Source organism: Adiantum capillus-veneris, chromosome 19 (assembly GCF_014529385.1).
Source record: "Adiantum capillus-veneris isolate H3 chromosome 19, ASM1452938v2, whole genome shotgun sequence".
NCBI classification, from domain to species: Eukaryota; Viridiplantae; Streptophyta; class Polypodiopsida; order Polypodiales; family Pteridaceae; genus Adiantum; species Adiantum capillus-veneris.
The window spans coordinates 35,664,705-35,736,793 of record NC_140949.1 but is presented as its reverse complement, the minus strand read 5'-3'; the positions used below and the strand labels follow the sequence as shown (position 1 = coordinate 35,736,793).

Sequence of the window (72,089 nt, the reverse complement as noted above, 5' to 3'; positions counted from 1 at the left end):
TGTAAATACACATTTTATTTGATAATGCAATAGGATTATCAGATGAGTTTACAGCCAAAAAATTTAGCCAATTATCCACTCACCAAGAAGAGAAATGCCACTACGTGAAATTATCCCAAAGTATATATGCAAGCTTAGTGATGGGAATAAGCAATTGAGAGAGAGAGAGAGAGAGAGAGAGAGAGAGAGAGAGAGAGAGAGAGAGAGGGAGGGAGGGAGGTTAGACCCAAGGGTTATGAGTTAGGATCCAAAAATGATTAAGAGATATTAAACACCACTAATTGTGGCTTCGATATCAATTGATATAAATTATGGCAAATAAATTAATGATCCATTCATAGCTTAATTATAATTAGGATAGAGTAAAATTAGGACTTTATTAATGACCCATGCAGCAAGTCAACATGGTTGCAAATGTTTAGATTATGATGCATAAAGATGTACAATAAGCCTCTACATAGGCATAGAGATAGCGATAGATTCTTGACACATATGCTTACAAGAAGGCACACGTGTGGCTTCTCATGCACTATTCAAAGGCCATGCTTTACACATGTCTGTGTAAATGTAAGAGGAAATTAACACAAGGGCTATGTCCACAAAAGCTTCCACATAAATAGAGTGTATTCACACACACACACACACACACACAAAAAAAAAACATGAGGTCTTTCAATTGACTCTTCTATTAAAATTGACAAAACGAAGCCGGGCTGATAAGTATTTTGGGAACCCCTCATCTACATCTCTATTAAACCACCCATTACATGATCGCACAAACAGCTGTCGCAGTAAAAGCAGGTGTTTGGACGCTCTGCTAAAGGCAAGATACGAGTCGCCAAGACTAACCCATACTCTCGGGTGCGTGGAGTACTGTTAAAATATCCTCTTAATAGATGACCATAACTACGAAACAAAAAAATCTTATGAGGTGGAAGGAATTGGGCTAGCAGGTATAACCGCTCAGAAAAACCTGGTTTCAATGAATGTTCTATGTTATAATACTGTGGCCCTAGGCCCAGAGCATCAGTTACCATCACCAATCTGATATTGTTCCTAAAATGCTCGCGACCCCAAAGGGTTACACGCGTCACTCGGTACTGATATGTCCACCATTTAGTTTTAGATACAGAGGTTCCTAATTGTGGAAATAAATGAAGTTCATAACGGAGTAAAGTCGCTCTCCGAGTAGATTCTCTTGACTGATAAAGATGAGCTGTTGCTATGGCAAAAACCAGTTCTTGACGGTCAGCCATATTAGGATAGATACACCTGAGGAGCAAATAAGCTGGGTATAATAACGCACGAAAAGTTACTCCATACCAATACTATGGACTCTGTTGTGTAAAAATGTCATCTATCTTATAGAACCACCTTTTGACTTCAAGACAAAATTGGAAATAATAAATGATTACTTAAAATCACCGTCTTTGTGTAAAGTAACTCACACCGGTAAGATCGGGGCATGGATACCTTACCCTAGTGGAGTAATGTATGACATAAAACTCAGTATAGGTTCTGTAGTATGGATAACGGGTTGTGTATCATCAGCCTGGGGTTTGGTACAATAATCACATAATGGATTTCGGATCGTATATCGACCATGTGAGCGGTGTTTTATCGGTTGCCAAGGTGTAACTGAGGAGAAGGGGTCTGGACCTTGCATTTAACTTAATAAAAATCTCAGCTTTCTACACAATAGAGCTTTATACACAATAGTGTACTATGTAGCGTTTAAACTCTTCTCTCCATTTAGTAGTCGTGCTTCCTGCAGCACGTTACCGCAGGTGGGCTAGGGTTTGGTTGGCATGAGATAGTAGCAACGAATGTGGTGTGACACTGTCTGGAGCATCCAGATCTCTAGCTGATGACAATCCCTGAGTATATGGCCCATATGGGCAACCTCGAGTGGCAGAAGCATGTCTGAGTCTGGCGTATAGTCTTCTGATGGACATCAATATATATAAAAGCCTCTTAAAGGTGAGTATTCATACTCACTTAGCATTGTGCTTTGTATTCACTTGTGTGAGCATTCTATACTGTGTGTGTTAGAAGCTATTTTACTACTGTATGCTCAACATGCCAAAAAAGAATGGGAAGGACATCGTGGAGGCGTCTGCGTCTCCTAATCTACATGTCAAACAGAAAATATTTCTTGCTCTAGAGACTGTCAATTGATATTATGAAGCTATGCTGAAAAAAGTTTTAAAAGGCTTTGAAAAACTAGTAATATAGATTTTTCTAAAGGAAAAATGTTCCAGAAACTATTCTTACTAGTTTATGGGAGAAATATGAGTGGGAGTATATGTCTGCTCTGGGACTGATGGGAAATTGTAATTCTCTTTGACTAATGGTGTTTGTTTTCGTAAAATAAACAAAAAAATATATATATAACCTGGTTATGGAAACTGACTCTTACTGGTTAGGGGAAGAAGTGTGAATTGCTCAGTTAAACTAAGAACTACCTAGTTTTTTTGAATGATGGAAGTAATATGTCTGGTTTCCGTAAAATGTGCTGTAAAACTGGTTTTTTGAGAAAAAATCTGTAATTTTAAAAAAGAAAAATGGGGAGACTGCCAGGTATGAGGGACTATGGCTGCTGAGAAAAGAGGATGTTATGGTACTTAAAGGAAAGGAATTGTATATATGGGTGATGATGTTATGTTCTGTAAAAAAGCTACTCAATAGATGTAATGTACTCTTGAAAGGGATACTGCAGATCCGGAAAAAAAACCAGAATTTCACAAAAAATGAGCTGTAATGATCTTATAAGATTTAAAAGATATTTTGGTTTATTGTAACACTACATTGCTGAGGTCCTTTGAGTAAGAGGACAATCCCTAGACTGATTCACTTTCTAGTTTTGGTGCCTATTCTATTGAATCGGCTGAAGATTATTCTGAAGGCACTAAATACAGGTTTCGGAAATGGTGTCCTGTCTTCTGATATTAGGTAGGTAGTAAGTAGTATCACATACCCACTTGTAGGAGTAATCATTGTTTTTGCAAATTGACTTAACCTTTTTTACCATATTACATCACCTACTAGTAAGATTGAATTGTTTTTTAGAGCAGATGCCTATCTCATTGAATCGGCTAAAAGTTATTTTGTATTTTCTAAGAAGTAGCTTCTGATATGTTGCCCTTTCTCTGATTTTTTATAGAGCTAAGAGTGGCAACACATACCGGATTGATTAAAAAAAGCCTGGTTTCAAATTTACTTGATCTTTTTTACATCACATACTATGAAGTTTAGTGATAGTGTTCGGTGACTTATCATTAATTCAACATAGTGACTGAGTTCTGAAGGTCTTGGTTGGTTTGACCCTCGGCTATTCAATAAAATTTGCTTGTCATCATCTGCTCGCTTCCTAATTTCACTCAAGTATATATGAACTGATCTTTACCTACCATCTTGCAGTATATACAAAAAAGCTTCTAGGAGTTGGTTTTAAAGGTTCTTGGTATTATAAGGAAAGTCATATATTTCCCTTTAGCTGATCTTTGCTGGTTAATCTTTTGTCGTATCTTTCTCGGACGAGGTCTGAGTTGGATCTAGGGATTGACTCGTCTAGGGTTTTATGATATGAAAAACAATTTATAACTGGCTTGGGCTACAGTATGTCAGACATGACATAATAAACATAGATATTTCTTGAGAAATAAAGTTTTTTTTTTTAATTAAGAAAAAGGGGGGAGCTCAGGTTTATAAATTTGTAAATTCTTAGAAGTTTCTTTGAAGATATCTCAACGTGCTTATAAAAGGGATCTTGAAGTAGGATATGTTCCAAAAGATTGTTTTTTTCTATACTTCAGACCACAAGGAAGAGGTGGTCCTTAATAGAACTGTGATCTGGCTTGAGATAAACTATGCCTACCGCTATAGAGTGAAATTCTCTCCAGTCAGATTAAAAAAGAAGTTTTCTTTTTCCTAAAAACTTAAGTGTAGCAAAAAAGTTTTTTAATATATATATATATATATATATATATATATATATATATATATATATATATATATATATATATATATAATCGAGGAATAACCAGATACATAGCTGCTTTATGGGTTTTCACTTTCCTTTATCAGATTGGCAAAAATGCCAAGGAACTTTTTTTCAAAAAAGAACACTATACTAGTTAAGAACTATGTGTTTTTTTAAGGTGACATGGATAACAACTGGGATGCCCAGCATCTCTTGCGTACAGTCACGTGCTAATGAATAGTTTTCTTGTGGCTATGGGTGAAGGTGAGGGCTACCTTCCTTGGTTAAAATGTCCAGTTCTTAAGAAATGGTGGATCTCTTAGTGTGACGCAAAATTTCCCAGAATTTGGGTTTATGGATTCTTGAGCTGTATTTTGTTATCTTCATTACCTTTGTACAAAATTTATTTTCAACTGCAAATAAATTATTGTGCAATGCCACTGTACTTTTCTAGAATTGTTAGTTTGTGAACAGTTAGTGTTGGTTTGCGTATATATATATATAGATTTAGAACTGCTACACACACAATAAACGCAAAAGAGAGATTAACTTGTCAGTTTTTCTCTCTCAGACAATGACTCTAGAAACTTTCGCCTATGATACTAAAATGTTTATACTCTAATAGGCTGGGGTGCTATCACACAGTCTCTGTGGCTTTTTTAACCTGACTGGTGATAAGGTTGCTAGCACTACCATTCCACTTTATATTCATTTTTCTCACTTTACTTTAAATACTATCATTTACATAATCTATTACTTCTGTTAACCAGGTCGTGGGAAAGCTCACTACAAGAATGAAAGTCTGATCTGACCCAAAAAAAAGAGCTCTGATTTCAGAGAAATTACGTCTAGCTAAAGAAATAGAAAAGACCTTCCCTTGTATATCACATAGGACTAGGCCTTATCTTCATAGGGCGGAAAAAAATTTCAAAAAGATGTAACTCTTTGTATTAGATCTTCAGGTCTATACTCCTCTTCTTAGACTATGGAATTCGAACTAATGATAATTTTGCAGATTGTCTCCCTTTCCCAAGGACTAGCTCTTCCTGTGGAACCCCTTTCCCTTGCCTCTCTTCTTGTACTAAAATGTATACAAGATAGAGATGCTTCTGCCCTAATTTATGATGCTTCGAAGGAGTCTAGTCTATCTCTTGTCCAGCTGATTTCATTTTACCTATGGGTTAAAAAACTAGCTCTCCTTGTAAAAAATAAATCTGATGGTATCAACCTTTTGATAGAATTTACTTCGAATTTGGCCGGACTTTCCAAAGCACATAATCAAGACTTAGCGTCTTTTTCTTCCAAAGGTTCTGAACTGTCCAATCTTCTTAGAAATTTTTGTGGGCTTAGTCCGATCTTTGTTATTGCTCCCTCTACGCCTATTGTCCCTCCACCGAATAGCCTCTTCTGTAGAGATGCATCCGCTTTAGAAGCAGTAAAGGAATTTCAGAAAGACCTTTGTTCACTCAGTGAAGCTTCGCTTTTGGACATGGTACCGAAAGTCTCTAGGGCCTTTCCTTTTTTACTGTCACGACAAGTTGAGGTAGAATCCTTGGGAGTAGAGCACAAGCTGTGGATGTTTCCGAATAAAGGATTTCTTGCACCCGTATCCATGGAAACCTGGGTCTTCCTTGCCAACTTGGCCCCTGCTACTATTGAGGAATGCAAACTTAAAGTTCTGAAAGGGATCCAGCTCTTGGACAAAGGGGATCTGATCAAAGCTCCTTTCAATATGAGTTTCCTTGATGATAAAAAATGTAGTTAGAATACAAGGTTATATGCAAGAACTAAAGGAGTGATGACCTTTAGTAAAAGCAATGCTGATTACTACACCGAGATAGTGTGGAATGTGTTCACGCCTTACCTTAAGTGTGTTTGCAGATTCTTAGACCCCAAAGCTTCTTGCGAGTCAAGCAAAATTTGGTTTGACCATGCTATTTGGTATGCCCTCAACAATCTGCCTAGTATCTTTCCTAATAAAGCAGAAGAATTTCACCTTTCCCTCTTTTGCTCTTGGCTTTGTTGGAATTAGGGTTGCAGAGAACCACACACAGCTTGGAGAAGACGAAGGAAGCTCAAGGCACACAATAGAGAGTGTGTTACTTAGTGTGCAATGGAAAGATAGATAGCCCTAGAGTGATGGGCGTATATACAATGCACGGGGGAAAAAATGCCCCGGCGGTCCTAGTGTGTTCACACACATCACTACCACATGTATATGGTAACAAATCCCCCCTGGAGTGATGCAGTGAACGAGAGCTGGCACATGAGTAAAGGGAAGTGCCATGCCCTGAGGACAGGATCAGTCCACAAAGGGGAGTAAGCCCAAAGCTTTGCGGAAAGCTTCAAGCTTCTCACGAGACAATGCCTTTGTGAAAAGATCTGCAAGGTTGTCCTGTGTTGGCACATAAGCCAAGCTGATCTCTCCTGCTGAGAGCCTCTCCCTGACATAGTGGTAATGCACCTCAATGTGCTTTGTGCAAGCATGAAAAACTCGGATCCTCGCAACTGCCAATGCGCTCTGACTGTCAGTGTAGATAGTGTTGGCAGTGTCCTGTCCAACACCCAAATCCACCATAAGGCGTCTGAGCCACACACACTCAACTGTAGCTGTGAAGACTGCCCTATACTCAGCCTCACAACTCGAAGTGGCCACAGTAGGTTGCTTCTTGCTCAACCATGATATACATGAACTTCCAAGCATGAAACAAAAACCTGATGTGGACACTCGCGTGTCAAAACAACCAGCCCAATCTGAGTCCGAAAAAGCATGTAAGTCTGGCGGCAATGATCCCCCCTTGGGATAAAACAAGCCAAGATGTAAAGTGCCACTAAGGTAGCGGAAAATCCTCTTGACAGCCTGCCAATGCTTAGACCCTGGGCTATGCATAAATCTGCTGACCTGTGAGACTGCAAACTGAATATCCGGCCTCGTGTTGCATACATAAATGAGGCAGCCAACAACAGTTTGGTAAAGAGTGACATCAGAAGGATCAACAGCATCATGTAGACTCAACTTCAAACCTGTTTCCATGGGAGTGGAAATAGGTTTGCAATCCTCAAGTCCAAACTTACATAGCAATGTTTCTATGTAACTTTTCTGACACAAGGCAATACCACCATCACACTACTTAAACTGTATACCCAAATAATGATGCAACAGCCCCAAATCTTTCATCTTGAAAGTAGCATTAAAATCAGCCTTAAATTCAGCAATATGTCTCTCATTTGGTCCAATGATCAACAAATCATCAACATAAAGAACCACAATGAGAAGTACATCACCCTCACGCTTTACATACAATGTGCTTTCTGTTGGACTCTTACGAAAGCCTTGTTTGACCAAATGAGTGTCAGCTTTCTCATACCAAGCACGAGGAGATTGCTTCAACCCATACAAAGCCTTGTTACATTTGCACACTTTGTCCTCTTGTCCTTTTATGACAAAACCGCGAGGCTGCGTTACATAAACTTCCTCAAATATGTCACCATTCAAGAAAGCAGTAACAATGTCTGATTGATGTACATCCCAACCAAAATGAGCTACCAATGCACATAAAAAACGCACAGTAGTCATACGACAAGTGGGAGCAAAAGTCTCTTCATAATCTATGCCTTTTTGCTGTGCATAACCTTTTGCAACAAGTCGAGCCTTATGGCGATCGATCTCACCATCCGGCTTGCGTTTCAACTTGTAAACCCACTTCGTACCAATGGCCTTTTTGCCAGGTGGCAAATCACATAAAGTCCATGTGTCATCTTCTATAAGTGCATCATATTCTGATTGCATGGCAGCCATCCAATTTTCTGAATTTTGTGCTTCATCAAAAGTCAGAGGCTCCTCAACATCATGTAAGCTAGACGCAGCCAAAGCATAACAATCTGATGCATAAGATGCATGGCGAGAGCCTGAACGAGTACGACTAGACAAAGGTGCATCCAATTTACTGTCACGCAAAGTGTGCACCAACCATTTTGGCATACCTCTAGCCTGCTCATTTTCAGTCCTTTACTCATCAAGTACATCATGTACATCTGCATCAGTAATAGGCTGATCTAAAACATTTTCAGAAACCCCCATAGGCTATACATTTGCCTCATTGGAACTTACATTCGTATTTCCACCACTGAAAAGAGGCAACAAAGTGTCATAAATGTACAACCTATAACCTTTGCTTTCAGCACTATAACCAACAAAAATACATTTGACAGCCTTACCATCCAATTTTTTGCGCTGCACTTGTGGCACCAAAGCATATGCCAAACAGCCAAAAACACGCATGTGCTCAATAGAAGTCTTTCTATCATGCCATGCTTCATATGGAGTAATAGACTGCAAAGCTTTCGTAGGACACCTGTTAAGTACATAAGTGGCAAACATGACGGCCTCAAGCCAAAAAGAATGCGGTAAAGCTTAACTTTTAACCATACATCGTGCCATTTCCGTCAGTGACCTGTTTTTCCTCTTAGAAACACCATTTTGTTGAGGTGCATAAGGCACTGTACATTGCTGTTTTATCCCACGACTACTCAAAAATGCATTAAATTCATGAGACATACACTCCCCCCCTCGATCGGAAGGGAGGGTGCCCATAGTACATTTCGAGACATTTTAAGCCATAGCCAGAACTTGTTTGAAGCACATAAAAACTTTGGACTTCGCTTTAAGCGGAAATACCCATGCATGCCAGGAGTAATCATCAATGAAAGTCACGAAGTACAGGTAATTGCCCAAGGACGGAGTTTGCATGGGCCCACAAACATCACTATGCACAAGTTGCAACCTGCATGTGGCCCGAACTGAACCATCCTTTGGAAATTTAGAACGTTGCATCTTACCCAAAATACAGCCTTCACAAACATGTTTGACAGGTGCTTCAAGAGGCGGCAAAGAAGCAACCATATCAGATTTCTGCAAATCCAGCAAACTGGCAAAATTCAGATGACCAAAACGTGCATGCCAAAGTTTTGCATCTGAAATAGCCCTTGAATCTGCAACAGCATTTGCAAAAATTAATCCACACTTGTCATACAAAGTGAGCTTATACAACCCACGGCACAAAAGCCCAGATGCAACAATTTCATCACCAAAACTGAGATCATGAACTGTACATCTGTCATCCACAAATTTGACTACAAGTCCAAGTCTAGCAAGTGCGGATACAGACAAGAGATTCTTCTTGATCCCAGGTACATAAAGTGCATCAACAAGTGTGAAGGAACTGCCATTAGCAGCAGTGAGCACAATCTTTCCAACTACCTGAACTGGATAGGAGGCGTTGTTGGCACAAGTGACTGAATTCCCATGAGGGACAGACTCGAGAGAGGTAAACAATTCACGATGTGAGGTAATGTGCTTTGTAGCACCACTGTCGAAATACCACACATGTGACTCTACAGCAACTGACAAGCATGCATCATGGACAGCAGGATTGTAAGTGCACTCTGCGCTAAAAGCCCATTCTGCATCAACATCAGCATTACAGTCTCCTTTCACAGAAGACTCAACAATTGCTGCATTTGTAGTGGAACCAGCATTTGCAGTGGAACCACCCTCTTTCTTCTTAGCCTCTTTGGCCTTCAACTTAGGACACGACTTGATCAAGTGATCATTGGCTTTACAATAATGGCAACGCATCTTCTTTTTGCCCTTATCACCAAAATTTCCAGACGAAGTACTGCCAGCAGAAGCATTAGGAACAGAATTTTTGCCACTCGCAGTAGAACCATAAGAAGTGGCTGCATAGTTGTAACCTCCCTTTCTTTGAGAAGCAATAAAAGCCTGTTCAACTGCACGCTGCCTAGTCCTGTTTTTTCTAGAAAGTAACTCTTGCAACAGCAATGTGCATAATGTATCAAAATTGACAACTTCAAGATTTCCTTGGGTCATCAGTCTCCAAGTACTAGCAAAAGTCTGGTAGGAATCTGGTAAGGCATCAAGAACAGTCTGCACAAGGGAAATGTCTGAAATGACTTCACCTGCAGAAATAAGCTGCTCATTGATATCCTTAACACTAGCAAGGAAAGTGTCCATATCATCTTCCTCATGCATAATCTTCGACTCCAGCTCTTTACGCAGCAAAGAAATTTTAGCCTCATTGCGGCTTGCATAAAGACCTGCTAGAATATCCCAAGCCTGTTTTGCAGATTTTGCTGAACGGATGTGAGGAACAATGGTGCGCTTCACAGACAACTCAATCAATGCATGAGCCTGCGCATCCTTAACATCCCAACGAGCTTGTTCTGTCGTAGGCAAAACAACTCTAACAGCTGCAATCCTTGCAGCAAGACCTACAACATCCTCAACATCGCCTATATCCTCAGAACCAGGACGTATATCAATGCCCTGCACAATGTTCCAGACACCCTTTGACACAAGAACATGTTGCATCATATAAGCCCACATAAGGTAGTTGTCCCCATCCAACCTGTCCTCAGCAGCAAACATCTTGAACACATCTGTGTTGTTGTTGTCAGCCATGGTAAATGTTGCACCTGATGTGAAAACTGCCTGAAAATAGGAGAAACAGAGCGGGAACAACCTGTGCTATATAGCACAAACCGTAGAAGACTATAAGGCACATGTTATGCAGAAAACAGCACTGACCGAAATTCTACACAAAATGACGAAATAGCCTGTGCAGTACTGCCTGTAGTGGAAACGGAGGCCGAAATGAGCCCAAATCAAAATTCTGAGCAGACCAAGCTCTTTGAGCTAGCCCAAAATTTTTGTCGACCTATGATCGGTCACCAAAGCTCACTGAAATTGGAGTAAGCGAGCAGGCATGTGCTGGAGCAGCTGGCGACTAAGCCCAGGAGGGCGTGACCTGCTCTGATACCAATTGTTGGAATTAGTGTTGCAGAGAAACACACATAGCTTTGAGAAGACGAAGGAAGCTCAAGGCACACAATAGAGAGTGTGTTACTTAGTGTGAAATGAAAAGATAGATAGCCCTAGAGTGATGGGCGTATATACAATGCACGGGGGAAAAAACCTCCTAAAGAGGGAAAAAATGCCTCGACGGTCCTAGTGTGTTCACACACATCACTACCACATGTATATGGTAACAGGCTTGGTGGACAAGCGAAGGATCTGGTCTTAGCTCAAATTGCCTTTATTCAGTATAGATCAATTATGCGTGACACACTTGAAGAGCTTGGATCTAATGGATGTGGGACTCTGCTAACCACTTATGGCGGCTTTAAAGGTATCAAAAGCGTAGTTGGCCAAATTAAACCGAATATTGAAGAGGATGAATCTCAAGTTTCCAAACGTCCTAAAACTCTAGTCTCTCCGACGGCGTCTTACACCTCTTTCTTAACTCCCTCCTTGAATGAATCTGTGTTTGGAAGAGGGAGAGGTAGAAGTTATGTGAGAGGTAGGGGAAGAAACCTACCAGTCAGAAACCTTTTGGATAGGTAATATGCAGGATCGAAGGATTGCTTGCGGAAGACGTTACCTATCTCCACAGGAAGAAGTGTGTAACAGGATTTTCTCACATTGCTTGTTTACAAGCAAAATTTTGGATTTCTTTACTCCTCAAGCTGTCTTTGCAGAATGTTTTGGACATATTTTTGGGTCGAATTTATTTCTGAAGGATGTGATGATTGTTTGGAAATACTCGCCGCCTATTAAGAATCTTTTTTATTCCAATGAGTTTCTCCATAATAATGAGATACCTATCTGCTCTTGTCATCTATTTCAAAAATTCTGTAAAAACTTCACTGATTTTGGTTTACACGTTTGTACATCTAACTTAGAAATCATTTCGGATCTCAAGTAAGGAGTCTCTTGAGTAATGACTTGAATCATATTCCTCCTTTTCCACTAAATCCTCAAAGTGCCTTATCAGCACTACTTGAATGCCTGGTCGACTTGGCCTTAAAACTCCAACCGGAGGAGGAAGTTTACTTCAAACTTACATCAACACTCAAAAGAATTTTTTTGGAAAAAGATCAGTCTTTTACCACAAGTATGGCTAAGCACTGATACTACTTGGCTTACGCCAAAAATAAAGACCTCTATCTATGATATTAAAAAGAAATGGCTCATTATTGGCCTAGATAAAGCCTCAAACGCTGCATCCTTTTTATGTAAAAAATTGGCATTTGAGGCTACCAGTTCAACAATTAATAGTAATGATTTTTTAAAACTTGATTACTCTCCGCTTTGCATAGCTACAACATTAAACAATGAATTATCAGGACTCGGTTATAGTCCTGAATCTCTGAAAATTCCTGTACTCTTCCCAACATAAAAAGAATCATAAACATGAATTTAGATGGATTTCTGATGCTTCAAAAAGCCTGTTCTCTTGTGTTACGAATGATATCACCCACTGCTTAAATTTTGTCCTACTAGAAATAAAAAATATATGTGCCATCAAACACGGAGATATAATGAGATTCAGAAATGTAGATTATTGCCCTTTTTGGGTCATTAAAAACGCAGCTGAGGTATTTATCAACCTCCCAGTAAGCATTTACTTTATCTTCATGGCAGACATAACTCAATGCTATGAAAATATCCCTTTAGATGGGCCATTTGGGCTTATTTATACCTTATCATGTCTTATAAAGATTGCCTTCGCCCACAGAAAGGAACTTGGGTATACATGCATCTCACAAAAAGGGAATAAAGGATGGGTAAAAAAATCAAATAAATGTGCACCTTTCATCTTTAAAGAGGAAGATCTATATAAGTATATCTTTTGGCTACTGAATAACAACTGTATCCAATTAGGTAATACCTGCTACAAACAAACTCTAGGGATCCCAATGGGTTTTGCATGCTCTCCGATTATGTGTAATCTTTATCTCTGTTACTTCGAATATCAATGGCTCCTAAAAATATTAAATAACCCAGCAAGTAATTCGTTACTCACACGCTTTGCACATTCATTCAGATTTATGGATGACCTATGTAGCATCAACAACCCCATATTTGAGATTACTCTTTTAGATATTTATCCACCTTGCTTAAGTATTGAACCTACATTCTCTGAGAGAGTACTATGGTAGGATAAATGGATCATTTCTAGAACACACTTCCTGAATATTGAGTTTACTTTAACTTCCCCATTTTTGGGAAACTTTTATACTCGTTTTTTTTTGGAAAAGAGAAAAGCTTAAGCTTGTGTCCTCTGAATTTACGAAGAAAAAAAGCAATAGACCGTACAAAAATTCTCTACACACTTGTCTAGGGATGCTTTTTCTTATAATCTATGCCTCTTCTGACTGTTTTAGAGCATATGAAGAGATCCAAACGTTGATTACCAAGTTCATTAAGAACGGGTTTACAAAAAAGACCTTGTTGCATGCATCTGCAACTCCTTAGAAAAACACAACTAGACCTACCTTAAGTTTGAGTTACAAAATATGATAAGTCTACTTAAATTAGAATGAATCTAACCTCAGCATAGCTTGTTGCAAATTAATACAAACACTTCTTGAGGTAGTAGGCCCCTATTCTATGGGGTCTACTACCTCATAGGATAAGGTGCCTGGGAATGGGTGGACACACACACACACACACACACACACACACACACACACACACACACACACACACACACACACACACACAAAATAACATGAGGTCTTTCAACTGACTCTTCTATTAAAATTGACAAAAAGAAGCCGGGCTGATAAGTATTTTGGGATCCCCTCATCTACATCTCTATTAAACCACCCATTACATGATCGCACAAACAGCTGTCGTAGTAAAAGCAGGTGTTTGGACGCTCTGCTAAAGGCAAGATACGAGTCGCCAAGACTAACCCATACTCCTGGGTGCATGGAGTACTATTAAAATATCCTCTTAATAGATGACCATAACTACGATACAAAAAAATCTTATGAGGTGGAAGGAATTGGGCTAGCAGGTATAACCGCTCAGAAAAACCTGGCTTCAATGAATGTTCTATGTAATAATAATGTGGCCCTAGGCCCAGAGCCTCAGTTACCATCGCCAATCTGATATTGTTCCTAAAATGCTCGCGACCCCAAAGGGTTACACGCGTCACTCGGTACTGATATGTCCACCATTTAGTTTGAGATATAGAGGTTCCTAATTGTGGAAATAAATGAAGTTCATAACGGAGTAAAGTCGCTCTCCGAGTAGATTCTCTTGACTGATAAAGATGAGCTGTTGCTATGGCAAAAACCAGTTCTTGACGGTCAGCCATATTAGGATAGATACACCTGAGGAGCAAATAAGCTGGGTATAGTAACGCACGAAAAGTTACTCCATACCAATACTATGGACTTTGTTGTGTAAAAATGTCATCTATCTTATAGAACCACCTTTTGACTTCAAGACAAAATTGGAAATAATAAATGATTACTTAAAATCACCGTCTTTGTGTAAAGTAACTCACACCGGTAAGATCGGGGCATGGATACCTTACCCTAGTGGAGTAATGTATGACATAAAACTCAGTATAGGTTCTGTAGTATGGATAACGGGTTGTGTATCATCAGCCTGGGGTTTGGTACAATAATCACATAATGGATTTCGGACCGTATATCGACCATGTGAGCGGTGTTTTATCGGTTGCCAAGGTGTAACTGAGGAGAAGGGGACTGGACCTTGCATTTAACTTAATAAAAATCTCAGCTTTCTACACAATAGAGCTTTATACACAATAGTGTACTATGTAGCGTTTAAACTCTTCTCTCCATTTAGTAGTCGTGCTTCCTGCAGCACGTTACCGCAGGTGGGCTAGGGTTTGGTTGGCATGAGACAGTAGCAACGAATGTGGTGCGACACTGTCTAGAGCATCCAGATCTCTAGCTGATGACAATCCCTGAGTATATGGCCCATATGGGCAACCTCGAGTGGCAGAAGCATGTCTGAGTCTGGCGTATAGTCTTCTGATGGACATCAACATATATAAAAGCCTCTTAAAGGTGAGTATTCATACTCACTTAGCATTGTGCTTTGTATTCACTTGTGTGAGCATTCTATACTGTGTGTGTTAGAAGCTATTTTACTACTGTATGCTCAACATACCAAAAAAGAATGGGAAGGACATCGTGGAGGCGTCTGCGTCTCCTAATCTACATGTCAAACAAAAAATATTTCTTGCTCTAGAGACTGTCAATTGATATTATGAAGCTATGCTGAAAAAAGTTTTAAAAGGCTTTGAAAAACCAGTAATATAGATTTTTTTAAAGGAAAAATGTTCCAGAAACTATTCTTACTAGTTTATGGGAGAAATATGAGTGGGAGTATATGTCTGCTCTGGGACTGATGGGAAATTGTAATTCTCTTTGACTAATGGTGTTTGTTTTCGTAAAATAAACAAAAAAATATATATATAACCTGGTTATGGAAACTGACTCTTACTGGTTAGGGGAAGAAGTGTGAATTGCTCAGTTAAACTAAGAACTACCTAGTTTTTTTGAATGATGGAAGTAATATGTCTGGTTTCCGTAAAATGTGCTGTAAAACTGGTTTTTTGAGAAAAAATCTGTAATTTTAGAAAAGAAAAATGGGGAGACTGCCAGGTATGAGGGATTATGGCTGCTGAGAAAAGAGGATGTTATGGTACTTAAAGGAAAGGAATTGTATATATGGGTGATGATGTTATGTTCTGTAAAAAAGCTACTCAATAGATGTAATGTACTCTTGAAAGGGATACTGCAGATCCGGGAAAAAAACCAGAATTTCACAAAAAATGAGCTGTAATGATCTTATAAGATTTAAAAGATATTTTGGTTTATTGTAACACTACATTGCTGAGGTCCTTTGAGTAAGAGGACATTCCCTAGACTGATTCACTTTCTAGTTCTGGTGCCTATTCTATTGAATCGGCTGAAGATTATTCTGAGGGCACTAAATACAGGTTTCGGAAATGGTGTCCTGTCTTCTGATATTAGGTAGGTAGTAAGTGGTATCACATACCCACTTGTAAGAGTAAATATTGTTTTTGCAAATTGACTTAACCTTTTTTACCATATTACATCACCTACTAGTAAGATTGAATTGTTTTTTAGAGCAGATGCCTATCTCACTAAATCGGCTAAAAGTTATTTTGTATTTACTAAGTACTAGCTTCTGATATGTTTCCCTTTCTCTGATTTTTTATAGAGCTAAGAGTGGCAACACATACCGGATTGATTAAAAAAAAGCTGGTTTCAAATTTACTTGATCTTTTTTACATCACATACTATGAAGTTTAGTGATAGTGTTCGGTGAGTTATCATTACTTCAACATAGTGACTGAGTTCTGAAGGTCTTGGTTGGTTTGATCCTCGGCTATTCAATAAAATTTGCTTGTCATCATCTGCTCGCTTCCTAATTTCACTCAAGTATATATGAACTGATCTTTACCTACCATCTTGCAGTATATACAGAAAAGCTTCTAGAAGTTGGTTTTAAAGGTTCTTGGTATTATAAGGAAAGTCGTATATTTCCCTTTAGCTGATCTTTGCTGGTGAATCTTGTGTCGTATCTTTCCCGGACAAGGTCTGAGTTGGATCTAGGGATTGACTCGTCTAGGGTTTTATGATATGAAAAACAGTTTATAACTGGCTTGGGCTACAGTATGTCAGACATGACATAATAAACATAGATATTTCTTGAGAAATAAAGTTTTTTTTTAAAATTAAAAAAAGGGGGGAGCTCAGGTTTATAAATTTGTAAATTCTTAGAAGTTTCTTTGAAGATATCTCAGCGTGCTTATAAAAGGGATCTTGAAGTAGGATCTGTTCCAAAAGATTGTTTTTTTCTATACTTCAGACCACAAGGAAGAGGTGGTCCTTAATAGAACTGTGATCTGGCTTGAGATTAACTATGCCTACCGCTATAGAGTGAAATTCTCTCCAGTCAGAATAAAAAAGAAGTTTTCTTTTTCCTAAAAACTTAAGTGTAGCAAAGAAAGTTTTTTTTTGTAAAATATATATACATATAAAATCGAGGAATACCCAGATACATAGCTGCTTTATGGGTTTTGACTTTCCTTTATCACATTAGCAAAAATGCCAAGGAACTTTTTTTCAAAAAAGAACAATATACTAGTTAAGAACTATGTGTTTTTTTAAGGTGACATGGATAACAACTGGGATGCCCAGCATCACCTGCGTACAGTCACGTGCTAATGAATAGTTTTCTTGTGGCTATGGGTGCAAGTGAGGGCTACCTTCCTTGATTAAAATGTCTAGTTCTTAACAAATGGTGGATCTCTTAGTGTGACGCAAAATTTCCCAGACTTTGGGTTTATGGATTCTTCAGCTGTATTTTGTTATCTTCATTACTTTTGTATAAATTTATTTTCAACTACAAATAAATTATTGTGCAATGCCACTGTACTTTTCTAGAATTGTTAGTCTGTGAACAGTTAGTGTTCGTTTGCGTATATATATATATATATATATATATATATATTTAGAACTGCTACACACACACACACACACACACACACACATGTCACTTTCATGTATGGCTTATTGTTCCGAGAATGGATAGTTGCTGATATTTAACACTACATGGATGGTAGGTATAAGTTAAAAAGGTTTTAAGTAGTACATGGATAACAAGTGATAGGTTCATTCACACGTGTAATACGTATTCAAGGCTAAGGAATATGTTGTCTTGTTTATATGGGTGCAGGTGAGGACTCTATCTTTACTTAAGATCTTTTTGGCTTTGCTACTGTCCATCACCATTGAACTTGGCCTCTTTGACTTTAGAATAAGTTGTTCTTGACTATCTTATTTACAAAACACTAGAATGATACCTCATTCTCACTATGATGTACAAAAATGAATCAACAACTAAGTTGTTCTTGTGCTAATAATTGTCCTTCGTCTAAAGCCATCTATCTTTTGAACTGTTATGTCCTTTTGTGTATAAGTATAAGTCTAAAAATAGTAACACACACAAGGTGCAACAAAAGCCTACACCCAACATGTAGCATGCATCTGCCCTAAAGGAGGGGTGCTAGTTGATGCCCTCATTTGTTAGCTCTCTCATGTCTTGTGTTACATGTGCTAATGTACTAGATCTTTGTTGATTACACAATTGCAAATTCGTTTATGGCATTGTGCGGCCAATTAAGTTGAATTGTTTTGATGTAGGTTAATTTCTGGTTTTGTATTTGTACTTTATGTTTCACCATGTGTGCAACTACTTTAAAAACGTTGTTTGGAAGTGAATTCACTAAGTATTCCATTGTAAGGACCACTACTGGTTGTGGTTTGCTAAAGTTTGGTTTCTTACCACACCCTTTGGATGCTACATTCAATCTTATATTATTCAAGACATACATATAAGCTCTTCCGATAGAGTAGCTAAACTTCCAATCAAAAAACATATTTTTCTTCCCAAAAAATTAAGGGAGAGACTCTATGCCGAGAGGAAAACTTGGCTTATGTGGCTATGCAGGAAAAACCTTCTGATGTTTTGAAAAAGGCTCTACCTCATGAGAAGCTCAAAGCTTTAACAAAATATTTGGGCTTGCTTCCTTTTGCGGATTGTTCAGTAGTGTATGGCACTTTTCTATACATGAAAGTCCTCATGTTCATCGCATCACACTACCAAGGAAGGGGGGGGGGGGATTTGTTACTATATTATAGTAGTGATGTGTGTGGACACACTTAGGACTGTCAGGGAACTTCTTTCCCTAACAAGGAGGTTTTCCCCCCTACTTGTATACATGCCCCATCATCCTAGGGCAAGCCTTGTATTTATGTTAACACACCAAGTAATACTACTTCTATGTTATTTTGATAGTGGTGTGTGAACACACTTAGCCTTCACCATGACACTTTTTCCTCTCATTAGAAGGCCCTTTTTGCCTATCTTGTATATATGCCCATGAGCTTAGGGAATGCCTTATCTTTGTCTTAGCACACTCAGTAATACTACTTCCTATGTCGTGTGGTTTTGAGCTTCTCTTTCACCTTCTCCGTCTTTGCATGCATCCCTACAACCATTTTTTGGACAGATACATAATGGTTAATTTCATTTGACAAAGAATTGTATTAAATGATTGATTGCCGCAGCCAACACTTAAGATGAAGTCTAGAATGAGGAAACCTTTTTAAGCAAGAAACTAAAATGAAGGATACTAGTGAGTCACATTGCTTAAATGATGTTGAGGTTATACACACATTATGTTATAGTTTGTTGACTTAGAATGCATGGTGAGATTAGAAGGCTGATGTATGAAGGTGCCGAGGATTCCACTCTTGTAATATGAGGAGAACCATTACATTTTCAGACTATGATGTTAGACTATGCACTCTTTCACATGCTAAAATGGAGTTTCAAAGGTAAAGATTGGGATGGTAGTGCTTGTGAATAAGAATTCAAAGAAGATTTTTTATCACCTTTGGAAGAGGGCAATTGCACCGCAATGATTGACATACATGTTTGGGTGTATGGGTTCTCATTCATGTTGACGGTTGTTTGCACTATAGCCATTTGCTTTGCTGTCCCTCTGCTATAGTGGGGCGGTCCCCTTATCAGCCGATGTAACGCCAATGTATCCGTGGCATCTGGGAGATGCCATGGCTCGATACAAGCATGGCTTGAATTTGTAAATCTCTTGGTTATGCGAATATAATATTCTCACTACTGTGAGTTTTGGAAAAATAAAAGATTTTTGATCACGTTGGGAGTGTAATTTTGATACAAACTAATAAGAAGGAGCCTAAACTTGTGGTATCAAGTGGAATGGCATAGTGTATGGTGTGCTAGAATATTAATAACCTTATACATCCACCTAGTGTAATCACCTTGTGCATATATATATATATATATATATATATATATATATATATATATATATATATATATATATATAGAGAGAGAGAGAGAGAGAGAGAGAGAGAGAGAGAGAGAGAGAGAGAGAGAGAGAGAGATAGATTTTATTATCATCCTTGGCAGTCAAATATGACCTATGGGATTGAAGATACATGTGATATACTATGTGGTGGGGCTGATAACTTATTCTATATGCTCCATGATGTGGTGATGAGAATGGCAATGGAGAGCCCACGCTGTGGCTAGGAGAGAAAAGTGTGTAGGTCTCAGTCATGACTGAAAATGTGAGGGAAGCAAGTGTAGATGTGAGAAAAAGTTTACTCTAGTAGTGAGTGGTACTCAGACTCAAAATTGTAGTGGACATAATGTGCATAGTCAATGTGACTCTCTTCCATTTCCCTAATGTCCTTTCTTGGATCGAAGGGAGTGGGAACTAAGCTGAATAATTGCAATATTTGTATCACTGACAAGGGGATAGGCTCATGCATATAAGAGTAAGTATAATGTCCTCTTTCGACGAAGAACATGGTTTTGTAGTTGGGGGCTATATGGGTGGGGTAATGTATAAAGTTCGACCCACCAGATTCCTCCCAAGTCACATATACATTGGTGTTGTAGAAAGGCTTCATTCAGTTGGGAGGCTATTTTGGCATCATGTAGCAAGTGTAATGGATTCCATCTCCCACACCAATTCTTTATGTCTTGCATCATCTTGCTTTTATGCGCCTTTTGAACTTTCTTGTTTGCTTCCCAAGCAATTAGTTAGTAGATGTGAGGGGTTTTGGCATGTCCAACATACACACATATACATGCTAACTTTGATATCCCATTCCAAGAACCCCTTCACGACTTTCTGACCACTACTCCTCTATTGAATTGGGAGCTCTCATCACTCACATACTTTGCTTTAGAGAGAATCATGATGCTTAGTTAGATCTTTCAATGAAGCTACCCTTTTCCATCATTGTGGGAGGAGAATCATTGTATAACTGGAGCTGTCCCTTGGGTCATAATTGGCCTACCATGGATGATAATAAACTACTCTACTTACACTAGTCTTATTTGCACTCACCTCCCCCCATTGTCCCCAAGGTGTGAGAGGTAACCCTGCAAGGGGTGTTAAGTGAAGCATTTCCTTCTCCTCCTTGACAAAGCAACCTACTCATGAATGTTTTCTACTGCGAAGAGATGGCCTCCAATAGTTTTGACAAGCTATTGAGTACTGAATGTGTTGCCGACACGTCGCTGAGTAGTAACAGTTGTGCACACACGCTCGAACTTATCATCTCCTGAGGGGCAAGCCGATTCTATTTGGTAGTAATTTCATTCAATAGCAGAAACATAGTAATTGCTTTGTTTACCTTACTAAGTTCATAAGGGGAAGGTTCCCCCCTCTCACCCCCAACCCGTTTCCTTCTTCAGTACATAGAGAGCATGGACACTTTGATTCCTTCCTCATCCTTCAAAAAAGAGAGATGAAAGGAAGATCTCCTCAAACTCCTATTTTTCAAACAAACCATCCATCATTTGCCACAGTCCTCGTGGCTCCAAGCAAGCATGAGCGTATCAAGAGGCTTCAAGCTTCTCTCGCAAAATGTGGTTGAAGAAAATGAAGACATTAAAGGCACATAAGCACACTTGAGGCAAAATTTGAGGCAATGGAAAGCTCCGTCATCACAAGAGCCCGAGGTAGAAACAAAGATTGGAGAACAAACCAAGCATGTGGCCGCACATATCTCCTCAATGATGGCGACATGCATGTCATCGGAGCTTCGAGAGGGATACCTTCAACAACAAAATACGCTCAAGGTCCACATTGGACGGCTCCCCTTCACACTTGACTCAAACGCCAACTTCTACAAATCCACTATGGTCATCCAACACACCTTCTCCCACAAATACAACTCGGTGCTAGCAATGTATTTAACGTCAACACCTAGAGCAACCGTCAACATAATGAACACATCTTGAGTGGCCATGGTATTCTTCATTTCAGAATTGTGAAGATTGCTTTCACTTGCTTCAACAACCCCATCTCCTCAAAGATACCAAGGTATGGATTGCAGAAGTGCACACCCTCTTGCAACACAAAAACAAAGGGAAAGATCTCAACGAGGTGGCTAATGTGGCGTACAGGTGGGCCATTATCCATGAGCTTCAGAATCTTAGGGCCATGAGTGCTACACTAAACACCCCCGCTCCCCTTAGCTCTCTCTCAACCCCCCCCCCCCCCCCCCCCCCCCCCCCCCCGGCCTTAAAAGGTTTCCCTATCAAACCCCCATGTATCCTCCAACCCTACATATCTTCAACCCCCCCCACTCTAACTTATATCAATATATCTCTCTCTCCTTTTGTGAGAGAAGACACTTTTGTATGGCCCTTTTTGGTCCCATGGTCTATATATGACCTCCAAGGACAACAATGGCCTTCTCTGTCTCTCTCTCTCTCTCTCTCTCTCTCTCTCTCTCTCTCTCTCATATACTTGATACTACCTGAGAAGGGGCACTTATAAGATAATATGCATTTAACCTAGTTTTGGGAATTGGCCCTAATCCTAGTGGGGGAGGAAGGAGGGCAACCCTAATAACGTAGGAGAGATGTGGAATTGTCCCCAACCTTGGCTGATAGAAAGTTATCTAGTTTCCTTGGTGGGAAACCTTAGCATGAAGGAAATCCCACAAAGAAGATAATGTACATACTAAAATCATATACTCATACCATGAACAAAATGGTGAAGGCATTGAACAATTATAAGCAATTAAAAGCAGCTTTAGGGTGTGTTTAGCGATGTAAAAAGGATCTTTTAGAGGTTGAAGGAACAAAGGATCATTCGTAAAACTGAAAATAGACCATAAAGCCAAAGAATGACACTAATGCTAGCTTCCATGGAGAGGTAGAATAACACACCAAATAGCCATAACCACTTCACAAAGTTGGGAGAAGGGAATATGGCATGAAGACAATTGAAAATCCTTAGGTGATGGGGACTCGAGCCCGGTCCTTGATGCGACTCTACTTCTGTCTCGTATCTCTTGGGGCTCCTATTTGTTTTGTTTTGTTTTGGGCATGCTTCTTCTCCTGTTTGGAAGACTATGGTCTTGTGTAGGGGGTCTAATTCCTATGGCATCCATCCAGGAATCTTTTTGTGGTATTGCTTATTGGCGAGGGTTGGCCTCCCATGTTCGGGCTTGGGATGGTGTTGTCTGATGATTTGATCGTTGTCATGCTTAGGTTATATGTGATGTATTGGTTTGGTCCTCATGGCACGGTGTGTACGTGAGGGGTTATTGTAATTTTTGGGTTTATGCAATATATTTTCCACCCATTGTGTATTTAAGATTATGAGATGATAAGGGTAAGAAAAATGTCTAGAGGAAGCACTCCAAGAAGGCATTTCCATAGGAACAAAATATTTCTTAAGGGATAGATGACTTTTATCATTTTTTTAGTAGATGCCTCTAATACCAAAGATTGAGAGTTACCATCATCACAAAAAAAACCTTATCATCATCTTTTTTGTTTTTGCAATGCTCCAGCATCATGAGTGATAATATATTGAAGCTAAAAAAGAATTACATGCTACATAGCCCTGCTCAGACCCAGCCAAGGCATCAAGTAACACTTACCCCATCAGTGGTATGGAAAAATCAATTTCACAAACATACAAAATTCCCTTTAGGATAGATCCAAAGAGAAAATTTTGCACAATAATCGATAATTCAACTCTATTTTCTTAAATTTTTCAAGCGGATTTTTTCCCTTCCTCCCCTCTCTTTCAACTAGCTCAAGGCTAACCTAAGGCATACTTTTCCCGAACACTGCTTACCATCATCGTTTTTTTTAGCAATACTCACAGAGAATGAGTAAGAGTATCTTAACACCCAAAAAGAATTACAAGCAAAGCAAAGCCCCACTCAAATCTTACCATCATATTAAAAAACATTTTTACTCATGATTGGAATTGTACACTGGTTTGGTTTCGAAATCATGTGGATAAACTAATAAGGGAGATCTACATAGGATAACTTAGAAGTTAGAGAGTCAAATTAAGGTAAGTAAAAGCACTATTTAGTAATTATGTTTTACTTATGATAGGAATTGTACACTGGTTTGGACTAGGAAGCATTTGGATAAAATAAGGGAGATCCTATGGGAAGCATTTGGATAGATAAACTAATAAGGGAGTTCTACATAGGATGACTTCGAGAGTCAAATTAAGATGCATAAAAGTACAGGTCCCCTAAGGTGCTTGACATACTAAAACATGCCCTTCAATATTCAATGGCCCATTTGAGTTTTCCTTGTTTTAGAATGCCCATGTGGTTCTTCACCTTATTTTAAAAATTTAAAGCAAACCTGCAAGATAACATGGATTTTAAGCTAGCAATAAGAGTCACAATTTTCTCATTTTGACCCTGAAAACTAAGGTTTGATGAAATTGTAGTCGAGATTTTATATATTTAGTTGCGCAATTTATTGTGTAGGACCAAGTGCACGGTCATGCGAGGCTTCGTTATAACTAAGTCTTGACAATTTCTGATAGTAGTTCCCATTACTTTTAAGTGTGTAAGGGCTACAAGTATCACGCCCTCTAAGTCCTAACATGTCCTAAAATGATGAGAGCATTAATCTACCCTCCTTTTAAACACTTGGGAAGCAACCATCTACCCTACAAGGTGCATCTAATAAACTAAAGCTTTTCAAGTTTAAGCAATGCACGCCTTGTTCAGTTTACGTGACAGCGTCGTTGCCAACCTGCTGCAAACTTGACTTTTCTTGGTGTTGTCTCTGCAGCTTGGTTGCAACTTCAAGATTGTGAAAGGCTTGGCCTTCCATTCCAACTCTTGAGTGAGAAGGCAACAATACAAAAGACACGAAGGAATACAATACCTCTTCCTTACGAGGAATTGTTATTTGAGGAAATAGAGGGGCTCAAATAACTTTATCTCTTGTATTTTTCCTGGTAGCACATGAAAAAGAAGCACTCGGATGCTATTGACAATCAATTGTGAACCGTGTCCCTATGCAACGGGCCCATTGTAACAACACGAAGCAAAGACTCTTTGTGACTCTCTGAACAAAGTGCCATAGGGGTATGCGCCCCTGTGTGTGTGTGTGTGTGTGTGAGAGAGAGAGAGAGAGAGAGAGAGAGAGAGAGAGAGAGAGAGAGAGTCTTTCCTTCATATTTTGCTCCTTGTAAGGAGCATTGCATCCTCACAACCATGACTCACCATATCTACTCGAAACCTTACTCTATATGCAAATTAGTGCGACTACAGGAATTGAGCTGACGGTTGAACCGGCTCAAACTCAAACTCACATGCTAACCAATTTGCCTACCCTGGTTTAGAAATTAAGATTACGAAACATTTGATTCCTTTTTTGTGGAAATAAATGAGTGAGTTATATTAGAAAATAGAGAAAATACCATAGCCGATGCAAAAGATCCATTCAAAAGAATTCTTCCAACCAAGGTTTGAGTCTTTGCAAGCATAGTTCATGAGAAGTTGACATTACGTGGGGAGGGCCCTGGGTCATGGTCGAAATGTGCTCTCCACTACTCATGTCATGGAGGTAGCAAACAAACATCTAAAGCAAAATGTGAATTGACACAATGGAGCTCTCTCTCTCTCTCTCTCTCTCTCTCTCTCAGTGTACACGCACACTCTCATGATCACTCATGATCATCAACAACAACAGTGCAGGCACGCCAACCTTCCTCCCCCCCTCTCTCTCTGTCTCTTGCGCGCGTTGTTCTCATGTATATTCTATTTTATGGCGATGGAGGACCCCTCTCCGTCACCAAGCCTCACTGCACGAAAGTGCCCAACAAAACGCCCCCTTTTGTTGGAAACCCAGCTCCCTCCCTCCCTCTCTCTCTCTCTCTCTCTCTCTCTCTCTTTGTGGACATGTCGTGCGCTCAACGCATTACCCATTTACCAACCGAAAGCGCCATCGCCACCAGCGCAAGGCACCTGCAAAAAGCTCTAGCAAGCTCAGGACTAATCACTCTGAAACCATCACGCTGAGAGAGAGAGAGAGAGAGAGAGAGAGAGAGAGAGAGCTTCTTCATGCTGAGCTTCTTGCGGGATCCTGCATTGCGCATCTCTTTGAGGTACGCTCTCCAAGCTCCCTCTGTCTCTCAACAAAAAATCACGGTCCTCTTCTTACCCCCACCAGCTCCCCTTCGGATGCTCTTTTTTTTTTCTTCTTCTCCATGCAGAATTCGGTGGTCCATGCCTGTTAGCCTTTTACATGCGAGTCACCCACATTTCGATAAATTTTTGATAGTGAGCTTTCAAGCATTCAGAACTGTGCTCAATTAAAAGCACCCACTTCACTTGTCGCTTGCGTATGTGTGTGTGTCCAGAGATATGCATTACTTTATCGACAGCATACTGGTCTGCCAGAGCCTGGCCCTCCTTGCTTTTGATCAACATGCTAAGTCTTTCACAATGTGGTGCATGTTTATGGCGTCTGGCTTAACTTTTGGTCTATCAATGGGCAGACATTATGTGTAAGACCTACTGATTGAGATCCATGAGCATGGATAAGAGAAGCTGGCCGTGGAGGAGAAAAACAACAGACAGATCGGTGTCTCCAAATGAGTCTTTTGATTCATCGTCGATCCAAACATCATCTAGACATATAGATTACCAGGTAGGTGCAATAAACCCTTTTGTTTTTTGCATGCAGGTTGATGTTAGTTTTAACTTTTCCTTTCTCAGGTATAGACATTTGTACAATTGCCAAAAACTTGAAGTTCAACAAATGAAAGAAGTTAACTCAGACCTGAAATCATTAATCATTAATGTAGTCACTGTGTATCCAATTAACACGCTTTGGCCAGACTTTGTAAAATTTCTTTACCCTTTTATGTCTTTCCTTAAATAATCTCACACATGGCAGATGTTCAAAATGCTCTTTGGGAGCTCTTTTCTGGAAATATTTTTCTCAATTATCTGCTCTGGTCACTTGGGTTACCAGCATCTCAGCCTTTCTTAGCTATGTGTGCACACTCCACATCAGCAGTTAGTGGTGTTGTTAACAATGTCTAGCACATTGACTGGCTTCAATCAAACTATTGCATTGAATTCTAAGTAGGGGATTGATGACTAACGTCATGAGAGTTGGCCCAACTGTTCCACTGGCGGAATATTGTGATCCTCCTAGGCCCAGCATGACAGGCCTTGAGAGTCATATTGTTCTTCATCCGTATATCCTGTGTGGACGTATTTTCTAGAGCAGAAAGTTCTCCAAGGTCTGCACCAGCCAACAATCGATCTGCAAGAGTGACCCAATCGAATCCACGTCAAGCGTGCTAGGTGATGCATAGAGTTGTGGACTTCATCAAGCTTTCCAGCATTTGGTACATCTCTCAGTACCATTCAACAACATCCTGAAAGATCTCAGCCAGCATCTTTTGACTTGCCCAAGATACGACTCCTGGGTGAATCTGTTGCCAACACATGCTGCCATAATAGTCTCTGGGTGTAAGAGAGTAGCCCCTAAATGCCAAAGGCTGAAGAAAAATGAGCAGGATTGGAAGGGGGCCTCATGCTGTGAACCCCAAAATAGTCTGCTTGTTTAGTGTGCTGAGACTATCCTGAAAGGCCCAACTTGCAAATCTCCTCCACTGAACACAAGTTAAGATCAAGGTTTGTACATTTCATACTTTAAACCTGACCAATTATCGCACACCCAGAAATTGATGCCCAAACATTAATTCTGGGAGTTTGAAGTTTGGGATTGGCAGCCTTAAAGGTTGAATCTTGGGCCTTGGAAGTTTGAAGTTTGGACCTTGCAATTTTGCAACGTGCACTTGACCTCTAGCCTCTAAGTTCCAGCTTCCAAGTTCTAATCTCTAGATCTTTCTATATTCTAATTTCTAAGTCCTTTTGTCTGAAGACTATAGTGATTTCATGCATCTTTCTCCCCCTATTCTTTAATGGGAATGATATCCAGTGCATGTTAGTTCCAAGGGGTTGGAACCATAACTTTTTCCATACACACCTGTATGCACATGCAGTATGTTTGGTGTAAGAAAAAAGTATTAAACTCAGTTTGCGAGTGCCATGAAATTGAAGTGTGCTTTCACCACTGAACACCTTTTCATCGCAAGGCTAGAGATTCAACAGACCTTTGAAGTTTGTGTGTGGTGATGTGTGCCACTACCGCGTGACCTCCATAAGAATGCATCCCCAATTTATTGGTTGCAAAAGCCTATCAATCGTAGGAAAAAGGAAGGGACATCAATGTCTAATCATCAAGATGGGTTCAGTATGCTATTTGTCCTCTCAAAACTTAAGCTTTGAGAATTCGCACAATTTGCAAAACTGTGTTTTCGCTTCTTACTTTACTTGAAAGTTGGGATATTGTAACGGGTTTTAGGGCTAGGGTATCCATTTCGAAGTCAAAGGCATAAGTGTACATTGTCTGTCTGCCAGCCACACACACTATCTTTCTTTTTTGGGCGAGAAAAGGGGCTGTATTCTGTGTACAAAAGAGACCTTTGGAGATTCTCAATGGCCTATCACCGAGAGGAAGTACAAAAGCGAGGTAACAATGTGTAGGCTATGGAAACATCAAGGTAGTCTGTACGATGAGTGTAAAATGAACCATTGGGGAGGCGCATAATGCCATGTGATGTGGGCATGATCCCGATTGAAAAGAACTGACGATCCCGCCCATGTGTGAAGAAAGATGCATCTACTCTGCTCTGCTGCCCTGGAGCAGCCGGTTGAAGAATCCCATTGACTGCGAAGAGTATGCAGCAGCTCAGTTTAAATGGTGGATGTAGGGGAGGACTGTGAGCCCGGAATGTGGGCACAGCAAGCCACCCACATGGTCCAAAGTGTGATGTTGCATATCGTGGTGAAAACTTTGTCCCGTTGGTAGAAATCCAACCAGTGATTTGTATCTAGGATCATCTATAGAGTGCCTGGACTATATCCGAAGGAAGTATGCAAGGTGGCGCATATGAGTGCACGAGTTAGAAGCATGAGAGAGAGAGAGAGAGAGAGAGAGAGAGAGAGAGAGAGAGAGAGAGAGAGAGAGAGAGAGAGAGAGAGAGAGAATACCAGAGTGGAGAGGGCGATTGATCAACCTTCCATAACCATCATGACCATCAAACCCTAATAGGCCACGAGATACGTCATACTCAGATTCGAAACGTACATACGAAATCATAGGTGTGTGAGAGGCTTCGAAAAATGTTTGGAACATACGAAATGCATTATCTCACCGTAAATGTCTTATAAATATGGTTCAAAACAAACAAGTTACACACATGAATAAGCTCAATGACTATGATTTATATGACGCAAATAAGAACACAACAATAGAAGAAAAGAACTATATGGCTGTTTGTGTGTGTGTGTGTGTATGTGTGTGAGAGCAAATGAAAATGAAATGTTATATTAAACGTCTTCAAAAGGCCAAAATGACCTATGATACCTATCACAAACTGTTGACGTGTCAAAGCCTTGAAGAATGGAGCCAACTTACAGATGCCGGCCAAGGGGCCTAAACCCTAAGAAGAACAAGTAGCAGAAGAAGAAGAAGTCCTACCAACTTATGGGGACCCCGTCCGATGGGGCCCAGTGACATAAAGGAATTAAAATAAAGCATGACACACACACACACACACAAAACTGATGACGTGGCAGTTGTACGAACCGATGACGTGGCAATTGTACGGAATTCCACAAATCGCATTGACAGCTTTTTGGCGTTGCTTTTGGACCAGAAGCTTTTGAGTTTTGAAGGCTTTTCATGTAAACTACTTTTGGGGCCTAGGGCCTTTAAATATGTGCTAAGGGGTCATTCTCTGGTATGCTTCTTGGAGAAGGTGCAGAGTCTGGAGTACCGACTTGTACATTGTTGATGCAATATAAAGAAATACCGAAAGGGGCGCCAAGGTTTGGGGCCAATACTCTCTGGGGTGGAATTCCGCCACTCCATGTCGCTGTCGTCTCTCTCTCTCTCTCTCTCTCTCTCTCTCTCTCTCTCAGTTCAGTTGTTATAGAAGTGCTAAAAGTCTGTTCAGTCTGTTCTTTTCTATTGGCACGTGGTGCCCGTCTTGTGACAATGTTATTAGAGCATCAGGCGTGTGCTTTTTTGAAAGCATCCCGGTCCTACAAAAGAGCTGACAGAGCTATTGGAATTTTACTTGAAGTATCTTCGGGTCCCGACCCCGGACTTATTAGCCACTCCCACCCTTACTTCATCGTGCATCGGGCGGCCTCCCCTCTTCATCGCTTTGTCTTACAGGGCATAAGCCATAAAGAACCCAAGACATGGATTCAACAAAATATTTGCAGTTTCTGCTCAACGAACTCCACGACATTCTTTCGCGGCATCCTCAATAGAATCTTCCGATGCTGCAAAGTTTTCAGCAATTTTTGAACTACAGGTTACCTCCTCTGATACCCTAGGTGGTACCTCCTCCTCCGGCACCAGAAAGTACAAGAACTTCCAACTGGCAACCTTCTCAACCGTCTTTTCCGATCGGGGGAGTTTTCAGGAATATGGTGCAGCCATCTGACCCTGTTCCAATGCAACTGCCTTTGCCACCGCCATTGCCCCCACCTCCACCACCACCGCCGCCACCAGGCTACAATGGTTGGAGCCCGTATGGATACCCTTATTATCCATACCCGGGATATGCGCCTAACCAACCCAAAGATTTCAAAGATGGCAGCACGATAGTCAAATTTTTCACTTTTTCTTTGGTGAAGGATCGCAAGAAAGCATTGCAGTTCCTATAGCAATTCAACAACATCTATGCTTTGGGGAACTATACAGAAGAATCCAAGAATTCTCGAGCAGCGGGATTTCTTAAAGATAATGCTATGCAATGGTGGAGTTCAGTCGCGACACAACTGCATGCTCCAAGGACCTGGCAAGCTTTTAAGACAGCTTTTGCACGTAGTTACATGACTTCTATGTTTGAAGTCAGGATTTTGGCAAAGTGGGGCAACTTGAAAATGCTTGCCAGCGAAACCATAGACGAATATAACCAAAGGTTTCTCGACGTGTACCTTCCGGTGTCCTTTAGATCTGCTCCCTTGGAGGCCCAATGTGAGCGATACACCATTGGACTACCATCACCATTGCAGGAATATTGTCTATCCAAGCAGGTCTCCACCATGCAAGAACTTATGGACCATGCCGCGGTCGGCCACAAACTGCTGAAGGGAAAGCTAGAGTTTACTACAAAAGAATCTCTGGCCACTAACCACAACTCTCGGCAACAACGAACAAATTCTCGAGAGTCTCGTGAAAATCAGCCGCAAAGGCCTCGTTTGACGCCTCAACAACGAGACACCTTACTACAAGAAGGCCGATCCTTTGGATGATTTCAAACAGGGCATCATCATTCTAATTGTCCCAAACGCACTGATAGACCAAAGGAGCCGACGCCCGCACCAACGGTCGATAGAACCCCAGCGCCACCTCCTGCTAAGAGAGCTAGACCCGCTATTGGACTAGTTCCTGATATTTATGGCATACGCCTTGAGAGTACAAATGAATTGTGTTGAGCATATGGCAAAGTCAATGGCTCCAAAGCCCCTTTTTTCTTTGACCCTGGAGTTATAGAGTACTTCATCTATCGAAAATTCTTAAAGCAGATGCACTTTGATTATGATGCAGAGGGTGGAGAAATTGCAGCTGAGCTAGCCACGAGACAAACTCAGAAAGGAGTATTGCTCATTGGTGCTCTTCCAATGACTATTCAAGATTATCATGGAAACACTGATTTCTGCATCATGAAGTTGGCAATTGCGACGTTCTCTTGGGCATGCCTTGGCACGACAAGAATGATGCGACTCTCCAGGTTCGGAACCGAACCATCATCGTGATGCAGAAGGGCAAGCCAGTCGTCCTCAAAGTTTGGTTGTCCGAACAAAACCTCAGATAAACTCTCTCTACTTGTTTTTCTTTAGAGCTAGAAAGTATTGTTTGAAAATTTGTTTGAAATGGATGGTATTTGTTTTGAAGTTGTTTTCGTGCTGATTTCAAATGTTTGACTCTGGTTTTAATACTGGTTTCAATGATTGGTGATTTTACTCCCGGGTGGAGTAGTGAGAAATGATGATTGAAAAGTGTTGTTTTTTCTCATGGCCCGGACCCTTGTGGTTATTTTACGGGGGAAGTCTTGTTGTTCTGACTCCCGGCCCGGACCTGGATGGTTATGCGGGAGGAGTATTAAGAAGTCTGAGCAGTGGTCACTCTCAGCACCTCCAAACGATGCAGGCTGCGGTCTGGGGGCCGTTTGGTTGTAAAAGGCCTCTATATCTCCCGGCCCGGACCTTTTTAGGTTATACGGGAGGAGTGATGAGGGAGTCGTTGAATATCTTCCGGCCCGGACCTTGTTAGGTTATGTGTCAGGTGCAACGGAAGAGAATAAGGATTTTGCTCGGATCTAGTACTCCGCAAACAAACACAAGGGACACTTTACTTCACTTGAAAGAACTGAATTGAATTGAACGAAAGAGAGATGACGAGAGAGAGAAAAGAGACGACACAAGGATGTCGAGTCCCAACCCTCAAGGGCCCCCTTGCTCTGTTGCGAGAGCAAGTACTTTCTTTATTCTTGCACAAATGCTACTACAATGACTGGATGCTGAGATGCTGATGCTAAGGGGTACTGATGCTGTGGTACTGGGTACTAAGGTACTGAAGGTATACTGAGCTTCTATGTCGAAGACGATGATGCCAACGACGGGTACTGCGGGTTCTATGTCGAAGACGGGGAGGTCGACGATGAAGTCTATGTCGAAGATGATAACGTCGACGACGAGGGACTAAGGGTCTTTGTCGATGACGATGAAGTCGACAACGGTACTGTGTCGAAGACGGTGAAGTTGATGACGGTTTTGTGTCGAAGACGGTGATGTCGACGACGGGGTCTATGTCGAAGTCGATGATGTCGACGACGGGTACTGCTGGTCTATGTCGACGACGATGGTGACTGTGACGATGACGACGATGGTGTCGTCGTCAAGATAGGGATATGCGATGACGATGACGAAGGTGTCGTCGTCAAGATAGGGATCTGCGATGACGATGACGAAGGTGTCGTTGTCAAGATAGGGACTGCGATGACAATGATGACATCGCTGATGATGATGGTGTCGACGATGACGGCGTCAAGGCTGAAAACTGAAAACGCCAGGCTAATCTGGGCCTTCTTGTTCTTGAGAAAACGCTAGGGCTTCTTCTGAAGTGATGCGTGACTGCTGGGTGCTAGCCTCCTTATGTCCTTGCTTCTTCTGCTTCTATTGAGTGCCCAATGGGTTTCTTTTATAGATCTTTAGCAATTTTCCCTACCTACTTTTCCAACAAACTTACAAAAAGAATTCCAAAGTCACTTTTAATAAAATGACTTATAAGAGGTTGTTCACGCGGTAAAATGCCTGCATGATGAAATGACTGTTCTTGTGCAAGAGAGGGTATGCAAGTGTGACTGGCTTGGACATGCACGTCCTGCTAGAGGCTCACAAAAGTGTCAGGCTCAGTCCTAAGCTAAGAGTGACGCTAGACTATGGCAGAAGCATGTCCATGTGGCGCAAGTGAAGTGCGCATGTGACATCTTCCCCTGTTAAAAGTGAGGCATAACTGCCGATCCTTGCTTCTTCTGCTTCTACTGAGTGCCCAATAGGTTTCTTTTATACATCTTTAGGAATTTGCCCTACCTACTTTTCCAACAAACTTACAAAAAGAATTCCAAAAGTCACTTTTAATAAAATGACTTATAAGAGGTGGTTCACGCGGTAAATGCCTGCATGATGAAATGACTGTTCTTGTGCAAGAGAGGGTATGCAAGTGTGACTGGCTTGGACATGCACGCCCTGCTAGAGGCTCACAAAAGTGTCGGGCTCAGTCCTAAGCTAAGATTGACGCTAGACTATGGCAGAAGCATGTGCACGTGGCGCAAGTGAAGTGCGCATGTGACATTATGGGGGAGGAGTGTTCATCGGCAGCTTTATGTTTCTATGTCTTGTAACATGCATATGTGAGCATTTGTGTTGCATTGTGATGTGCCAACCACTGAATATTCCTAATTGGATGAGATTGCTTGGGTATGTAATTTTAGTGCATCAAGACACCCGTGGAAGATCAGTGCGGTCTGGGTGTGATGGCTAATTTTAATACGCCAGAGTATCAAGAGCTCCGATCTGGACGAAAGGAGAAGCCAACTCCTTGATCAAAAGAGCCGAAAGCAGAAGCTAACTTCTTAACAAGAAGAGCAAAGTGATTGTCCCTTAGAATGACCCTCGGAAATTTTTGAGCTAACTTGAGTTGTTTTGCAGGTATGCTGTAATTGCTGACGATTACTTTCTTTCAAGAAGGGGGGATGTCACAAAGTGCTGACGTGTCAAAGCCCTGAAGAATGGAGCCAACTTACAGATGCAGGTCGAGGGGCCTAAACCCTAAGAAGAACAAGTAGCAGAAGAAGAAGAAGTCCTACCAACTTATGGGGACGCCGTCCGATGGGCCCCAGTGACATAAAGGGATTAAAATAAAGCAGGACTCACACACACACACACACACGCAAAACTGATGATGTGGCATCTGTATGGACGCTCCATGTTTTGCGTTGACTGATGATGTGGCAGTTGTTCGGAATTGCGCAAATTGCGCTGGCAGCTTTTTGGCATTGCTTTTGGATTAGAAGCTTTTGAGTTTTGAAGGCTTTTCATGTAAACTGCTTTTGGGGCCTAGGGCCTTTAAATATGTGCTAAGGGCTCATTCTCTGATATGCTTCCTGGAGAAAAGGTGCAGAGTCTGGAGTACCGGCTTGTACAACGTTGATGCAATATAAAGAAATACCGAAAGGGGCGCCAAAGTTTGGGGCCAATACTCTCTGGGGTGGAATTCCGCCACTCCGTGTCGCGTGGCGTCTCTCTCTCTCTCTCTCTCTCTCTCTCTCTCTCTCTCAGTTCGGTTGTTATTGAAGTGCTAAAAGTTTGTTCTTTTCTATTGGCACGTGCTAGTCTTGTGACGGAGACCAAACTCATACAGTCTTGGTGGATCTAATACAATGTCTAGGTACAAAATAAGATGAAGTAAAATAAAAAGCTAAAATGAACATCAATGTCCGAGGATGCCCGACATTGGGTGCTATCTGAGGATGTATTGCATTGGTCGCTGAAGAGCATCGTCAATGTCTGCCTCTATAAATGGTCGTATTGGACCTCTCCCATGTCGTGCTAAAATAGTCCCGATCCTTTGATGAGACTGTTGATGTCGTGGTGGCCCTTGTACACACACACACACACACACACACACACACACACACACACACACACACACACACAACTAAAATGAAATGAAATGCACACAGAGAAATGAAATGTTATATTAACGTCTCTAAAAGGCCAAAATGACCTATGAGACCAAATTGTTACAAAATTGTGAATCTGATATCATGTCCGGGTACAAAAAGACTAGAACAAAAATACTACTACTACTACTAGAATCCATCCTCATTTGCACTTTGGATGTCGAGAGAGTATGGCTCGACTCCTCTGTTGTAGTCTCTGTCGATGCTGTGTAGCCCCTCTCCTCAATCATGGCGTCTGGATCTCTGTAGCTCCAGTTTTCGGTCTATGAGAGTGCCGGTAGTGGTAATGAGTGTGGGCCGAGCTCTGCAGTGATGGCTGCTCCTCTGGCTGTCCCATATCTAGTGAAAAGAAATGTGTAATCTATCTCTAGGACTGTCTCTCTCTAGCTCTCCCCAGTAAAGTTTCTCTATATCTGCGTAACTCAAGTAGATATAGCCCAAGACATCTCTGATCCTCATAACTCATGACCCTAGAGAAAGGACCGAAACCCTCTCTGAATAAGCAGTGGAAACGGCCTCGAATCTCATAGTACACTGTGCAATGACATATGTAATGTAGCTTTGTCTTTGGCTGTAGCTGGCATAAGCGGCATATCCTGTTGTCTGTTGGTATCCAATTGATGCGAGGATGTGCGTATCTGATCAATGGCACACCGCAAACCATGAGACATGTGTATCCATGTAGCTGGGTCGAATCACAAACCCACCCATCTCCTGTGAGGTGGAGAAGATGCTCTCTATAGAAAGCCATCTTCGTGCCCAACTCCTGTGGCGGCTCTATCCATGTCCTCCTGGTATCCAGCTGGATCAGGTCCCGACGAATGAGTCTAGTAATCTCCACCCGTGTAACAGACATCGAGGGTGTCTGAAGAGAGTACTCGAAAGGGGGCAGCCTGTCCATGGTGAAGCCATGCATTTGAAACCATGATGTCATCTGTGCATACCAGCATGAAGTGTTCCCTTGAAGAGCTAACTGTCTGGAAACTCAAGGGCCAATCTTGCATATCTGTCTCTAGTATCCCACAAGTTGTGCACAATGATCTGGTAAGCACCTCAATCTCCATAGGAGGGGCAGCTAGCTTTGCTCGAATGATAGCGTGGGGTACGGAGGCCTTGGCTTTGATCAGTCGAGAGATCATAGATACCAAGGGCCTCTCCATACGTCTCCAACCATCCTGGCCTACAGAAGGTCCCCGTATCTGCCCAACATACAACATAGTTGAGACTACTAAAGTATCAAAGAGCCATAACTTTGTCCGAGGTTCCTAGAACTGAACTTGCGAAGTTCCAGGAACCTCGGAACACATCCTCTCCAAGCCTCCCAAGGCCGCATAAGCTCTAGTCAGTCTGGTCTCTGCTGTTCTCCCCAAAGAAAACCTCGGCCCAGTGAAGACAACCCCAAGGTAATTGTATGCATCTATATACTCTACAATCTCCTGACCATATGTGAAAGTCGGTGCTGATCTCCTGATCCACCGTGGTGTGGTGTTAAATACCATAACCTTGGTTTTACCAAGATTTACAGACAATCCACTATCCTCTACAAAACTATGTAATGCATCCAATTGTTGCTGCATACCCTTTGGTGAGTCAAAGATCAACACTATCATCCGCATATAACAACAATGGGATCCACGTCCCTGCCAGCTGGGCACCTGTATCACCCTCTCTGTCAATGTAATCAGACACCTCATCAACATACATACCAAATAGAGTAGGAGACAATGGGCAACCCTGTTTCACCCCGATGGTGGAGTGAACTAAATGAGATATCCCCTCCGGGGTGCGTACATGTCCCATTGTTGATCTGTATAGAGCCATAATCCCCCAAGTCAACACTATGGGCAGCCCCATCTCCTGTAGTCTGCGCATCAATCGAGCTCTTATCATGTCAAATGCTTTGCGGAAATCCACAAAGCTACAATAAATCCGTCTCCCATGTGACCTGCCCTCCCTAATGATGGCTCTGAGTGTCAGAATATGATCAAGAGTGGAGAAACCCCTCCTCAAACTGGCGTGGCCCTTTGAGAGAGAGAGAGAGAGAGAGAGAGAGAGAGAGAGAGAGAGAGAGAGAGAGAAATGATCTGAAATGTTATATTTAACATCTTAGAGAGAGAGAGAGAGAGAGAGAGAGAGAGAGAGAGAGAGAAATGATCTGAAATGTTATATTTAACATCTTCAAAAGGCCAAAATGACCTATGAGACCAAACTGATACAATCTTGGTGGATCTAATACAATGTCTGGGTATAAAATAAAAATGAAGTAAAGTGAAAAAACTAAAATCCATAGTTACATGGGACGGCGGGTCGGGAACGGGGTCGGGACGGCAAAAGTCAGGAAACGGGGACGGGGGTCGGAACGGCAAAAAAAAAGAGTTTCTTTGGCATTTTTTGACCTACACACATGCCACACACATAGCATCACTTTGACCACAAATTTACACTAAATAGACCAAAGAACATGAGTCATATAGGCGGAAATGTACTAATAAAACATCGATGATCGATGGATACAAAATGAGGAGTGCATGCCACAAGGGCTCAAGAGTCAAAAAGCCTAAAGGACTTACGACAAGCCTGAGGCCTCAAGAATAACAAAAAGTACAAAGGGTTATGTAGTAGGTAGAGTCGTAGACTCAAGAGTCTAGACTCGAGAGTCGAGTGATCAATGATCATCAAACTCAAGAAGTGCTCGCCTGCTGAATCTCCATATCGTCGTCGTAGTCGAGGTCGTCAGCGACGTATGAGGGCTCGGGAGGCTCGCATTGAGGCTCGAAGTCCTGCTCTAGCTCCTCCAAAAGTGTATCGGCCATAGATGGATTCTCTTGTGCCATCTCCCACTCAGTGAAGGGATCTGCCTTGTGTGTGACGCTCTTGGCAAGCATGCACAAGTTAGCGCTCACAAACACCAAATCATTGGCCCTCTTGACCCCAAGGCGATTCCTCTTCTTAGAGGCAATGTGGCTGTACACACTCCATAGTTGCTCCGAGCAACTAGTGGTACATGCTTGGCTAAGGACACGAACAGCCAAGCGTTGCAAATGTGGGCCATCTCCTCCATAGTCCTCCCACCACAAAACCGAGCCAATCTTGTTGCGATCAAGCTGTGCATCTACACATCCATAGGAGCCCTTCTTTTGTGTAGTTGAGTAGCTCGTCTCTAATCTTGCACCTAATGTCACTGCTAGGCTCAAGGCGCTCCAATGCAAGCCGCCATCCTTTGCTCACCTCCTTGTCGGTCTCTTGACGCCTTCCGTGAAACTCAGGGTCAAGCACATAAGCTGCCGCATGAAGTGGAGAGCAGTATCCATTCCACCTCGACTCACACAAGCCATGAATCTCGCATACTGAACAGGGTCAGGCACAAGCTTCTCAAGTGCCTCTATCATCGGATCCATTTGTGCCTCTCAAGTGCCTCTATCATCCGATCCATGGCTTCGTAGACTTTGCCAATGCATGGCTGCAAGCCATCCACCACTCGAAGTAGGTGTAGAATAGGCTTGACCATGGCGTCAAGAGTCTTCACCTCCTCCCACCAAGCGGCGTCGTCGGCCCATTCTCGGCCCCTTAAGGGAGTCTTCACGTCCTCCCACCAAGCAGCGTCATCACTGAGAAAGAGGCCCCTTAAGGCTCCGCCACATGTAGACAAGCGGCCTAGCATAAGCCAATTGAATGCAAATCTTGTCTTTGAATATTTAATCAAGGACAAGTGGCTCCTCTTTGAGAATTCATGGCGCACTTTTTGATGGTTGAGCACAAAGGAGACAATTCGAGAGGCGTCACCAATGGTGGGTGAAATCCATGACAAGTTCCCTATGTCCTTGAGGAGGTTATTGAGGCAATGCGCCATGCAAAATGTGACATGGATACTGGGATACATGCCCTCAATGATAGCCCCGGTTGCCCTATTTGACGCCTCTCCATCTGCAACCATACAAAGGACATTCTCCAGGCCGGTGATCTCTATGGTGCTTGTCCACTCCGCAGCAAGCATCTCCGCGGCCTTGCCACTATCGGATGCATCATGTGACTCCACAAAGTACATCTCCCCCCGAGAGTAGGCCACCACCCCGTGGATGGACCGCTTCCGGGTGTCGCTCCATCCATCTACAAGGAGAGAGACGCCATTGGTCTCCCACAAATCCTTTGTTGCTTGGGCCGCTTGCTCCACGGCAAGCTTCTCTTTGCCAAGGAGGGTGGTGCGAAGCCTCTCCGATGAAGGTGGCACATAAGAGAAGCCATATTCCCCTATTTTCGTAACCATGGTTCGAAAGTATGGAGACCTATGTATACAAAATAGAGTATGTCGTGTTAGTATGGAGAGTCGAGAGTCGAGAAGTTAGAACCCATTATGAATACAAAATGGAAGATTGCAATGTGCATATGCCAAGGGAAACTCACCGCGAAGCATGGAAGGCAATGTGGTCGTGGAAGAAGAATCGGGCAACCGACCTATCCACCTCTTCCTTCAATTTAGGATTCCAATTTTCGTTGAGAGTGCTCTGGCGATGCGGAACGGAAGAGGACGGTGTAGATGCATGGCTCTTGAAGCCTTGAGAGATGTCGTCAAGGTTGGCTTCCCTTTGCTCTCGCGGTGTCGCCGTGGCGGAGGGATCAACGGCAACAAAACGGCCCCTCTTGGCCGCTTCCGCAACCTCATACACCGTGAGCTTCTCAAGAAGATCCAACCTCTTCTCGGGAGTTACTCGAGGGCAAAACTTCACCTCGTGACCGGGTTTATGAAGAAGATGGGCTCGCACTTTGTTTGAACCACCCGTTCTCTTGTATGGGCATAGCTTGCATGTCCATGGTCTTGCACCGCTACCTTTGCCACGCATGCTAAAGTCGACTTCATCCCACCACGACCACGTTTGCACGGCGGGCCTCCTTCGAGAAGAACCGGCTTGAGAAGTGGAGTTGGCTTGAGATGACATGATGGTGGAGAGACTCGAGAGAGTAGAGCTTAGAAGTTAGAGGAGTTAAGAGGAGAGCTTGTGTGGAGAGAGTAGAGGAGAGCTTCAAAGTGGGTAGAAGAGGGAGAGAGTGGAGACTCAAGGGTAGAGTGTAGAGCGTACGGGCCACGGCGCGTAGTCATGCTTGAGCCTTGAGCAATGAGTAGAGAGGAGAGCTTGAGGGAATAAGAGGCCCAAGGGGGCTTTTATAGCCTCCCAAGGGACAACCCCCCCCCCCCCCCCCCAAAATCTAAAGGTTGGTTGAAACTGGGCATTTAGAACGGTCACTTTTTTCAAAAATTGAAAATTTTAAGCCACTTGAAACTGGCCGTCCCTGATCTGTTCGGTCCGTCCCCGACCGTCCCTGGTCCGGCAGCCTGCGACCCACCCGTCCGGCCAATTTTCCGATCGTCCCATGGCGTCCCCGTCCGTCCCCGGCCCGATTACGGGCGTCCCCCGGCCCTAGGGCCCGCCCCCCCCGTCCCTTGTAACTATGCTAAAATCATCATCATCAATGCTTGAGGATGCCCAACATTGGGCGTTATCCGAGAAAGTATTACATTGGTCGCTGAAGAGCATCGGCAATGCCCATTTCTATAAATAGTCGTACTAGACATCTCCCATGTCGTGCTAGAATAGTCTTAATCCTCTGATGGAGCCTCCGTTGATGTCGTGGTCGCCCTTGCAGATGTGGGCGTCTAGCTCTCCTGAGCTCAATGTCTCTGTCAACTAATATACCTCTGGTATAGGTGGGCTCTGAAGTTTGTTGCGAGGCTTGCTCATTTGACTGTCGAGTCCCTCCTCTAAAGAAGTTAGTGATCTCTCTCGTTGAATGTCTCCCACTGCCTGATCTCCTCAAGAGACTCTCCTTGTGTCTGTACAACTCTAGCAAAAACAACTCGAGGCATCTCTGGTCCTGATATCTCATGACTCTAGCCAACAGTCCAAAGCCCTCTCTGAATAGACAATGAAAGCGGCCTTTTATCTCATAGTATCCCGAACAATGACAAATGTGATGTAACTCTGTCTCTGGCTCTATATGACACAACTTGCAAAGCGTGGCCTATGCTTGTACTCTCCTAAACGTGTTAGTCTCAATCTCTAACTGACGCGATGTGTGCATCTGACCAATAGCACATCGTATCCCATCGGATAAATGAGTGTCCATATAGGCCGGTCTGATCACATATCCATCCTCTGTTAGTTGAGAAGATGCTCTGTCATGTGACGCATCCAACCCTATGTGTCCGTGGACCAAGCTACGTTGCTACAGCATGACTAGGGTTCCATTTAGTCAAGTCAGTCTAGAATAGGAAGTGATTTGGCACTTTTGTGAGTCTGTTCGCAGACCGTGCATGTCCAGACAGTTAGATTAGATGCATATCCTCTGGTTGCACACAGCATTCCCATCAGATTCCATCAAGGTCATTTTATAGTGCATAGACCTATTTTCCCTATTTTTGACATTTTTCACTTATTATTTTTAAGCGACTTTTGTTGGAAACTGGGTAGGGCAATTTTGCTAAGATAATATATAAGCAAACCAAAGCTAGCACTTTCTGGCAGAAGAGGCAGCTGGAGCAGGAGCAGGAGCAGGAGCAGGAGCAGGAGCAGGAGCAGGAGCAGGAGCAGGAGCAGGAGCAGGAGCAGGAGCAGGAGCAGGAGCAGGAGCAGGAGCAGGAGCAGGAGCATGAGCAGGAGCAGGAGCAGGAGCAGGAGCAGGAGCAGGAGCTCAACAGGCAACTTCTCAGTAGAACCCCCAAGAGGCCTAGCGTTTTTGCACCACAGCATAAGAGCTGGCGTTTTTGGACAAGTACCCAGATCAGCCAGCGTTTTTGCTTCTGCATCAGCCTGGTGACAGAACCACAACAAATCAGCCTAGCGTCTTGCATTGCAAGACCACCGGCAGCAGCAACAGATAGAAACCAGCCCTGTATTTGCAAAGCACTTCAGCATTTTTGCAGATCTTTGCGACGGAATCCCCACAAGCATCAGCGTTTTCAGTTTTCAGCAGTCAGATTCCACAGTAGAACCGCCCAACCTTGCAGATCTCACCTTCTTGCAAGTTGCAACAGTTCCTCGCCGCAGGTCAGATTCCGCGAGGTTTACAGATTCAGCCCGGAATCCGCAGATTTCAACATCTGCGTTTTCAGCGCGTCGTTGTCGCACGTCGCCATCGACATCGTCACCGACGTAGAGTCAGAATTCAGCAGATAAAAATTTGCAGATTTCAGCCATTAGCGTTTTCAGATTTCAGCCCGTCTCGTCATCGTCCTCATCGTCGTCGACATCGTTGGCAAGTCCAAGCATTGTAGAGATTTGTGCACTCATAAGTAGACCGCTCTCGCCATAGAGAGTGGGGCCTTCGGAAGAGGGTTTGACTACATCTCTGGTGTCGTATTCTCTTCTCTCTCTCTCTCTCTCTCTCTCTCAGTCTCATTCACCTTCACGCACAGTGTCCATTCACTATGTTGTGTCCATTGCACTCTCTCATTAAAGAACGGAAGGCTCTCCCTTCACTAAGAACAAGGAACCTTGAGCACAGTTCGGAGCACTCATCTTGAGCAAAGTTCAACATTCATTCCGTTGCACCTTACATTGGTATCAGAGCTTTGGCAGTGTTCTGTATCACTCAAGGAAAGAACCACAAGAACCACAAGTCCTCTTGGGCGTGTCGATTCCTAATTGTGTTTTTGAAGAGTGACAGGAAACCCAAGAAAGAAGGGCTTGTCCAACCTCCCCTTCTACCTCTTTTCACTCATTGAGAGAGGACCGTGCACTTAGCGGCTGGCAGATTGACGTGAGGTGGGAAAAAGCAACCTTGGTGTGAGCGCAAGGCCGCCAAGGGGTGCGCCCGCGGAAAAGAGTAGAACTCGGGTGAAGAGAAGATCCTTCTCTAACACAGATTGCAAGCGAAAGAAGACCCTCAAGACCCTCAAGAACCTCAAGAACCCAAGAACCTCAAGACCCTCAAGAAACGAAGACTCCCAAGAACCCAAGTTCCTCGTGAACTTAAGAACGCAAGACCACAAGAACGCAAGACTTCAGTGGATGGTCATCACTCGAAGCGGAATGGATACTTCGCTTGGAGGTGATGAGCATGAGAGAGGTGAAGAAGAATTTTCCCCACCAGGAGGTTTTTCCGACCCTCCTCCTTCCCCATCTACGACAAGGATTGCACTAACTCCTATGGAGGCTTTCGACAAGAGGATGATGGACAGGGAGTTAGAACGCAAAGCAAGAAATGCAGAAAGAATGGCAGCCATAGATCGTGAATCCGCAGAAAGAAGGGTAGCCGTAGATTGTGAATACGAAGCAAGAATGGAAGCCATAGAGTGTGAGCACGAGCAAGCACGCCTAGAAAGACAAGCATAATTTGATCGCGAGAACAAAGCAAGAAAAGAAAAGAGCGACCAACACATGAAAGAGTTCTTGCGACTCTTTTCTCAAGTGCAGGCACAGATGCAAGAGATTCGGGAAAAGGAGACTCTCTCAGTCTCTTCTTCTTCAACGCATGCCACACAAGATTTGCATGATTATGATAAGCTTGATGAATTGAATGATAATGATACGCACGATGATTTGAATGACAATGACAAGCATGATGATTTGCATGATGATCACGATGTGATTTCTCACAAGCATGATGATTTGTATGATCAAGATGTGATTGTTTACAAGGATGATGGTTTAGTTGATGCTTTTTCTATCGAACCTAACCTCGTTGCAGATTCGATCAATCACGAAGAATCGATCTTGGCTTTCGAGTCGAGGTCCACAGCACCCCCCAAGGTAGATTCGATCAAACACGAAGAACCGATCTTGGCTCTCGAGCCTAGGTCCAAAGAACCCTTACAGGAAGTACTATGTGTTCGAATGATTAGTCAGTACGCATTGAACGAGTGTTTCATTCGTGATCGTTTCCTGTATTTTAGTCAGCGTCTTTATGTGATCCCTTTTCCTAGGCATGACATATTGTACGTTGAGCACGTTTCACTCATGAATGAGCACGGATGTATGCGGATTTCTCATGGAAAGATGAAATGTTCGCATTCAAGGAAGTCACATTCCATGTCTCTTCCTTGGCATGACACAGTCGTAGAAAGAGCACAAGAAAGATTGTGCATCAAGCATCGGCATTTCCATTATGATTTGCTACAATTGGTTGATTTAGATCCGAAAGACAAGTTTCGATTTCATTGTTTGCGCGTGTTTGATGAATAGTTTGGCACTCTGTCTCTTTGTTCATCTGCAGTGCATTCATAGTTTTTTCAAAGGAATAGTATTTTTCCAGTCACTTCACATGGAATGGGTATGTTCATGTTTTTGTGTTGGAAGTGATTCAGGAATTTTCAGCTTCAGAGATTCTTGAAGAAGGTAGACACATGACTGTAGACGACATTGAAGCATTGAAAAAGACTCACAGACTTTGTGCCGCTTTCGGCGCGGCCCAAAGAAGAAGACTTTGTAGACGTTTATGAAGTTCAAGTATCGCACGACCCACACCTCAGAATGAGCCGGCGAAGAGTCCTTTCGAGGATTCCGGATGTTGTTGACGATCTCCCTCGACGCCATACAGTTCGGTACCAGTACCTCACTTTGAAAAGGAGGGGATGTCATGTGACACATCCAACCCTATGTGTCCATGGACAAGCTACAGCATGACCAGGGTTCAGTTCAGTCAAGTCAGTCTAGAATAGGTACTTTTGTGAGTCTGTTCGCAGACCGTGTATGTCTAGACACTAATTAGATGCATATCCTCTGGTTCCACACAGCATTCCCATCAGATTTCATCAAGATCATTTTACAGTGCATAGACCTATTTTCCCTATTTTTGACATTTTTCATTTATTATTTTTAGGTGAGTTTTGTTGGAAACTGGGTAGGGCAATTTTGCTAAGATAATATATAAGTAGACTAAAGCTAGCACTTTCTGGCAGAAGAGGCAGCAGGAGCAGGAGCACTCGCTCAACAAGCAACTTCTCAGTAGAACCCCAAAGAGGCCTAGCGTTTTTGCACCACAGCATAAGAGCTAGCGTTTTTGGACAAGTACCCAGATCAGCTAGCATTTTTGCTTCTGTATCAGCCTGGCGACAGAACCACAGCAGATCAGCCTAGTGTTTTGCATTACAAGACCACCGGCAGCAGCAGCAGACAGAAACCAGCCCTGTATCTGCAAAGCACTTCAACATTTTTGCAGATCTTCGCGACGGAATCCCCACAAGCATCAGCGTTTTTAGTTTTCAGCAGTCAAACTCCACGGTAGAACCCCCGAACCTCGCAGATCTCACCTTCCCGCAGCAGTTCCTCGCCGCACGGTCAGATTCCGCAAGGTTTATAGTTCCAGCCCGGAAAACGCAGATTTCAGCGTCTGCATTTTCAGCGCGTCGTCGTCGCATCGTCGCCATCGACATAGAGTTAGAATTCAGCAGATAAAGATTTGCAGATTTCAGCCATTAGCGTTTCGGATTTCAGCCCGTCTCATCGTCGTCCTCATCGTCGTTGACATCATCGGCAAGTCCAAGCATTGTAGAGATTTGTACAATCATAAGTAGACCGCTCTCGCCATAGAGAGTGGGGCCTTCGGAGGAGGGTTTGACAACATCTCTGGTGTCGTATTCTCTTCTCTCTCTACCTCTCAGTCTCATTCACCTTCACGCATAGTGTCCATTCACTTTGTTGTGTCCATTGCACTCTCTCATTAAAGAACGGAAGGCTCTCTCTTCCCTAAGAACAAGGAACCTTGAGCACAGTTCGGAGCACTCATCTTGAGCAAACTTCAAAGTTCAACATTCATTCCGCTGCACCTTACATGCTCTCTATAGAAAGCCATTTGCGTGCCCAACTCTTGTGTCGGCTGTATACATGTGCTCCTGATATCTAGCTGAATCAGATCTTGACGTATGAGTCTAGTGTCTCTGTCCGTGTGAGAGATAGGGAGGGTTGATCCAAGGAGTACTGGAACAGAGGCTATGTATCCATGTTGAAACCATGTGACTGAAACCATGATGTCGTCTGCCCATACTAGCATGCTGTATCCCCCTATAGCACTAGCTGTCGAGATGACTCAAGGGCTAGCCAAGCATATCTGTCTCTGGGGAGGTCCCATAAACTATGCATGAAGGATATTGATCTAGTAAGTGCCTTGATCACGAGAGGGGGGGGGGGGGGGGGCAGCTAGCTTGGCTCAAATAATCTCATGTGGCACTCAGGCCTTAGCCCGAATCATTCAAGAGATTATAGAGACTAATGGCCTCTCCATACATCTCCATCCATCATTGCTACCTGATTTGCCATGGTGGTCCATTGAAGGTCCCCAAATCTGAACTCCGTAAAGCATAGCTGAAGCCACTAGAGTGTCAAAAAGCCAAAGCTTTGTTCGAGGTTCTTGAAACTGAACCTGCGAACACATCCTCCCAAGGCTGAACAAGCTCTCGTCAGTCTAGTCTTTGCTGCTCTCCTCCATGAAAACACCGGTCCACTTAAGACTAACCCACGATAGGTGTATGCATCTGTATACTCCACCATCTCTTGGCCATATGTTAATGTGGGTGCTGACCTCCTGCAATGTGATGTTAAACACCATAACCTTGGCTTTCCCCAGGTTAACTATCATGAGCAAATGTGTACGAAGCATCTAAGTGACGCTGCATCCCCTCTGGGGAGTCAGAAATCAACACAATATCGTCAGCATATAACAATAGTGGGATCCATGTCCTTGCCAACTGTGCTCCTCTATCACCATCCCTCTCAGTGTAGTCAGAAACCTCATCCACATATATGCCAAATTGTGTAGGAGATAGTGGGCAGCCCTGTTTCACCACTGATAGTGCAGTGAACCAAATCAGAAATTCCCTTTGGAGTGTGTACATGCCCCACTATTGACCTGTATAGAGCCATGATCCCCCAAATTAACTCTGTGGATACCCCCATCTCTTGTAGTTTGTGCATCAATCTAGCTTTGGGCACTATATCAAAGGCTTTGCATAAATCCTCAAGCAACAATAGAGCCGTCTCCCATTTGATCTCCCCTCCTCAATAATGGCTCTGAGTGTTAGAATATGATCAAGAGTAGAGAAACCTGAAACACCTGCCTGTCCTACTGCCCTTACACCCTCTCTCTTTGCCCATCTTCTCAAGTGCTACTTAAGGATGGATGTGTACAACCGTGCCAATGTGTGTCCAATCATGATAGTGCGGTGGTTCCCAGGCTCTATATGGCATAGGGTCCTTTGACTTGAAGATAGGTACAATAACAGACAAACTCCCAAGTATCAAGTAGGCCCTTGCACATGGCACGGTTGAACATCACTGCTAGATGCTCTGCTAGCAGATCTCGGCATGTATAAAATGCTCTGTTACTAGGCCATCGGGATCATATGCTCTTCTGTTCCTCATCCCGTCAATGGTCTTCTTTACCATCTCAGCGGTAAAGAAAGCACATGTGTGTGGGCATGGCTCTGGCGGATCCGGAAGAGGTGGCTGCCCCGAGACTGTGTAGAGATGATGCGTATTGATCCCATACCTCCACAGAATTGATTATTGGTGGGGGAGAATGCCCATGGAAGAGTCCCCATGCCTCGCCTAAATCTTAGCTCAAAAACAGCCGGTATATTAGTATTTCCATGTAGAAATTGGTCATGAAGAAAATGGCAAGGAGGAGGAAAAGAAGAAGAACATCCATAAGAGGTGTGAAGAGGCCTTAGACAATAACAAAGAGATTTTAAAGGCAGAGGATAAAAAAGAAAAGAAGCAGAAATCCTGCTCTTATCGAGCTAGAAACGCCCTCTTCTTCCGTCGCACCAAATGTCGAGAAGCAATCCGTGACTGCCTGTGAGTGATGACTCCTAGAAGTATCTTCCTCTGAAGTTGGGCTCTCGTCTCTCTACACTCCTCATCAAACCGGCTATTCTGGGGTATGCTCCTAGAACGACGTGGCTGCCTAGGCTTAGTGTGTGGGTATGCCTCTGCTGTTGCATCCTGCAGTGTCTTTGTCAGTATATAAGTGAGCTCATCTAGAGGTCTCCCCGGATCCTCCGTGCATAAGCGTTTGTATATACCATCTATGTAGATAAAATCAGTCTTCGAAGTAAGTGTATCGGGTATGCGTAGATGTCTGTGCCAGTCGAGCTGTGCTGAACTTGAATGAAACGCTAAACGTGAGGAGGACATGATCTACTGCTACCCCAATAGGCTTGGGCCTGACTGTAAAGTCCTGAACAGAGGGTATAAAAGTGGGCTGAGCCAAAACATAACCATATCATTGACATCCAATTCTTTCAACATTTCCTCTGAGGTATCGTAGAAGCTGTTTGAGATTGGCCTGTCTTGGCATTAAAGTTTCCCAGAAGAATGACATCTTTATCCCTAGAGAACTCCTTTATCTCCTCATCAAATATCATGTAGGGTGACTGCCCCTTGTGTGATGCATAATGAAATGTGCTGGGGGCAAAATAGCATATTGCAATGTAGAGTGGCCTCCCTATCTCCGCTCTCACTCTAACCCACATATATCTAGCCTGCTCATCTCTCCGAACAATACAAATGAGGGGCTGAAGCTCCTCCCTGAATAGGGTTGCCACACCTCCTAACCCACGTCCTCTATGCATTGATCTCACATCCTGTCTACAAGTAGTCTCCCAATGGTATCCCATCACTGTACAGGAGTTTGATGCGTCTCTGAGTAAAAGATAATGTTTCTTCCCTTGAAGCTATCCTCAAATGCGCTTACATCTAGCTTCATTGATCCATTACAATTCCATGCTGCCATTTTAAGGTTGGTCCCATAGGTCTCACATCGCCATGCGGTGAGTCTTTCCAAAAACCACTACTCTCCCTCCCTTGTAGAAAGAAAATTTTCCTTTTTCCCTTGCTGCCTTGATCTCTAGCATCAGCTCTTGCATGTGTGCTATTTGTGTTAGAGTGAGACCTTCATTCAAAAATATCCCAGTTTGCTTGAGTGTTGGTCTCTTCTTCAGGAATTCCTTCCTAGCTTCCAACGTAGGGAAACGTATAATGAGTGCTCTTTCCTTGGAACTTCCTTCTCATCACTTCCCTTCTTTCCCACTCTCCAGGCACCTCTCCCTTCAAAATTGCCCATGCGCTTCAAGAGTTCTTTCACTTCTTCTTCTACTTTTCCAGTGTCTTTGAGACCTGTAACACGCACATGAAGGGCTCTAGTCTTCCTCTTTTGCTCCTCAATTGTCATATTAATGATAGTGGATGTCAGTGTGGCTTCATGCATCTTATCTTTTCCTTTCTTTGCGTCCACTTTTGAGCTTTATCAACCTTCTCTTGTACTTTGAATAGGTGCTCCCCCATGAAGACGTTGTTCGTCTTGAAAAGGCCAAAATGACCTATGAGACCAATCCGTTATAAACTGGGGAATCTGATACCATGTCTTGGTACAAAAAAGAGATGCTAAAATGAATCTAGAAGTGCTACTAGCTGGAATTGTGTGGGGTATGTGCGATCACTAATACAATGGGTGCCCAATACAAGAGGGTGATATAATGAGTCATCTATCCTCATTGTACTCTGGATGCCGAGATAGTATGGCTCGAATCCTCTGTTGCAGTCTCCGTCGATGCTGTGAAGCTCTTCTCCTCAGTCACGAGCGTCTAAATCTCCCTAGCTCCAATGCTCGGTCAATGAGAGTACCGCAGGTGTGAGTATCAGCTAAGCTTTGCAGTGTGGCTGCTACTCTATCCGTCCAATGTCTGATGTGAAGAAATCAGTAATCTTTCTATGGGATTCTCTCTTCAAATCTCCTAAGTAAACTGTCTCTGTGTCTGTGTGAAGTAGATACAGTCAAAAACATCTCTGGTCCTGATAGCTCATGACTCTGGAAAAGGGTCCGAAGCCTTCTCTGAATAGGTGGAAGTGACCCCGTATCTTATAGTACATTGTGCACTGACATAGATAATGCATCTCCATCTTTGGCTCTGTATGGCATAGGCAGCATATCCTGCTGGTTGTTGGTATCCCTCTGAATCTACCATTCTCAATCTCAAGCTTGTGTGAAGATGTCCGTATCTCACCAATGGCACACTGTAACCCATGAGATGGATATGTATCAATATAGCTGGGTCAAATCACAAACTCATCCTCTGTGAGTTGGAGAAGATGCTCCTTATAGAAAGGCATCGTCATGCCCAACTCATGTGTCGTCTCTATCCATGTTCTCTTGGTGTCCAACTGGGTCAAGTCCTAGCGAATGAGTCTAGTAATCTCCACCCATGTAAGAGGCAACGATGGTGCATCAAGGGAGTACTGGAAGGGAGGTAAGCTGTCCATGCTGAAGCTGAAACCCGCCCTACAGCTTTGGCTTTCACCCGAAATTCTTTACTTTAGACACACACAGAGAGAACGTGCAAAGGTAACCTGCGACGGGGATTAACATTTAAGCACACACACGGCTCGGAAGCTAGAATGCTCCGAGCAGAAACCGACAACCCGTAGGCCCCAAAATTGGTGCCCCTTTTGGCATTTCTTTATACTTCAAGAGGGTAAATTACAAAGTAGAGTCCCGGGAATTCTTTACATGTATCCAGCTAGATACCACTTGTTTTGGCAGCATAACAGCCCCAAAACTTGCCCGAAACTAATTTCCTTGCTGGAACTCACTTCCACTGACATAAACCCTCTGATTTCTGCCCAAAAACAGTAAATTCAGCACGCTGTATTTACTGGTGTTCGCCCTGTTTTCAGCCCTAAGCAGTCTCCGAACTGTTCTCTAAGAGAGGGGCACTTCTCAATGGTTCTGGCATCCGTATGGCTGAAAAAAGTCAAATTCAGCGCATAACTAGCGCTGAAAACGCACCTGTACGGTGAGGTTATCACCCTCACCGGTGCGTGCTTTTGGAGCAGCAGTTAGCTACTCCTGTTCCTGCTCAGAGAGGCTCTTGCCTCAACAAAAACATATGTAACCACACAGCTGTACATGAGTCAAATGAAGAGCCCTCTTGTGGGGCATCACATTACTGCACGTAGGGGAGAGAGAGAGCAGTGTGAGGTGTGCAGGATATGACTTCTTGCACCACACTGTACATGAGAGAGAAAGCTTGTAGTCAATAGCTCTTAACTTGTGACAAAAACTCTCAAATGAGCTCCCTTAGCTTAAAATTCAGCGCTACTTCTTTTGCAAGAGGAAAGTAAAGAGGAAAGTGCACCAAAATTTGCCACTTGGTACGTTTACAAGCAATTTCTCGTTTCGGGGTTGCCGCTTAAAAGTCTCCCGATTGGTTACCCAATTGACTTTGCAACAGAGTTCTAAAATGTTCCCCTTGTCATTCCGGAGGTAATGACGCGAATAGATTTCATGGCCCAAAATAGTAGTTCCCTAATTTTTAGGAGATGCTTCTGTTGGGCTTCCATTGGTCTTCTGACCATCTATCTCCATTGGGACCGCATCCAAAAATGCAATGTGGCCCAACTGTCGGGTACTTTCCTTTGGTGACTCCACCTTGGCTTTGTGCCTTTATTGAGTTCACTTCCTAGTATCCACCAACTTGCTAAGTGCGATGGGGAGACCTACATGATCTTGAACTGAGCCTAGACATCCTCTTACTATACGAACTCTAGTGCTAACCAACTTCCCGTCTGCGGGTGAAACTACCGTTCACATTGGCCATACAATGTCCGACCATTTGCAACTTCAAAAATAGGATCTTAAAAATAAAACAAAAATTATTGGAAAGAAACCAACAACTAAGGTTAGCAGTTGCCACGTCCTCGTGACATAGTTAACAATTGTCACGTCCTCGTGACAGAAGCCATGTATCTGGAACCATGATGACATCTATGCATATCAACATGATGTGTCCCCCTGTAAAGTTAACTGTCCGGAGGACTCAAGGGCCAATTTGGCGTACCTGTCTCTGGTAGTATCCCATAAGTTGTGCATAAAGGAGACCAATCTAGTAAGCGTCTCTATCTCCATGTGTGTGTGCGCGCGTGCGTGTGGAGTGGAGGCTACTAACTTTGCTCTAATGATCTCATGTGACACGGAGGCCTTGGCTCTAATCAGCCGAGAGATCATAGATACTAAGGGTCTCTCCATACCTCTCCACCCATCCTGACCCACAGAGGGTCCCCAAACCTGAACCCCATAGAGCATAACTGAAGCTACCAAGGTATGAAAGAGCCAGAGCTTTGCTCGGGATTCCTGGAATTGAACCTGCGAACACATCCTCTCCAATCCTCCCAAGGCCGCATACGCTCTGGTCAGTCTAGTCTCTACTGCTCTCTTCAAAGAAATCTTGGCCCAATGAAGACTGTCCCAAGGTAAGTGTATGCATCTGTGTGCTCCACAACCTTCTGACCATAGGTGATTGTAGGTGCTGATCTCCTGATCCATTGTGGTGTGGTGTTAAACACCATAACCTTGGTTTTACCAAAGTTTATAGAAAATCCACTATCCTCCACAAAGCTATGTAATGAATCCAAATGTCGTTGTATACCCCCGGTGTCTTTGAGATCAACACAATATCATCAACATATAACAACAATGAATCCATGTCTCTGCTAGCTGGGCACCTCTGACACCCTCTGAGTCAATGTAATCAGAAACCTCATCTATATACATACCAAATAGAGTGGAGGACAATGGACAACCTTGTTTCACTCCAATAGTGGAATGCACTAAATTAGATATCCCCTTTGGAGTGCGCACATGTCCCACCATTGATTTGTATAGATCCATGATCCCCCAAATCAACTCATTGGGCACTTCCATTGATTTGTATAGATCCATGATCCCCCAAATCAACTCATTGGGCACTCCCATCTGTAGTAGTTTGTGTATCAATTTGGCTTTGGAAACCATGTCAAATGCTTTGCAGAAATCCTCAAAGCTACAATAAATCCGTTTCCCATGTGCACTACCCTCCTCAATTATTGCTTTGAGTGTTAGAATATGGTAAAGAGTGGAGAAGCCTCTCCTGAAACCGGCATGTCCCATTGTCCGTATGCCCTCACTCTCTACTCATCTGTTGCTCAAGGATAGATGCATACAACTGCGCCAATGTTTGTCCAATCATAATAGTACGGTAGTTTCGAGGCTCCATAGGATCACCTGCCTTGAGGATAGGCACAATAGTAGACAGCCTCCAAATCTCAGGTAGACCCTCAGAGATGACAGGATTGAACAGAACTGCAAGAACTTCTGTCAACATATCTCTAACATATATAAAGTGTTCTGCTACTAGACCATCATGATCCGCATCTTGTCAATGGCCGTCTTGCTATCTTTACCATCTCAGTGGTAAAGAAGTACTCGTAGATGGGCATGGATTAGTAGGATCTGGAAGGGGTGTCTGTCCAGGGACGTATATAAGGATGTTGCATGCTGACCCCACACATCAGGGGAAGTAATCGCTAGGGGTGGGGAGTGCTCATGAAAGAGACGCCATGCCTCTTTTGAGTCTCTACTCAAGAACAATTGGTACAAGTCTCGCTCCACCTGAGCTAGGAACGCTCGCTTCGTTTGTCGCACATGGCATCGGAAAGCTATCCGAGACTGTCTGCAATTGATGACCCCTGCATCATACAATGTCTCAGTCAGTAAAGTGGTGATCTCCTCCACTGTCTTGGCCTGGCTGTTGTACATAGGGGATCATAGATCTCTTGTGTATAAACAAATTTAGTTTTTGGTGTAAATGTATAGCGGGTATGTGTCGTCCTTCCTGACACCTCAGCTGTACTGTATTGAAAGGAGAGTGAAAATGTCAAAAGAGCATGATCCACTGCTACACCCACAGGTTTGGGTCCTATTGTGAAATCCTGTATGTACAGGATGAAGCTTGGATGTGCCATGACATAGTCCATTGTGCTGGCCCCATGCCTAGGTGGGAAGCAAGTAAACCCAGCTCATGCGGGAAATTGTTGTAGGCCATTAAGTATGGCCAATCCATGTGAGGAACCCATTTCCATCATATATCTCCCGTACTCAGTGTACTCATCCTCTGCGCGTTTGTCAAGCCCCATATCACTGTTATCTAGCTCTCTCCGTATCTCATTTGAGGTGCCATAAACAATTGTCTGATGATTTTCGTGCAGGCATTAAAATCCCCCAAGAGAATGATATGGAAAACTCCCATATGCCCTCGTCTAATGCAGAGAACGACAGGCTATCTCTCACCTATATCTAGATTCTATTCACATGTGGCAGAAGCTATCCCGGTGCCTGGTGTTCTCTGAGTAAAAGACGATGTCTCTCCCCATAAAGATGTCCTCAAATGCTCCTACATCAAGACGAAGGGACCCATTACAATGCCATGCTGTGGTCGCATAGGTCTCGCACCGTCATGCGGGTGTCGCTCCAATATCACCACCCTTCCAACTCAGTAAAAAGCAATCCTACCTTTTTCCTTTGCCGCTCTAATATCTGGCATTACCTTCTGCATATGAGCACTCTGCAAGAGCGTGAGGTCATCTCCAAGAAAGCTGCCCGTCTTCCTAAGAGTTGGTCTCTTCTTCAAAAATTCCTTCGCTTCCATGGAAGGGAAACAAAGGATAAGTGCCCTTTCCTTTGAGGTTTCCCGATTGCTTCCACTTTTCTTATTGCCCACTCTCCAAGCCCTCGTATGCATCGGGTCATTAACTCCCATCATAGTCATGAGTTCTTTAACCTCTTCATCAACATTATCTTGGTCTTTGAAGCCACAAATCCTCACGTGTAAGGCACACACACACCTCCTTTGCTCCTCTTCTAGTGTCAAGTTAATGATGGTAGGTGTGGGGGTTGTTTCCTTGCCTTTTCCTTTCTTGGCGATCTCAATCCATCGTCCGCTTTCTGTTGGGTCTTTGTAAGAACATCCACCCATAAAGTTGTCATTTCTTTGTCCTGCTCCTCCCCTTCTTTGATGGCCCAAATTTGTTCTTTAATCGTGTTGAGTTAGTCAACTACTGATGGTTGAAGCTCTCCCTCTTCGAGTGTGTCGTTATCGCACCTCTGCAAGCTCCTTCTTGAGTAATGCGATCTCATGTTGGGCCGTCAAACGATCATCAAGTGTGTTTATCGTGCTTTCCTGGACCGACACGCGTTCTTCGAGTGTCTTTATTGTGGTGTCCCTGCACACCCTATTTCGCCTTCCTTGCAACCAGCTGGCTTACTACCCCACGTGCGTGCCTACCGTTTCACGCGCCCTACTTGCGTGCTGTGAGCGAACCTTTGCTGAGTAAGCTGTTTTTTAATGAGACAATTTTGCATCGCTCCATCCCCAAGCTGTAGGCCATGTCACATTAATTTTGTGCAAATTCACTGCCGCAGCATGTTTGGCTGCCAAGCGTGAATGCGAGAGAGAGAGAGAGAGAGAGAGAGAGAGAGAGAGAGAGAGAGAGAGAGAGAGAGAGAGAGGCGTGGGACACATTATGATTTTGACCATCTGTGCTTCCACCTCCTCGATGACAGTCATAGCTACTGTTGGGTGTGCCTTGCGTGCCCACGTGTACTTAGGCTGCAGCCCTGTGTAGCGCAATTGCCAATTGTGTTCTCACCATACAAGAGTGACAAAGCCAAAGCTTGCTATTCACGCTGTTGTGTGCAGTTGTCTTCTTGGTTTTCACATCTAGCTCTGTGTGTGTGTGTGTGTGTGTGTGTGAGAGAGAGAGAGAGAGAGAGAGAGAGAGAGAGAGAGAGAGAGAGAGAGAGAGAGAGAGAGAGAGAGAGAAATGAAATGTTATATCAACTTCTTCAAAAGGCCAAAGTAACCTATGAGACCAGAAAGCTACAATGTGGTGGATCTGATACAAAGTTTGAGTAACAAAGTAAAAATACTATAGAATCCTAAGCTGCTAGATGTGAGCTTAGCAGCTAGTTGGGCTTGTGTAGGATATGAGTAGGGGGTAGGGGGTGGGTGAAGTGAATGGGGGGCTAAGACAACGAAGTGTGGGTCTATCCTCAGAAAGAGCTAAATCACAGGGGAGAGAGAGAGAGAGAGAGAGATAGAGAGAGTCCTTTTTTCGGAGTTCCCTCCAGTCCACAGCCCATCGGCACCCTCTTGTTGGGTCCATTTCCATGACAGGCAGCACACCGACACTAAGCACTGCTACGGTTTCTCTTGTTGGACTTATAATCTGACGCCAGAAGACCTTGCTGGTATCGAGGTTGCTACTTGACACTATCTGGGACAGACGCTTGTTGGTCAAGGTGGGGCTCTCTTCCTCGCGCGCCACAGTTCGTGAGCAGCTTCTGTTTGCACTTGGAGGTTTCGAGGGCAGCATCTTGGAGCTCATCATGGTGGGCTATTATCTATGGCATCTTTTTGGTCCAGCTTTCAGATGAGAGGTGTTTCGAGTCTCTCTTGAGTTGATCTCCAATTCTGTCAAGGACCGAGTTGTTGATGCTAGAATGTTGGACACTTGCCTTCGACGTGGAGTTTGATTGCTAGGAATGGATTCCTTGGTTCCCCACTACACTCTCTTTCCCCTCTCTTCTTGTTCACTTGTCAGGGTGCCTTCTCAATGTTGCTGCTCGTTGGGGCCTTTGTTACGGGGATTGGTTCTCCATGGGTGCAGATTTATCCTTGATGTCATACTTTTCGTCAGCAGCAACAGCATGCTGCTACTCTACCACATCTGCAAACGTCGTCTCTTGCTGTTTCACAGGTTTTAGCTATTCACAAGAGACTTGGATGCATAAACAGACAACTCCAGGATTTTCCGGGTGATGGCTTACTAGGGGAGTCGGAGATCGACACAGAGCGACTCTCAATCACATTCAGGTGGAGAAATTTGAGTTCTCTTATCATGCTTCGATATTGACATGGATATCCTTGGCTGATAGGATGAATTTGGGAGCACCCCAATGGGATGGGACCTTTGTTTAGGCCTTGCGTTACTCGACATACATTTGGCACACGGATCCAAATGAGGTTCTTGGCATAGCTTCTGATTATTTTGAGGTTTTGTTCATTGCCGAGGAGATCATTGTTGCTATTTTGCTTGCAAGATAGAGGTCTGGTTGTCACAAATTGCTGACGTGTCAAGCCACTGAAGAACGGAGCCAACCTGCAGATCCCGACCGAGGGGCCTAAACCCTAAGACAAAGCAGCGGAAGAAGAAGAAGAAGTCCTACCAACTTATGGGACCTCATCCGATGGGGCCCAGGGGACTTAAAGGTACTAAAAGTAAAGTGGGGCCAACACACACAAAGCATAGAAGATGATGACGTGGCTGTTGTACAAAACCCTTGCAAAACGTGCTGACATGTTGACGTGGCAGACTAAACGGACAGTCCCGCAATTCACGTTGACAGTGCCACGTGGCAGTTGTACGGATTTCCGCAACGCACTGATAGCTTTTGGCCACCCGCTTTTTGACCAGATGCTTTTGAGTTCGTAGCTTTTCATAGGCCAAGGGCCTTTAAATATGAGCCAAGGGCTCATTCTTTGGCATGCTCCGTGTGAGGTGCAGAGGATGGAGTACCGGCGTTGTACAAAGGTCAGGTAATATAAGAAATACTGAAAGGGGCGCCAAGGTTTGGGGCCAATGCTCTTTTGGGGTGGAACTCCGCCACTCCCCGTCTCGTGTCGTGCATCTCTTTCAGTTCAATTGTTATTTGAAGTGCTTAAAGTTGTTCAATCTGTTCTTTTCCGTTGGCACGTGGTGCCTGTCTTGTGATAGTGGTATCAGAGCTTCAGGAATGTGCTTTTCTGAAAGCATATCGGTCCTACCAAAGAGCAAACATAGCAAAAATCTTTGTGTGGGGGTGAATTTTATTAAAGAATCTTCGTGTCCCGAACCCGGACTTAAGTCCCGATCCTGGACTTATTAGCCACTCCTACCCTTACTTCACATCGCGCATCGGACGTGCTCCCGTCTTCATCGCTCTGTCTTACAGGGCATAAGCCATAAAGATCACTTGCAAAGAAGGATCAAGGATTCTTTTCAAGCCGCCGTTTTACTCAGAGGCAGTGCCATGCAATGGTGCATGTCTATAGCTAGAGTAAGTGGTTGGTTTGCAGCAGTTACCGTATGCCGTAGCAGTCTTCGATAGACTGCACGGACCACCACTGGATGGCGTCCTTTCAATAGTCAGAATCCTTCAAGATGAGGGAAAGTTGGACTAAAGAGTCGGCTCATAATGATTACTTAGTCTGGCTGTCCTCTTCTTAGAGGACAACTACGGCACAAACAGATAAATCTAGCTTTCCCTCGTTATGGAGGATGTGCGTTGTCGTTGTCCTCTGAGAAGAGGGGTAGCCAGACTTACGAGCCAGCGTTGTCATGCCTGTATCTACTATATCCTCGGGTGTCAACCAAAGCACAATCCATGCCAACAATGTCACAAGACTGAAGTTATACTGGCTCTCTACCTGCACGATCTGGGAGATAACTTCTGCCCAAGGCGATGGATATTTATGCTGTAAGGTTTACCAAGGATGAGTGTGAACAGCTCTGAACCTCTTCCACAAATGACACCTCCTTTGTTGGAAGCCTTTTTCATCACAAGAATTGCAGTGTTTCCGTACCTTTGAGGCTTCTGTTCGCATCAATCTTCCCTCTCCCTTCCCGAACCTTCTGTTTTTCATTGGTCTTGGATCCTTCCAAAGCCCTCGTTGAGACTTCTTTGGGGTAGTAGTTGCGGGCCTTGTCGTGGCTGAAAACTGCTCTTCTTGGTCCAACACCATTGGAACGATCTCGGCTTCGATAATAGTGTCTAGTCGATGTGGGAAGAGTGGTTATTTTCTCTGGCTGGTCAGCTACCTCGGTGTAGTATCTGCTCCATGGACAAGCTGTTAATACACCTTGAAGAGGCTGAAGATGATCCGGCATTCTTGTCTCGTTCCTCCATTGGGGCAAGATGGGTTTGGTCATGTGAACAGGCTAAACTCAGCACAAAGCGCTCTAATCGCACACCCCACCCCCCCCCCCCCCCCCCCCCCCCCCCCCCCCCCCGGGTCAGCACCAGATCTGAGAAAACCAACCACCACCCTGCCAATGACTCTTCTGCAACCTGCAACAAGGGTACCTGATTCTTGCATAACCGCAATCCTTGGGGCTGGATTGGATGGGATTTGCAAATCTCTTCTCCAGAAAGAAATCCTTGAAAAATCACTCTCAACCATATCAGCCACAAAACTTTGTCCGTCCTTTGTATCTCCACCACAGCTCTGGTTTCATGTTTATGGTGGCAAGAGTAAAAGAGTTACACTTGATCATCGTAATCTGAATGTAGCTGAATGATCTTACCTTATGCTGGGAGCATCAGAAACAGCTCAATTTCATTTTAGAGAATAGAATGTCGACAGTTTGTTGCAATTTGAAGCTCTCCACTGGACAGTTATTGAAGATCAAAATAGTTTCCTAGTTTGCACATTATTACAAATACAATGTTAGTTACACCATGTGCTGTAATGATTAGTCACTAGCTAGACTGGAAGTTCTGATTTGTCAGTCTTGTAGTTTAATTTCTTGGTCATACTGCAATCCTTGAGGTTGCCAGCAGTTCTCATTGATTTTATACTGTCATAATCTTTGTAGGATATATCTACTATTGTCCTGGACCATTCCCGCGTAGCTGATGATGGGTCGACACAGTGGCAAGATTACGAGGAAAAGATTAAAGTGTTGAACGATAAACTCTCTGCAGCATTAATGGATGTTGCCAGCAAAGAACTGTTGGCTAAGCAACATGCAAAGCTTGCGGAGGAAGCTGTTTCAGGCAAGTACATTTTGAGCAATATGCGCAATCAAAATTTGTCATACAAATTTATTTGTTATGTTAAGTATATTTTCCTTTTGTACTGAGCAGTTTTTCCTCACTTTTCTGTTGTCGCAGGTTGGGAGACTGTGGAAGCAGAGGCAGCCAGCATGAAGCAGCAATTAGAAGTCACAATTCAACAGAAACTTGCTACTGAAGACAGGGTTTCTCACCTTGATGGTGCCCTGAAGGAATGCATGAGGCAACTTAGGAATGTGCGTGAAGAGCAGGAAGAAAGCATCCACAATGCCATTATGAAGAAGACTCGAGACTGGGACAGACTGCAATGTGAACTAGAGGAAAAGATGGCTGACTTGGAGCAGCACTTTTTGGAGAAAGATGCAGAGAATAAGGCCATGTCAAGGTCTCTTGTAGAACGAGCACGAACCATTTCTCAAATTAGCGAGTCATGTGCCACAGCTCAAGCTGAAGCTAGCATGCTGCGAGTTCGCCTAGAATCCTCAGAGAAGGAAAAAGTTGCCTTGAAATATGAATTGAGTGTTGCACATAAGGAAATAGAGATTAGAAATGAAGAGAAGGGGTTGAGTAAAAGAGCTGCAGATGCTGCTAACAAACAGCATCTGGAGGATGTGAAGAAGATAGCCAAGCTAGAAGCAGAGTGCCAGCGTCTGCGGAGCTTGATCCGTAAAAAACTACCTGGTCCTGCTGCAATAGCGCAAATGAGGCTAGAGGCTGAAGGGCCTGGCATTGAAAAAACTGATAGCCGGAAAAAGAATGGCAAAGGAAATATCTCCCCGAGAGACTCATTAATGCAGTCTATGCAAGAGTTTACTATGGAGGACAATCATCAAACCAAGGAAGGAGATTTATGGTCTGATCGATTTAGCTCATTAGAGGACGAAACAAAAATGTTGAGGGAAGTTTTGACTAAAAGGAACAACGAGCTGCAATCAGCCAGGCTCATGTGTGCTCGAACTGCTAGCAAGCTTTCTGCTGTTGAGCAGCAACTGGAGGCACTAAACAGCAATCAAGGGAAGCAAAGGATGCCTGTAGTGTCAGGTCTTGAGACCCAGCTCGAGAAAAGTTTCGCTAATAGTGGCGAACCAAGCCTTGCTTCAGTATCTGAAGATGGGAATGATGGTGAGGTCAGCTGTGCCGAGTCATGGGCTACAGCTTTGATTGCTGAGCTTGATCAATTCAAGAAGGAGAAACTTATGCCAGCAGGTAATGAAACTTCCGCGTTTGCTTTGAAGTCAGAAACCGATTATTTTATGGAGATGGAGCAGCTTGTCGGTCTAAGTCCCCGTCATGAGCACAGTTCAAAGGAGCGTACTTTCTGGGAGCAAAAGGAGGATGCTGTTGCAGAAGATTCAGGTAAAAGTGCTCAGAAAGTAGATGGAAATTTGGCAAAGGAAGTTGAGAATCAGGATGATGCATGTAAGCTCTGTGAAGAGTTTCACACCAGGCTCGCTGCTGCTGAAAAGGACTTAGCTCAAAAGGCTGCTGATCAAACAAGTTTAGTAGAGCTGAAGAGGAAACTAACTCTTCTTTTTGAAGAAGGTGCAGCTGATGTGGATGAATTGTGGGAGAAACTTAGAGAAGATATAGAACTTCCTGAAAACTTAAGTAAGAGCTGTTTGCCTGCTGACAGGAGCTCCACTCTCCCTGCCAATGCAAACCCCTTGGCCAAACAGGATGGCTCAAGCTATTCTTTGGATCCCAATTCTGTACTTCATGGGGTTGTATTGGAGTTGACTACAGCTGTTTGTAAAGTAGTGTCTCTTGTAAAAGATTTGGCAGTTAGCAATCCTGAGGACCAATTTACAGCTGCTACAATGCCAACGGTTGATGCCAACGATGCTCACATTGCAAGTGCATTTAGGAATTTTGACTTTCTAGATGATGGGCTGCTTAAAACTGATGATCTTGATGCAAAATATCATTCTCTTACAGAAATGAGCAACCATTTCACCAGTGGGAAATTAGATCTTCTACAACTCATGAGGGAACTTTCATCCATTCTGTCTCACATCGCCAGAGTAAAGACTACACAAAATGGTACGGCCAGATCCTCTTCAAGAAAATCCTTATCGTTCAAGAGCTCCACCAATACCAGTGGGGAGACTAGTGGGGAGATGGAACTCATTGGGCTGGGCAGTCCCATGTCTGATACTAGCAAATCTGAGTGCTCGGAGGCAGCAGCAAAGATAGTTCCTGCTGATGAAAGCGTGCAATCTTTCAGAAAGGACTGTTTTTCATCAGAGATTCTACGACTGGAAGAGGAGCTGAGGAAGGCTCAGGCTGAAAGAATTGCTTTGGAAACCCACATGAAGGCAGATTATAGAAGGTTTAGTGATATAGAAGAAGAGCTTTTCCAGCTCAAACTTGTGAAGGGAGAGCTGGAAACTTGCGTGGCAAAAGACCAGGAGGAGATTCAGCAATTGAGAGGAGAGAAATTTGAAGCAGAACAGAGGCTAGGCAGCCTTCAGACTCAGCTCAACTCTGCAGAATCTAGCAAGGAGCTTGGCAAGCGGCGGCTAAGTGACATGGCTGCAGTAAAAGATGAGGCTGAATCGCAGCTCAGGGCTTGCAAGAGTGAGCTGGAAGAACTACGTCTCGAGTTGAACGCGCTTGGGAAAGAGCTATTCCATAAAGAGCAGAAGAATTCAGAGTTGGAAGGGATGTGTAAAGATCTTAAAGAGGAGCTTGAAACGTGGGTAGCCATTTGAGTTGTTTTTTTCAAATTGAATGCTCTTAAGATTTGGGCACTAGTTGCAGATGAGATCACTAGCTTGTATGCGAGTCAAAGCTGATGAATATCTTCTCTTCCATGCAGAAAATCAAGTTTGAGCTGTCCAAAATGTTCCAGGGATGCTGCAAAGGATGAGCAACTGTGCAGGGTTAGATTAACAATGTTTGAAGCTTTTTTCTGCCTTCATCTTTTGGCCTGAAAATGTCTTCTAGAATATACCATGCCTGCTTTGCTCTGCATTCTGAGCAAATTTGTGTAGTGATGGAAAGCATGATAGAGAGCACAATCAATGCATGAGCCTACGCATCTCTAGCCTTATCAACTTCTTGTGTATTTTATGCAGGAGCTGGAAATTGCTGCTGCTTCAGAGAAGCTAGCCGAATGTGAGCGCACCATTCTAGTTTTAGGCCAACAGTTGAAAGCACTGGCCTCTCCAAAAGGCTCAGATTCTTATGAGGCCATCCAGAACTCTTTCAGTTTAGCTCAGGCTTCATTTGACTCTCCACAGGGTCCCTCAAGCACATACTCGTCTACATCTCATGATAATGCTTTTGAGATAAGCGGTAGTGTGCGCTTTAGTGAGCCCCAAGAAGACTTCATTGCCAAAAAAGGTATGGGTAGACTCAAGAAGGATTCTCCATGGGATCCTCGAGCAAGCATAGCGTCGGATATTTTAGACTCAGAGTTAATCAGCTTAGCGGCGATGCCTGGGCAGGCATCAGGGAGGAGGATGTTCGACATGTTTGGTGACAGAGTCCCTGTGCATGAGGATTACATCGAAGCTGTGGCGCAAATGCCGAGCTCACCCGAGACAGAACCCATCTTGCCCAAGCGGGTGGCTTCCAAGCCACCTCGCAGAAAGAAGAGAAGCCCACAATCCTTTGTGGGTGTAAACTTGTCAAAGTCCATGAATGATGCTTGTTCACCTTCTGCAGAGAAGCATGGCAGTAGTTTTAGCAGATTCTTTTCAAGAACAAAGAGCTCTTACTGATACATCCATTCATGATAGTTAAAACACTTTGTCCAATACACTCACCAATTATTAGTAAGTCATCTTAAGCATGGATCACTTGTATAACACTTAGCTCCTCCTAGTTTACCTTAGCCAATTTTTTTGTATAATAGCTCTTTGCTGCACAAGGGTTTTTGGGGTTCTCTTGTCAGCACTAGTCTTGTGTAAAGGGACATTCTGGTGTGAGACACTAAAGAAAATGTCCTAAAAAAATTATTTTCTTCACACATCTCCTCTCATAATTCATGTCAACCTCTTCCACAAACTTGCTCATTTAGTTATTGCAAACACTAAAGGGTAGTCTAAATTCATGCAAAAAGCTCCTAAATTTCATACATTAGCAAGTCTTACACTTAAGCAAATTGAAATTGGACAATTGAACTATCTTTCACGGATGAAGGTGCTATATTATATAAGTATTTTCGATGTAAGGCTTTATTGAAGTTAAGGACGAATATTTGTGGTTCCCTTGGACACATACATTGAGATTTACTTGAGAGTAAATTGATCAATCTGGTTGCACTTTTGGCCACCTTTAACATTGAATCTTGGTACTCTTATAATGAGATATCTTCCAATAATGGGCCCTGCGTTTTGGTTTATCCTACTCCCGAACGAAATTTTGATTTTTCATCTCAAGGCTGGGCATGTTTTCAACAGCCCTCTGTTTGTTTCTTATTTTTGTTTACTTTTGTAGCATTGATGCAATTCTATACCAGTGTTATTTAAGTGCATTCTTAACTTCCCTATGGAATATATGATTTGACAATGCTAATATGGGCAATCCATATCGGTGGAACTTCACCGCAAGCATTTCCCGCCAAGATTTCACCTTACCCTATGCTACATCAAAGATTCAATTGGCTGTGACTTGATCAAGGTGAGGCCTAATCATGAGGAGAGATCTAGGTTTTGTACTTAGCAAAACATAGACGATCCAAAGCAAGAAGAGCACGAAGTGCAAACCAATCCCCATTTAACACTGTCTCCTTCAACAAAAGCAAAAAGAAAAATGTGGATGCCATGCTACCTGTAAAGTATGATGGAAATTGTCAACCAGACTCGCACTCCGGCGCGAGTTCTTCTCAGCGGTAGCAACAAAAGAGCAGCAGCAGCAGATGCAAAACATGCTCGGGGTGGTTAGGCAGAATAATGGGCACAACTTTAGTGTATCCTTGCCATGCTCAGAAATATGAATATAACCTAACCTTGAACATGCAGTTTCTTTGCATTTGAGCCTAAAGGAGGATCGCGCACCCCTCACTTGGTGTTACAAGATGGTCCTTTGTCTCAAAGGATTAAGAATATTTGCTCACACACTAGTTCTGCAGACCCAACGACCCTCTTGGCTACATGCATCACTGAGTCTTCTCAAGCTTGTCGACGAACAACTGCATAGAGGCGACGAGCTCTTTTACGCAGAGAATGAAAGTTACATGTTCGATTAGGATAGTCTCCAAGAGATGAGTTTCTGGGTGAGAGCAAGGTTGACACCAGAGAGTTCACCCATCACGAACCATCACAAAGCGCTAGTGCCTACGTGGCTATTATGCTATGCTATGCAATAGGAGTGATGATAAATGAGGAACTATGTCTTTCTCTTTCGTTACTTCTTCTTTCTCTTTCCTACCTTCATTCTCCCCTAGGTCTCTACACCTTCTTCTTTCTCTTTCCTACCTTCATTCTCCGCTAGGTCTCTACACCTTCGAAGGTGTCTGAAGCCTTGGGATTGAGGTCGGGGATGGCTAATTCTTTCACAAGATTATGTTATGCTCGTGATGCATGAAGTTTTCCATCTTCATTGCATCACCTAGGCCACAAGGAACACAAAAATTATATTGTACCAAGTCTCTCTTGATGAGAGAATCTATAATACAAAAGCCTATTGGAGGAGGAGCCGGCTCCACATTAATGTCGTCCTCAACTGTTGTCAAGTTTTCTAACTCTCTCTCTTGCAAAAGTATTGTTCATGTCAAGTTAATTTAATATTATGGTTATGTTGTTACCACTAATTAAGTTGACTCTCTATGTTCTCAAAGTAGTCTCATGAGAAAATGCTCACTCTAATTCTCTTAATTCGGCTATTCTCAAAGTTCTTAAGCCATTTCCATTATATTGGTATTAGAGCTATTGGTTTCTCTTTTCTTGCTTAAGAAGAGAGGTCCTTAAGTTGTCCATGAAAGGTTGGACCTATTCATTGCAATAGGGTAAGTGAGATAGGGATCTATTATCTTGGTTGAAAAGGACTTAGTTCGAGGTACAACGTTGGGAACTATAGTCTTAATAATGGAGTCTCTTTGGGCTTGCCTTTGACTTGGCTTAACCATTATTTAGCTACTAGCAAGCTCAACACGAACCATAATCAACCGAGCAATGTTAGACCCTGCACTAGTCTTTGCAATCAACAATGTCTAAACCATGCGTGTGGCTGCTTGAGAACTAATTTTCAAAGGTAAAGAAGAGTAGCGACTAAGGTTTTTGAGGGTAACAAAGCACAAAGTAATCTATACATAAGTTTAATTAGCATGGCTAACAATAACCAAGAGAGTAGAATGAATATTGATAACTTTGATTTTGCACATGAAAGTGCTAATGCTGATGCCCCCATGTTTGTTAATTAACTTGTTCCTAGGTTGCAGTAAGCTATGGGCAACTCTGCTTTGCAAGCCGAAGTTACTCAAAAACTTCATGCTTATGGGATTTCCCTTCCTCTCCAAGAGGAGAGAGAGCTTAAGAGGCCTCTTGATGAGACTCCCAAAAGAAGACTCTCTCCCATAAGAGAGGAGGAATCTAAAGAACGAGAAAGAAACGAATCCCTAAGTTCCATTGAAGATGTGGCTCTACGAAGACGGCGGTCTAAACAATCGTCAACTCCTCCCAAGAGGAAATAATCAACCCATAGTCCTTCTCCTTGTCACCCCAAAAGGGAAGAGAGGAAACAAAGGAAGAAAAAGGCAAGAAAGAGGTCACCCTCTTCTCCTTCTTCTTCACCTTCCTCCTCTTTCGACGAAAGCAACGTATATTCTCCTAGAGGATACAAGAGAAGAGGACATCGCAAATCCTACCCTGCGTGGAGAAGGTCCCACAAGTTCAAGAAATTCAAAGAGGGAGGAAAGAGTATCTCTTTTCTTACCTATGATGGCACCTTTGGTGCCACCGACAAAGTATCGGCCTTCATCCAGCAATTTGATGCAGCCTTTGGAGATGAAGGCTTCAAAGAGTCCTCCAAGCTACGTCATGTAGCTATGCACTTCCAGAAATATGCTCGTCAATGGTGGGCTAGCCTTCGTGGCAACGGCAAAGCCCCAAAGACATGGAAAACTCTACGAGTTTCCATCATGAAGCAATTCCTTACAAGCGATGCAAAGGACAAAGTGCTTATCAAATGGCAGAGTTTGAAGCTGCTCTCCAACGAGTCTATCCACAAATATGTGGACAAGTTTTGGAATTTACATCTCAAGGCTACTGTCTTTCAATAGATAGACTTCGTCGAGCAAAAGCAATAATTCTGTGCGGGATTACCTGAAGAGATGGACGAATACGTCAATTCCCAACGGCCTGGTTCTATTACCAAAGTAATCCACCACACTATGGTTGCTTTGTGCATCAATTTCCAACAAGGGGCTAAAAGGAATGACAAGCCTATGGAAAGAAAAGACAAAAATGATGCAAAGGGGAAACACAATGCCCAAAATTCTTCCCAAGGCAATTTCAACAACAACAATCGGTCCAATGAAAAGGAAGTTTACAAAGGTAAAAATTAATTCTCTCCTGAAGAGCTAGAAGCTTTTCGTAAGGACTACAAATGCTTCAAGTGCGGGGAGCAAGAACATGGCTACCGTTCTTGCCCCAAAGGAAATGCCCGCAATGAGACTCCTAGAGCTTCAACGATTGAAGCTCCAAAAGAGGATGCTCATTGCAAAGGATCACCTCTCTTCTATGCTTGGGGGAAGATAAGGGAGCATGATGCCTTCATCTTGTTTGACCCTGGCTCTACTCACAATTTCATATCCACGGAATTGGTCACCAAATTAGGCGTTCAAGCTCATGAGATGGCAGATATTGTTGTAGCCGATGGAGCCTTCAAGGGGCAAGAAGCCTTAGTTATTCCTTTGATTGGAAAATTGAGGATTCATGTCCAAGGCTATGTTGAAAAAGAAGATTTCTTCATCTCCCCTCTCAAGCATGAAGATGTCATCTTAGGGGCATCATGGTTTGACCGTATGGATCTTAATGTAAAGTTCCCTAAAAGAAGGTTGTACTTCAAGTATAGGCAAAAGAACATGTACATAGATACTAATGAGCTTGGTCGTACCATACCCCTTGTAAATTCTCCTGCTTTTGACAAATCAATGAAAAGCTCAGTTTTTGCGTGCATGATTTTTGTCAAGCGATGTATAAAAAGTCCAAATGTTTTATCAGATGAAGATGGTAGGAGTCAAGAAGAGTTAGAATTGTCTAATTTTCTAAATGGATTCCAAGATATTTTTATTGATGATATCCCTTTGGACTTACCTCCAAAACAAGGGGGTGATCATCATCAAATTGAGCTCCTACCAGGAAGCTTATCGCCTAACAAGCCTCCTTATCGAGTTTCCCAAGCTCAACAAGAGGAGATCATGAGGCAAGTAAAATAATTGTTAGAAAAGGGATGGTGAGGCATAGCTCCTCTCCCTTTTGTTCTCCAGTCCTTTTGATGCAAAAGAAAGATGGTACATATCGCATGTGTCTGGACTATCGAGCGTCAAAACCATATCACTATCAAAAACAGATTTCCCGTACCGCGGGTAGAAGATCTGTTTGATAAGCCACAAGCTTCGACCTACTTCAGTAGGATTGACCTTAAAAGTGGCTATCATCAAATAAGGATAGTGAATGAAGATATCATAAAGACCACATTTTGTACAACATTTGGTCTTTATGAATATCTAGTCATGCCTTTTGGCTGAACTAATGCACCGGCCACATTCGATCGTTTAATGAAGAAAGTATTTAGACCCTACCGCAAATTCACTAGAGTGTTCTTTGATGATATCATCATCTACTCCAAGTCCTTGGAGGAGCACAAGAAACATCTCCAGGTGATTTTTCAAGCTTTGAGGGAGAACAAGCTTTTTATCAATAAAAAGAAGAGTGAATTTTTCCTTCAAGAGATTCAATACTTAAGTCATATTATCTCTCAAGATGGTATCCGTATGGATCCATCAAAGTTAAAGGTAATAAAAGCATGGCCTAATTCAAGGAATCTACATGAGCTAAGAAGCTTTATTGGTATGTGTGCATACTATAGACGCTTCATATCCAAATTCTCTTAAATAGCAGGACCATTACATGACTTAACAAAGAAGAACGTTACATACTCATGGACTGCTAAAGAGCAAAATGTTTTTGACAAGCTCAAAGATAAGCTTACCTCCCAACCAATGCTTATGCTTTTGGATCTCTCAAATCCATTTGAGGTCCAATGTGATGCTAATGGTGATTGCCTTGGAGCAATTTTACTTCAAGAAGGACATGCCATAGCATATGAGAGACGAAGGCTTAATGTCGATGAACGAGTCTTGAGCATATACGAAAAAGATCTTTGAGCTGTTCTACTACATGCCTTGGACACATGGAAGCACTATCTACTGGGGACTCCATTAATTTGGTGAATGGACCACCAAACTCTCAAATAATTCATGACGCAAACCAAGATTTTCGACAAACAAATGAGCGAAAAATTTTTCTTTTGCAATTTTATTTTGTTATTGCTCACATTGGTAGTGAGCATAATCAAGTGGCCGATGCACTTTCACGAGATGACCAAGAGTCAATGTGGTGTCTATAGCAACTCACAATGATCTATCTTCTATGATAGATAAGTATGCTACTGACCCTGACTTTAAAGACATAATGTCAGCCCTTGCTTTGGGGAAGAAAGAAGAACCATTCACCTTGCAGGGATGGCTATCTTCTCCATGGCAATAGGCTATGTGTTACCCACTCCTTTCGTGAGAAAGTCATGTATAAATCCCATGCTCATCCCTATGCAGGGCATAAAGGAATTTAGCCTACTTTTCGAAGAGTAGAAACGTACTTCTATTGGCCTACCATGAAAGTGAACGTATAAGAGTATGTCTCAAAATGTGTGGTATGCCAAAAGACCAAGTATGATAGAGGGAAGCAACCTGGATTACTCTAGCCATTGCCAATCCATAATTCACCATGGGAGAGTATATCCATGGATTTTATCTTTGGATTACTCAAGTCTATCCATGGAAATACGGGAATATGGACAATAGTAGACAAGTTTAATAAGCAAGCACATTTTATTCCTGTCAAAAAGACTATTAAGGCAGACCAAATGGCAACCCTCTTCATATCTCAAATTTTCAAACACCATGGTTGCCAACATCCATCATTCCAGAGAGAGATCCTAGAATGACCAATAATTTCTAGAAAGGTCTCTTTGAAAATCTAGATTCAAGATTGAATTTCTCTTCGTCCTATCAAGCCAATCTTACGATACTCGATCTACTAAAGACTTATATTACAGAAGTAGATCAACGCTCACAATGGGAAAACTACTTATCCCTTGTAGAGTATGCGTACAATAATACTGTCCATACTACTACGAGAAAGGCACCTTTTGAGATCATAGAGGGAAGACCTAAAAGTCCCTTGCTACTTAAAGTACATGGGAAGATCTTCGCTGTTGATGAGTATAGCTGTGACCTACAAGAATCTCTCCAAAAGATTAAGGAAGCTATATCCATCTCTCAACAAAGGCAAAAGGCTGCCTGCCTACTGATAAGCCCAAAAGGGCCTTAACGTCAAAGAAAATAATTGGGTCCTACTTAAGTTTCCCAAGGCTCGATTGAGACAAACAACGGGAAAAAATCCTACGGGCCATCAAAAGTATTATGCTATGGTCTTTTTCAAATTTTGAAGCCAATCGATGACATGGATGATCAACTCAAGCTGCCCAACCATTGATCATACACAATGATTTTCATGTGAGCCTACTTAAGCCCTACAAAGGAGAGCCACCAAGTGAACCAATCATTGAAGACCCCCCCACAAATCAAAGACCAAGAAGAGGTGCTACAACACGAAGCTATCCTTCGGCATGAGGACAAGGTACTACAACATGGTAAGATTATTCGACGGTATCTTATTAAGTTCAAAAGTTATCCTTTTAAAGATGCTAGATGGATGCAAGGAATACAACTTAAGGATAGTATGAATCTTGTCAATGCTTACAATGTTACATTAGAGTAAGAAAATGTACATGTATCTTTTAAATGATCAATTTTTTTTGTCTTATAAGACTAATATTTTTTTAAAATTGTGCACAAAGTTAAGTAGTATGTCTGCTTAAAATCTTGTTTGTGATGACGATGTCTCTCAAACACCAACTAGAATTTGTCACTCTACTTTGGGAGAATCAAATGGACTCAAGAGGAGACATGCTTGTGGCAGCTAAGTCTCCCAAGCCCCAAATGGATTAGTCATTCATCTTGGAATGATGTTTTAAGGTAAAAAGGGATTCTCTACATGCTAAGAAACATCGACTAATGACTAAGGCTTTATCTCTTCTACCTCATAGTCGAGGAAGACTATGATTTCAAGAGAAGTAATGTCATAAAATCTAATATCTAGTCAACCCAAATGATTTTCTCATATTAAACTGATCATTTAATGCGGGAGAATAAATGGAAACAAGAGTTAGAATATAGATATGTGCTTATGAATCTATCTCAATGCCGGGCCAAGGTTAAAGGGGTCCAAATGAGAGACGATCTTCCAAAGAGCAAGGCTAGCTCATGGAGCTTAAAGACCTTAGGGTTAGCTTCATTAAAGACTTCCAAAGGTTAGTGTTAAAAGTCATTTGACCTTAGGCAAGCTAGGGTTGTGCTTGAGGTGGGAACCCGGCCCAAGCTTGAGGTGCTTGTCATGCTTGCTAATTAAGATGCTTGAGGTGCTTGTCGTGCTTGCTGACTAAGGTGCTTGAGGTGCTTAATGACCAAGGTGCTAAGGTGTTCCATGATAAGGTGCTTGAGGGGCTCAAGGTGTTCCAAAAGTCAACAAGTATCCCTCCTCATGGGGGGGGCGAGCCCTCATTGTAGGAGCATGAGAGAGAACACACACATCCTCACACAAGTCAAGCCTTGCCTAAAGAAGCGACAGGGACACATGTCAAGTTCTTCTCCATGTTGCCCTCATAAGGTGCCTAAAGCCCATTGGTTGGCCTCTCAAGGGGTCCAATGATAATTTAGCTAATTTAATTAATTGTTTATGCATTTATCAAGTCCTCTTTCTCAAAGGAGAAAGTGTCCCAAGGCTAGCATGGTTGCTTGATATGTACTGCATGTGATTGGCTAGGCTTGTAGGGGTCCAATCAACTTCTAGCATGAGCTACAAGGGGGGTCGAGCAAGGAAGCTAGGGGCTTGCTTGCAGGCTATATTCTCCCCCCCCCCCCCCACACACACACTCATTGTGTGAAGTGCACAATGCAAGAGCTCCATCTTCTTCTCCAAGCTTGTTAAGAAGTTGAGAGCCTACACCAACACTCTTGGCTATGGAATGCAAATCCAACCAAGAGCCATGCTCCAATG

General features: G+C 43.0%; 1 protein-coding gene across 1 annotated transcript; it reads left to right on the top strand.

The window, feature by feature from the left end:
- The first annotated feature begins 25,468 nt into the window (after positions 1–25,468).
- Positions 25,469–63,753, top strand: LOC147433825 (filament-like plant protein 4). The gene is made up of 6 exons (XM_086490440.1): positions 25,469–25,869; positions 26,263–26,414; positions 59,544–59,724; positions 59,842–62,437; positions 62,561–62,624; positions 62,820–63,753. Exons 2-6 carry the CDS (start codon positions 26,295–26,297, stop codon positions 63,465–63,467), a joined length of 3,609 nt encoding a protein of 1,202 aa, XP_086346566.1. The 5' UTR covers positions 25,469–25,869; positions 26,263–26,294; the 3' UTR covers positions 63,468–63,753.
- Positions 63,754–72,089: the final 8,336 nt, after the last annotated feature.

Bases quoted from the DNA above. Each gene is read 5' to 3' on its own strand.
- LOC147433825 (XM_086490440.1), top strand. From the start codon at position 26,295: ATGAGCATGGATAAGAGAAGCTGGCCGTGGAGGAGAAAAACAACAGAC. The intron at 26,415-59,543 runs GTAGGTGCAATA...TAATCTTTGTAG, and splicing joins CTAGACATATAGATTACCAG to GATATATCTACTATTGTCCT. The intron at 62,438-62,560 runs GTGGGTAGCCAT...TCTTCCATGCAG, and splicing joins CTTAAAGAGGAGCTTGAAAC to AAAATCAAGTTTGAGCTGTC.